The sequence below is a fragment of the Bos taurus genome, chromosome 11, assembly GCF_002263795.3.
Source record: "Bos taurus isolate L1 Dominette 01449 registration number 42190680 breed Hereford chromosome 11, ARS-UCD2.0, whole genome shotgun sequence".
In the NCBI taxonomy this organism is placed as follows: Eukaryota; Metazoa; Chordata; class Mammalia; order Artiodactyla; family Bovidae; genus Bos; species Bos taurus.
The window spans coordinates 41,849,755-41,921,843 of record NC_037338.1 but is presented as its reverse complement, the minus strand read 5'-3'; positions in this window follow the sequence as shown (position 1 = coordinate 41,921,843).

Here is a 72,089-nt window from a genome sequence, read left to right as displayed (position 1 = left end):
ATGCAGCATGCAAGATCTTAGTTCTCTGACCAGGGACTGAACCTGTGCCCCCTGCAGTGGAAGCTCTGAGTTTTAAACACTGGAAAGCCAGGGAAGTCCCAACATTCCATCAAATTACATACTGTTTTATCATTCATTTTATAGATTTGAAAATTGAGATTTAGTGATTAAGCAATTTGTCCACTGTCAACAAGCTAATAAATGACTAAGTTGAATTTGTGTTTTCTTTTTTTTTATCCAAACCCATGATATTGTCTATTATGCTCTTCAATTCCATTCAGTTCAGTTGTTCAGTCGTGTCCAACCTTTTGCAACCCTATGGACTGCAGGACACCAGGCTTCCCTGTCTATCACCAACTCCCGGCGCTTGCTCAAACTCATGTCATTGAGTTGGTGATGCCATCCAACCATCGCATCCTCTGTCGTCTCCTTCTCCTCCTGCCTTCAATCTTTCCTAGCATCAGGGTCTTTTCCAATGAGTCAGTTCTTAACATCAGGTGGCCAAAGTATTGGAGCTTCAGCTTTTCCATTATGCTATATGAGAGTGTTATTATTGCAATCCAACACTGGGCTATAAAGATAGTTTTGTTTTTAATGGAACTTAGAACTATGCATATATAACTTCTGAAAATTGATTTGAAATACCATTTTTGTGTCAACCAAAAGATATAAAACTTTTTGTTATGTCAAATTAAAAAAAAATCAAAGGCAAACAACTGGAGGGAAAAGGCTGCAAATACAACAAACTTGAGAGGAAATTCTAAGCTATCAAAACAAAATAAGCAAAGTCAAGAGGAAGGCAATTCCCCAAAGGGAAAATTCAAATGACTAACAAACATGGAGAAATATTTTATTTGACTATTAAAGAAGAAAGGTAAATGTAAGCAAGTTGCTAGGCTTTTATTTGGTTCTGGTTTTTGTTTGTATTTCTATTCCATTTTACCAATAAAATGAAGGAATAAAAAGTTCAGTGTTGATAGCATGTAGATACACAGGTTTTCTCATACTTTGTTGATTGGAGTTAATTTTGCTCAATATTTCAGAAAGGACTTTTCTAATAGAAGTTAAAATACCATAAAGATGTTTATTCTCATCTAAATTACATCACTACTGAGAATCTAGTCTATGGAAATTGTCAGATATGTTAATAAAGATGTATGCAAAAAGACACTCATTTCATATGTTTTTAATAATGAAAAATAAACAAGAAACAACCAAATCATCCATCACATTAATAGAGAAATGATAGGTAAATTCTTTTATACATAAGCTGAACTCTATGAATTGCCAATTAAAGAGGTCTAAAAATAAAAAGGTTAAATAACAAGCAGTTTTGTAAAATTCACTCTAATATATGCAATGGGTTCTTTCACATTTGTTAAATATGTTTCTGAAAAAATTGGAATAATAAGAGAAATGCTGTCATGTTATATGAGAAAATCAGAACACTAAATTGCTATGTAACATAATATCAACAATGTACAAAATTCATGGAAGAGAAACTGGAAGGAAATGAGATATCTTAGGCCTCTGAATGTTAGGATTATGGATGTTTTTCTTTCCCTAGATTTACTCTATTTTCATTAATTTATATGGTAAACTGATATTTGTAATTTAAAAAATAAAGTAAAATCACCTATTTTTAGCAAGCTATTTTTACTCAAAATTTTTAAAATACTATCCTTTTCAGTTCAGTTCAGTCACTCAGTTGTGTCTCACTCTTTGTGACCCCATGAATTGCAGCACGCCAGTCCTCCCTGTCCATTACCAACTCCCAGAGTTCACTCAGACTCACGTCCATCGAGTCAGTGATGCCATCCAGCCATCTCATCCTCCATTGTCTCCTTCTCCTCCTGCCCCCAGTCCCTCCCAGCATCAGAGTCTTTTCCAATGAGTCAACTCTTCGCATGAGGTGGCCGAAGTACTGGAGTTTCAGCTTTAGCATCATTCCTTCCAAAGAAATCCCAGGGCTGATCTCCTTCAGAATAGACTGGTTGGATCTCCTTGCAGTCCAAGGGACTCTCAAGAGTCTTCTCCAACACCACAGTTCAAAAGCATCAATTCTTCAGTGCTCAGCCTTCTTCACAGTCCAACTCTCACATCCATACATGACCACTATCCTTTTAGGTGAGTAAAATATATTTTGTGGCCTAAATGTCCATGCTTGTGCTAGCACTTATATCATTAAAGAATGAAGGCAAGTGATTTTTCAAAGTGAGTCTTATATAAATTTCTATTAACAGAAAGGCACATATGCTGAGGATAAGGACTATTGCTATAACTGTCTCCATAAACTAAAGGCCTGCCAATATTTGTTTTGATGCTGTGTTAGAGAACTTGTTTGCAGAAAAGCTGGCTGGAGTGAATTGATGAGAGTTTTCTATGTGATGATTGACATTTGCATCCCTGTATTTGTATATTTATATTCAGATTGGAGATGTTCACTGAGTAGACATGTTTGAACTCTTCCTTCATCCCATCCTTGACATATAAGTATTGAGAATCTGTCATTAAAAAAAAAAAGAACTTAAGTGGTTATATACTCAAATTGTTAAGGACTTACCTGAGAGACTTACCTGGCTGTCATTTCTGATTTCTGTTAGTTTTGTGTGGGATCTCTGATTATTCTGCAGGCAGAGGTTCATCTATTATGATGCTCATACCCTTTTTCAACCAAGTCTAAGGACTTTCTTCTCACCATACTGCAGCAAACAGAAGCACCGTGCTGCAATGGACTGATGTCAAGAGAGTAACTTATTATAAAACAATTCTGCTTATAAGGTTGTTCTAAAGAAGGAAGAAAAGTATCATTTTGCCTCTATTAGTTCTCTAGATATCATGAACTAATTCAAGTAGGAGTCAGCCTTGTATCTGGGAGAAGTTATGGAATAACTTTAGATTGAACTCTAGGTATCTTCAGAGCTATAGTATGAACTTCTTTGCAATATTGTCAAAGATCTGTATTTTCAAGAGAGTTCTTGTGAGATTTCTAATTTATAACAGAAGCGGCAAGTGTCTTCAGAAACCACCTCTCAGTTCTTTAGGAAGCGTCTTCATTCTGGATATTCTCCTCTACCATCTCATTCAGAATCTTAATTCATCTATTAGTCCCTTTCCACAGTATGGTCAATTTGAAACTCTCTAATGGCTCTTTGTCTAGACTAGAGGCTCAAATATACTCAAGTATGTCCTATCTTAAAAACAAATACAAGCCTCTTTTGACTATAAGTTTTCCTCTAGCTATGTGCATGCTAAAGTCGCTTCAGTCATGTCCGACTCTTTGCGACCCTATGGACTGTAGCTCTCCGGCTCCTCTGTCCATGGGATTCTCCAGCCAAGAATACTGGAGTGGGTTGCCATGCCTTCCTCCACGGGATCTTCCTGATCCAGGGATTGAACCCTGGATCCCGGATCCTGTCTCATGTCTCCTGTATTGGCAAGTGGGTTCTTTACCACTAGCATGACATGGGAAGCCTTCTCTCCTTTCCTTCAGACTCAGTTTTCCAGGAAAAATGATCTATCCTCTCATTCCTTCCTCAAGCCACAGTCATTATTCCAGGTCCCCACCATTTTGTTGACGATGATATATTACCAAATCAAACTGGCACCTTTTATCTTCCTTCCTAAATTTTACTTTCATAAAGTTCAGCCTAAATGATTCATGTTTTTACGTGCCAAATACAGTATGAAAGGTAATAGAAGTACCATGAATAAAAGAGAAAACATCTGTTAATGTCTTTGTTTTTCTCCCCTTTCCTCTCATTCTTCAGTTCTGCCAGAAGACAAATCATACACACAAAAACTACTCATTTCATCCCTATCCTTGTTTATCATTTCTGAATCTGAACAAGCCTGCATGGGGATATTCACTCCCTTTCCTGCTGATGCTATAGTCTCATAAAGGGAAGGAAGACAAAGTCAGGACACCTAGTCCAAGGTGTGTTAACAACGGTGCGGAAATAGATGTGACTGACACCAATGGTGACACTGTGTGTGGGGGTGGGGATGGAGTATCCCCCTGAGGAATAGCTAGACATCTCTCTCCTCCAGAGGAATATGCATCCATACAAAATATATGCCTATGTTCTTAGGCACTGGGAATAATGCAGTGAATAAAACAAACAATAATCCCTGCCCACATGGAGTTTACATTCTGGGGGAAAATTTCTGCTCATACCACCTGTCTCAGATCTGCAGGATCAGAAGCCTAATGAACAAGCACCCATATTGAGTTCGATTTTTCCTTAAGTTGGTATGGAAAACTCAAGCGACCTTTTTGGTCAACCAACTAGATATAAATTAACCCCAGAGAAACTGGTGAGTAAAACCAGAATGTTAATGTGGTGGAAAATACTAGTTGCTTGGAAGAGAAGTCATTGCACCAGCATGATTAGTACATTCCCTCTCTGTAGTCTGCAGTCAAGCTACTTGAAAAAGCAAGACCACAAGCAGAATTTTTTTTTTTTAATTTTAAAGATTGCCAATGTATTTATTTACAATAAAAATGATGAGACAACCTAGATGTTGCCCATGTAACCATCCTATTTCCTCCTTAGAGAACCAAATCTAACCATGGTAAGCATGGACTCAGAGCAAGGAAGTTAATGAGGTGAACTAGAGGTTAGAAGCATGAGGCTTAGCTAGACTCATCCGTCGCTAATAGAGATAATCTTGCTCATAGGACTTGAACATTCAAAGCCTAACAGCCTATACTTCCTCAGTCCTAGATGGAACTTGGAAGATTACTGTCAACTTTTCTTCTACAAAGCTTTCGATTATGCTTATTAGCATTTCTGAAAAAAGAAGATGTCAATCATATCACAGTACAGTCTTATAAGCCTAGGAGCCATTAAGTCTCTTGAAGGTAACTTTGCTGAACAGGGCTCCAATCCTTATGTGTAAATTGGAAGAATTAGTTCTCAGGGCACAGTTTTATTTGCCTCGTGTTCTCTATGAAAACAGTACAAACTTTGATAAGTCTTAAACAAACTCTCTGTGTTTAGCTGTCTTCAAATGAGCAAGTTGAATCCTAGCATCACCGTTTCTTCTAGCTCTAGGGTGGAGACAAACTGATGTTGGTACCACAGTTGGGTTCATTTGAGAAAGAAGTTTATGTAAGGTTGACTAGGGCACTGTAGCCAGGTTGCGGCCAGGAAAAGGGTGTTGAGCACCTAGTCTAAAGAATAAAAAACAGAGTTAAGTCAGAAATTAGAAGTAATCAAGTATGGGTAACTATTCAGAACTAAGGTAGTATACGGATAAGCTGAACTCTTTTAATATATGTATGTATGTATTTTCAGTAGTTCCCAATGCTATCAGACTCAATAATTCTTTCCTAAAACATATTTTGTTATATGTTATCATAGGACAATCAAATGTTTGAAATTATATAGAGTCACTAGTGCATGTCAAATAGCTATAAATGCAGGCAGAGAAGTACAGGTGGATTAAGTGGTGAATCCAACACCATAGGCTGGTCAGTGATGTGACTGTCCAAAACAGCAAACAATTCGCTGGCATCACCCCCAGTGAAACAAAGTATGCTCTCCTTTGACTTACAGGGTGGTAACACTCTGGAAAAAGTCAATGTATGTTGAAATTGTGCCAAATATGTAAGTGTTAAACTAGAATTTGTTCTAGGTGGGATTAGTTGCAGACTTACAGGCAGTTGTTGTAGGGAATTTTAAGGTTTTGTAGGAGAGAGGGGAGTTCATTTTGCGTTACCTAGAAGCCTTGGCCAAGATCATTGTGATAACCAATAATGCTTCCTAAGATTTCAAAATATACTGTAAGAGGCAAGATTACTCTTCATCTCTTGCCCCCATTCCCTTGATGGGTATTGTTAAGAATATACACAGTGAATGAATTTTAAATTTTACCGAATGTTTTACTGTCATCTATTATGATGATTCTGATTTTTCTATTAATGTCTATAGTACACTGAAAAAACCTGAAATATCCCTACATTTTTAGAATAAATCTCACCTGGTAATGGTGTACTCTGTTTTACCAATGTTTTATTTAATCAACTAAATTCATAAATGAGTTTGGTATAAACTTTCTCTTTTAAAATTTATCTTTGGCTCTCAGAACAGTGTTCTTTTCTTCATTTAAATAACTTTCCTAAAATCAAATGCAGATATTTGCAAAAAAAAGTTACTTCTATTTAATATCATGATACTGCTATTAAACATTTATTTATAAAACAAGAATCTGTGCAATGGAGGAACATGGATTTTTTAAAGGAAGCTTGCAGGCCTGAATATCCCTGAGCTTCAAATTTTATGTTTTTGGATCCTGGTGACAGCCTCCTGTCACTGATTCTCAGGCTCCAGTTATTCCACTGCTGTCCAAACTTTTGGGAGAAAGGCACACCATTTATTCACTGAGATCACAGTTAGACTTCATTTGAACAAGACATACCAAAAATTTGTATTTGTTCCATCACCCTTCCCCTCACTTCCTAAGCTCAGAAATTCAACAGAGATGGAGATCTCCCCAGCTGGCCATTCAGTGCTTCCAGTTCACCTTAGCATTGAAGCCATAAGATTTGGCTTCTACTTGACTTCCCTGGTGGCTCAGACAGTAAAGTGTCTGTCTACAACGCGGGAGACCTGGGTTCAATCCCTGGGTCAGGAAGATTCTCTGGAGAAGGAAATGGCAACCCACTCCAGTACTCTTGCCTAGAAAATCCCATGGACGGAGGAGCCTGGTGTCCATGGGGTCGCAAAGAGTCGGACACGACTGAGCGACTTCACTTTCACTTTCCTCAACTTGACAGTCCAAATTCCCCCAAAGTAGGAATTTTAGTAAATGCTTTTTAAAAAGAGAATTGTGGGTAGCAGAAAAGGATATAAAAACTTACTGTATCTTCGAGTCTGATTTCTTTAAGAGCCTGGCCCATGAGCCTGTTTATTTTCAAGGCTGTTCAGCTTTCAAGCGGCATAATGTGTGAGGGGGTGTGTATCTATGTGTGTGTGTGTCTGTGGTGTCTGTACATGTGTTTGCTAGGCAATATATTTATGAACTGTAAGTATAATTTACTCTTTTGTCAAAGAGTCGATCAATATGGGACTTGTTTTTTTGCACATTTAAAAATTTTGTCAGGTAACTCAATATGGGATTTAAAATGAAATGGAAGAAAGAAAAGATGATTAAGGGGGTTATCAAATCACCAGTCCTTCTATTCCTTCTGGAATGGTCCCTGTTCTGGACTTCTTATATAACCTGTAGAGGCACTAAGATATTTTAATATATATAAGGCAGCCCACTGGAGTCCCAATACTATACATTTCTAGACAACAGCATTAGATAAAAGAAAAATGTTTAAAATATCAACTAATGATCTGAAGAGCAGGTGTTATTTTGGAATTTCTTGGGGTTTTAAACACAAACCAGGTGTTACAAGGACGTGATAATTTGAATATTTGATACATCTTGGCATCTGCCTGCAAGAATCAGACCCAAGAGATGAATTTTCCCCAGTAGCAAGAGTGCTAAGGCTCCCTTACACAGCATTCATCAACGGAAGTCATCATTTTAATATCATTAAACAGTGTATAGACTCCTATAAGGATGGCAGTTTGCAGCATCTTGAGAAGTACTAGATCTTTCTAACCTTGGGAGCTGTCATAGAACATTTACCCAGTGGCTGAGGGAGGACCCCACCCTTTAAGATTTTAAAAATAAGTTAACAGGAGTCTTGCCACATCCGCCAAGAGCTTAGTGCCTTGGAATAAAATACCGGTCACTGGTCATCATTACTGGGGTCATGGCTCTAAATCATCACTCTCTTGTATTCCTCTATGGCCAGTGTCCTCGGGAATGTTCTGTGTGCAGGAGACATATAATAAATATTTCTCACTGATGTTTTGGCTGTCCCCATGTGAAGGGAAGAAAATAACCTCAATAAAACCACCTTGTAGTGGCTGAAAAACTCCCTAGCCTTCGAGAGTAATGTCCATTTTTAGTGCACTTGCTAAAAATGAAACAAATTAAGCTGGTCAGATTCAGAAAAGCCATCATCTCTTGGGGCTTTTTGGAAACATTTTCAGAAGCTTTTGTATCGTACAACAGAATCTGTTTCTAAAAATACTTATTCATTCAAAAATATGAAAACTCTACCCACAAGTCCAATGATTATTCTACTCTGGCCAATAAAATTGCCTTCTTTTGAGTGATTTTTCCCCCCTCCTCTCTTCTCAAACACAAAACTCCAGAACCCAGAACACTGTGATTTTTAAAATAAGAAGATCTGTTCCCATAGAGAGAGATGGATAGCTTATTTCAACCCTAGACAATAATCCTCATTTCTCAAAGACTCACTGAACAACATTGTTGTCATTGTTTATATCACAAAATGTTCTTTCCAAAGGACTTTCAAATAAATAAATAAACTGTAGGATTTCTGCACACTCAGAGTCAACCTGTCAAGTCCTCAAATAGTTAAGTTGAGCAGTTTACTTAGAAAGGCTGACAAATTTGCTTCACTTCAAAATATCATTAACACCAATAACACATTTGCCCAAGCCTATTTCTAAGTTGTAAAAAAAGATTGCTACAGATTAAGACCCTTGATATAATGCTATAAGCTCCTAACAATGGTATCTTTTATAGTGAAGAGCTACTGCAGACACAAATTGCCCTCTTTCCTGCACCTTTTTCACAAAAATCAATATTAAAGTAGTATCTGCCTTAACTCCCCCATACACTATATGAGAAAAAACCACAGCCATGCTTAGGACAGTTTAGGTCAATAAAGAATCAATACTGTGGTTGAATCTGTAGAAAGATAAAAGACTTAGAACTCTCTATACAGAGACCCATTGTTTTCTCTCTATTCTGCAAAACAGCAGAAGGGCATCACTAGTCTGCGCTTGTTGTGGGCTGGGGCGGGGGGGAGTAGATATTTTTCTTCTCTCTTTTAAGGTCAGTGTTCATTAAGTGTTGGTGAAAAGTAAAGGGGGTATAGCCTACAAAGGAGGAAAAGGATTGTGGAAACTATTCCTTCTATGAGATTTTTTGGTCTCTTCTCTAAACAGTTCCTTCATGGGTGGGGGAGGGGGCGGGAAGTGGGGATGTGTATAAAGGAGCTTGTTACACAGATCCCGTGGTAAAAATGAGATCTGGTGATACCAAGAAACAGAGAGGTGGAGAGTCTGGATTAAAAGCTTGGCTATGTTGTGTGTGTGCAATACTTTGGCCACCTGACGTGAAGAGCTGACTCATTGGAAAAAAACCTGATGCTGGGAAAGATTGAGTGCAGGAGAAAGGGGTGACAGAGAATGAGATGGTTGATCTCTGACTCATCACTGACTCAATGGACATGAGTTTGAGCAAACTCTGTGAGATGGTGAAGGACAGGGAAGCCTGGTGTGCTGCAGTCTGTGGGTTCACAAAGTAACATATGACTTAGTGACTGAACAACAACAATGTTGTGTGGTCTTGGGCAAGTTACTTTACTTATTTTTTAAGCCTCAGTTTCCTCATCTGCAATAAAATCAAAGATAACAATACAAGCTGACTTTTAGAATGTGTAATAGCTATTAAATAGGCTTACTAATATCTTAGCACATGGATAACTAGTTCTCAGCACTCTGGCTATTAGACAGGACCACATGACAAATTTTGACCAATGAACTGTGGAGGAAGTGATGCATGTCACTTCCACGCTGAGTCAGTGGGCAGCCTTGCCTTTCTCTCACTCCTTAAAATGGTAAACTTGGAGGTCTTTTGTTGAGCAGTGGGACCACTAGATCAAAGCCTCCTATGTCTCTGGGACAGCACACACAGGATGATTGTCCTAGAGGGTCACTCATATCTGCAGGATTACCATGACACTGGTATCATTAGAATTAGACTTATGGAATTTCTGGTCAATATTTTTTTCCTTTCTTTCCTGGAGCTTCATTTCTTCAGCAATATGTATATCCCATACTTTTCTTATTTCATGCCCAAAGGTTGAGACAGATCTTCTTTAGTGGTCTATACATTTTTCTCCCTTAGATTGAGTTGCAAAAATGTTCCTTGCAACTTCTCTCATTCTGCTTACTATAAACATTGAGTAATATCCTTCCCCAGCTTGTTATTGTTTCAGGATGAATAATCAGAGAAAATTGCAGTGTACTATTTAGTCATTTAATTAGACAGAATTATTGATTAAGTTTCAACTAAAGGTTCCCTGCTCCCTTTTTTTACCTTCTCTGATTTCTAGAGAAGTTGAGCTAATAAACACATGGAGAAGAGAAAGATGTTACACACCTCCTGTTGTCTTGAGGGCACTCAGCACTCAGCCTGGGACAGGTATCCCACCTTTCTGACTGCCACTGTCACTGACCTGGGCACCTGGGGTGACAGCTGAAGCTCTATTCTACTGGAACCACAGTGGAATAAGCCTGGTCAGCATACCAGTGAGGGTCTTCCCTAATGGCTCAGCGGGTAAAGAATCCATCTGCAATGCAGGAGACACAGGAGATGTGGGTTCGATCCCTGGGTTGGGAAGATCCCTGGAAAAGGAAATGGCAACCCATTCGGGTATTCTTGCCTGAAAAATTTCATGGACAGAGGAGCCTTCTGGGCTACAGTCCAAAGAGTCAGAAAGAGTTGGACATAACTGAGTGACTAAGCAACATACACCAGTGAGCTGTGGTCTGTGCAGTGCAGCATGACCACATCAGCCAACCAGGAAACTCTTGCCCAGGGCAGATGTCAAGTGAGTGGGAAACTGGGACACAAGTATAAAGTAGTTCTGTCCTGGGCAGAGCAGCAATTGAGATTATGCTAGCTATGGACCCCATTTGCTTAGAAGCAGCTTGCAAGTGGGCTCATGTACACACTCTGGCTTCCGACAGACTTGTGACCATATCAGGTTGAGCTGCTTTCTAACTGGCCAGTCTTTGACTACTTCCTTTTCCTCTCCAAGTTTTGATTTTCTCATCTCTAAAATCCTGGTGTTATTAACCTCACTGGGCTATTGTGAAGATTAAATTAGATGTTATAAGTAAAGGACTTTACACAGTGACAGGATAACAGTAGCTGTTAGTCCTTTTTTTTTTTTTTTCCTTTGAAGACCCTTAAAGTGATGCATTGAATCTGGACTCCAGGTGGGAAAGAAAGAAACTGAAAGAAGAAAAGTATAGTCACATTTATGTATTCCAGGCTTATGTCTTAGGTAACTCTTCTGAGAGAAAGGGAGAGAAAACAAACAATGTGTGTACAATAGCGGATTCAATGTATTTCTGCTGGAGGAGGAGGAGGTTGTAATATTTGGGGTGACAGGACAGCCACCGGCATCCTGCTGTGCTGAACCCCCGTTCCGATTCTTGGGGGTTCACTGGAGTCAAAGAAGCTGAGATGCACTTCATCTCCTTGGGGGTTAAGCCACCTGTCAGTCATGTTCCTTCTCTGGCTCACTGCTCTGCAGAATCATTGCTCTTGCAGCCCCCACGTAGTACTTATGTCAACTCTGCCAACTGGTTTGGGACAGGCTTAACATCAAAGTCTTTTATTTGGATTTTCCCTTCATCTCCAACTGACTCCATCCCAAACTCAATTTCCTCTTTCCTCTTTTTCAATTAACTACAGTTGCCCAGAGCTGGGGAGATAGGAGGAGATACTAGGGGCATACATCTGTCATCATTTATGTGGTAGTGTATGGGGTATGCTGGCATTCAGATCCCTAATAGAGTCTGTCGGACTCAAATAATTCTAGACATATTTGATTTTTGCAAAAGATAGAAGCAATACACAATGAGCCTTTACATCAACCACCCAAGGGGGCATTTAGAGAGAATTTCCAATCTATTCATGATCTGTTATTCCCAGCCCCAAAAGTTTCCATGTTAGAGCAGAATACCTTGGGACTCCATATGTTATGGGAACCCAGCAGAACCAAAATGAACTGAAAGAAGAATGCATTAGATTCAAATATGGGATGAAACAGTATGCTAGGAGCCCTTGTTTCATTGTCTCTACCTGGGACCCTGGGACAACACAGCCGTCTCAGCCCCATTCAAGTGTGACATTTCTTTTGAATATGACAGTGGCGGCGACCTTGTCATTAACTGATGCTATGAGCAACATTTCAGCTTTCATAATTCAGTTAATTTTCAAGCCACTGGTTACTGAACCCCCAGTATAATTTTCATATAATTAAACCACACACACACACACACATTCTTACCCACAAAACATCCACAAAAGTGACAAACAGCAGAGGAAAACAAAATTGAAAACCCAGAAAATCTAGAGACAAGATTCAAATCTGTTTTTGGTTTTCTTTTATTACAGGCATGTATATGTGGAAGGGAGATGCAAAAAAGTCAGCTGGAGCTGACGAGGGAGGGGAGCAGGGCTAGTTTCTCCATTTCTATTAGTATTAACACACAAAAATGAAGTACAGCTTGGCATTCTCTCTTTGATGACTGATTACATATTCCATACAACATGAGGGGATAATATATTGGGTAAAGGAACATAGCATTTTCAATTTAGATACTGTTTCCAACATTTTATGGAGGTCTAACAAAGAACTTTTAGGTTATGTCTTCATGATACCAAGGTTTTCTTTGAAAGTTTAACATTTCAACAATGTACTTAAATATCCAGTAACTGAAATTTACATAATGACTTTTAAGGAGAACAACTAGTTTCATTTGTAATAGCAGAGGTTTGAATTCATGCTGAAAAAAATCAGTATATCAGAAAATGTGTTTGTTTCATATATAGGTCAGGTGAAATCTGCCAAGTATTAGTCCTCACCATGGTGTTCTCTGAGCTTTTTATTTGCATGGGCAGCAATACAAAATTCAGAAAATTTAGTTTCTTTCCTAACTGGATATGATCTTTTCTCACCTACATAATCTTATTTTTCTCAAAGTGACTTGTCATATCACTATGAGCCCTTCTTTCTCTTGACCTTGTTTAAATAACATCACAATTTTAGGATATTTTATCTGCTGCTAAAAGACATTCAAATTAATATTAGCCTTATGCTGATACTGTGTTTCAGAGGGAAAATACATATGAAACTTAGGGATTTGAGAGGATTATTAACCAGATTGTAAATCCCTTGAAATCAGTTTTATTTCCTCTCTCTGTTCTTTTTTTTTCCCTTCACTATCATTCTCTTTTAATCTCTCACTTTCATAGCCCCATCTGCCCTTTATAATTCCCTATTTGTACTCAGTGGGCAGAAAAAAAGAAGAAAATAATAAATATCAAAGAAATGTTATTTTAAAATCTTGCGGCCTCACCTCTCTCATATGCAAATAAGGTAAACAGACTCTGGCCCAGATTTACACAGTGGGTCAGTTACAATCCCACCATTTACCAAGAGCTCTGCTTAGTTGGGGGAACGAAACCACCTGAGCCTTAGCATCATACTCTGCTTGTGCTTGGAGTGATCAAACCTGCTGCTGCTGCTGCTGCTAAGTTGCCTCAGTCATGTCCGACTCTGAGCGACCCCATAGACGGAAGCCCACCAGGCTCCCCCGTCCCTGGGATTCTCCAGGCAAGAACACTGGAGTGGGTTGCCATTTCCTTCTCCAATGCATGAAAGTGAAAAGTGAAAGTGAAGTCGCTCAGTCGTGTCCGACTCTTGGCAACCCCATGGACTGCAGCCCACCAGGCTCCTCTGTCCATGGGGTTTTCCAGGCAAGAGTGCTGGAGTGGGGTGCCATTACCTTCTCTGGATCAAACATGCAGTGTGGTAGAAAGCATTGGGTTGGCCAAAAAGTTTGTTCCTATTTTTCTGCAACATCTTATGGGAAAACCCAAATGAACTTTTTGCCCAACCCAATATAAGTGCCCCAAACTTGAAGTAATTTAAAACAAGAGTAGTAAAAATTATTGAATGCATTGCTGTTGTTCAGTCGCTAAGTCATGTCTGAGTCTTTGCAACCCCATGGACTGCATCATGCCAGTTTTCCCTGTCCCTCACTATCTCCCAGAGTTTGCCCAAGTTCATGTCCGTTGAATTGGTGATGCTATCCAACCATTTCATCCTGTGCTGCTCTCTTCTCCTTTTACCTTCAATCTTTCCCAGCATCAGGGTCTTTTCCAATTAAATGCATAAATGATAGTACAAAATGATATACAGTGACTTGTTAACATTGTTTATTTTTTTTCAGTGGGATTCCTTTCACTAATAATGTTCAGAGTACTTTATGTCTCCCAAATCAGTATGAAAAGTGGGTATTTTCTTCCTTTGCCTTTATCTTTATTATTTAATTTTGTCACTTAACTCACTGTGTATCTACTAGGCTTTGGGATACTTGGAAAGGGGATAATCTCTTAATAAGAGGACTGGGAAAATCAATAGGTATGGGCCCCAGGCTCACCAGCAACTCAACTTCCTCATTTGTTTTCTTTGCTATTGTTATACATTATTTTGTGAAGATTCAAGGCATCGGAATGACCACCCTCTGAAACAAGAACTGAACAAAAGAGAGCTGCTCTCCAGCCAACTGTTCATGTTTCAGAGGAAGGGAGAGACCTTCCCCAATTCTCCAGAGAGCTGAGCCCACCATCTAATGGATCTTGATGTTGGAAAGACTTCCATGATACCCATCTCACATCCTCCTCTTCTGAATTTCTTCTCATCACTCTCAGTTAGAGCCCAGTTTCAGGTGAGCTAATTTTCCCCTCTCCTCCAGTTCCATGCCTTCCTGATTTTAGCAGATGCCTATCAGCTTCCCCCTGGTCTCTGCTTAGCCAAGCTCTACACATTAATTCTTTTAATCTTTCCTCATAAATCAGTTTATCAGGGCCCTTAATCATTCTTGACAGATGATTTATCCAATAGTTTACCATCAGAATGTGAGATCATTGTCTTTGAAAGTGTATCAATATAAATTATTTAAAAAGCATTATTAGTACTGAGTCCTTGGAGAGAGAGGCAGAGAGAAGCACAATGTCTTTAATGAGAGCTAGGACAAGAATTCCAGAGTCTTAAGTGAAAATACGCAAATAATTGTCATGTTATCCAGAACTATGAGCCAAAACAAGGAAAATCAGCTCTCCCACTTCATGGAAAGTAAACATAAGTGCTGACCATTTAATACTTCGTGTAGTAGTTAAGTCAAGGAACTTTTTAAAAAAGTTTTACTGCAACTCTTAAAGAACGAACAAGTTCTCGTAATAAAAGCCAGCTATATTCCCGGGCAGTGCTTGCCTCACCTTCATGCTCTTGGCAGGGGTACTTGTGAAGGAGGTGGAGGGAAGAAGAAAAAGAACACTGTATTTTCTGTTCAGGATTGCATATAAACTTCCCAACATGGCCTAGGAATTTTTCAAAAGCTCTCTGATCTTTTTATAGCCTGACATCATATTCCTCTACAGTGACATCATGGCTTTTAAGGATTGGAGCTCAGTGGCACTAGTATCTTAAAATGCTCCCAACCCATCAAAAATTGGCATTTGATACTTTTCCTTAACAACCGTAAGTTTCCAAAGTTTTCTTTGGATTTTGAAGACTTCAACCTTAGATCCCAGATAAGTTTCTATGTGTTTACAAACTGTGAGGCCAACCCTGTGAATAGCACCCTATAAAAGAGGCCTGGCTGGCAAGGTGGCTTTACTGGAGGGAAGTTGGATGGAGAGCAAGAAGAGAGACAAAACGGAACACAGGGTGGTTTCAAGCAGCAAGACGCTCTTTTTCTCCAGGTTCATCCACTCCCACATCCTTCACCATTCCCTGTGTGTCTGTGCTAACCAGTAATTTTCCCCACAAGACCAAAATAGAAAAAAAATCTAATCTTCCCCATGATATATGAGAACTGATGCTACTGGGCTCCTTTCCCAGAGACAGAAGCACAGCATCCTTGTTTCTAAAAGACCTCCAAGGCAGATGGAGATTCTGTGTGGCATGGTCTCCAGCAGGCAGAGTAGAGACTCCCTACTCTTCTCCCTTCTCTTCCCTTCCCAAGAGAAGCTAGTGGAGCAAGATGGTGGGATTGGAACCCTGAATCCCTCTTGGTGCCTGTGAAAACAGCCTCTCTTTCTGCAGGAAGCAACACATCCATCACTTTTATTGACTTATCTTTTTATATCCATCATTGTCTTTTATGTGTCCTACTGGGCATGATTGGCACATGGCTTCACCAACTGTAGAAACTCCAACATAAGGTCAACAGCCCTGCTCCTTCAGGGAAAGAAAGGCACTGCTCATGCACTCAACTGCTGTGGCAGCATCAAGTTGCTTTAAAAGTAGCTAAGCATTCCCTTCAGTTTCTGCACTTACTGTGTCAGGGAACACTTCTGAACAGTTTTGAACTGGCACCCAGCCACCACACTCTGAGCAGAGCAGGGCCAGAAGACTAACTAGGCCAATGGGCCAAATGCACCATTTTTGTAAATAAGTCTTTGTTAGACACTTACGAATTATCCAGGGCAGATTCTTCCCACTACCATGGCAGAAGTGTGTAGTTGTGACAGAGTATGTGGCCTGAAGCCTAGCCTATTTACTATCTGGCCCTTTAAGAAACACTCTATGGACCCCTCTTGAACTAGGATATACTAAGTAGCAGGAAGGTGGAGTAAATTTCAGATAAGTGTACACCACCCAACTGGATGGCACACCCTCTCCTTCCAAGAAGAGAGGAGGTTTGGTATTTCTTGAAGACTGTTTGCCCTGACCTGGACTGTTCTTTCTAGAAAGGAAGATGCCAAGGTGTTTGCTTTGTACTTCAGTACACAGGCCTAGGGAAGATTTACACACCAATTATCAAGAAGAAAGCCTTTCCGGACCGTGTGTGTGCGCGCGTGCGCGTGTGCGCATGCCTTGCACGCTCCCCGCATGTGGGTATATAAAACCATTCCAAGGCCAAACCAAGTCACTACAAACTTTCTGTGAGAATAACCAGCTAGAGCCCAGTGGCCATGTTCATAAATGAGTCCTTTTGTTAAAGAAAGCCACTCTGGACGAAGGAGGGAAGGGGCAGGGAGGAGGTACAGCCTGCCTGTAAGAGGGCTCTAGAGCTTCAATCAGAAACAGCTGTGACCAGTTTAATGCTATCACAGGGCTCGTATAGAAGTGACATCACACAGAACTAAAGCTTGACCAAGGAGTTTTACTGGCAAATACCTTAAACTCTAAGGATTTGGTTACAAATTTGTATGTGGCATATGTTTTCTGAATGAATTCACAACTGGGAGCCAACACCATATCACATCCCCTCTTGTAACTCAGGGGGCTGTAAACAGGGTGGTGAGGTTTTTTTTATGCTTTGAATTAAAATCTTTATTAATTTTCAGCTAAAGGGAAGTAAATGAATTTGCCATCATCCCAGTTTATTACATGTCTAACTAGAAAGATTTTCACAATCAGACCAGTATCCTGGCCAAATAGGAGGAATGGGGAGGCACTTTATATTCTAATTTCAAACTGCAGGGTGTCCCAGGTGTACTGTATAGGATTTCCTGTAATTTACCAGCAAAATAAGCAGTCTACAGGAATGTGTTTGCCATACTGTACATTTGTATTAATTACCCAGCAGGATAAAGTGATTTCTTTGTGATAGAAAGAGATGTGGATCTACAGGAAAATCATTAAACCAAACTGGGAAAAACAGACACTTTTCTGTTGTTAAGCAGTTTGGCTGGATTCAGGATTGGAGGCTGGGAGTAGGTAATTGGTAGCATTTTTCTCATACTCACTCAATTTTCTCCAGGAAAAGAAAAATAGCCACTCCAACCAAAACTAGCAGGCATACTTGGAAGTGCCTGCCTCTGAAGTGTCTTGGGAAGTCTGGTTCACGGTCCTTTCCTCCAAACAATATGATCTCCTCAGATGATAACTCAGGATATGCAAAGTTACAACAAGGAGGCAAAGGAATCAAAGTTTAGTGGACAAGACAATGAGTACCAGAAAGTTCAGCTGTGGAGACAGAACTGCAATATTAAGTGGTAAAGAAAGCTTTATTGATAGGGCCGGATGTAGGTGGATCGCCCAGGAGAAGTGCAATCTAGGTTGTTGTCACTATTCAATGGCTCAGTCCTGTCTGAGTCTTTGCAACCCTTGGGACTGTAATCCACCAGGCTCCTCTGTCTAGAGAGTTCTCCAGACAAGAATACTGGAGTGCCATTTCCTTCTCCAGGGTATCTTCCCGACCCAGGGATCGAACTGGTGTCTCCTGCATTGCAGGCGAATTCTTTACCACTGAGCCACCAGGGAAACCCATAATCCAGGTAGACCTGGAGAATGGGAATTCCAGGCAGTGAGGGGCAGCAAGGAAGGAAGGATGTAAGATGAGGAGCCAGGTATGAGCCACAGGGGTTCAGGTGGTGGAGCATGGCTAGAGAGGACTCAGGATGAGCTCAGTGTGGGAACATTGAAAAGAAAGGAGGGAGTGGGGCCAGGAAATAACCATTGTTGAGCACATACTTTGTACCAGGTGCTTGATGAGCTAATTAAAGCATCACAATTTTTTGACATTGGTATTACCATCATCCCCATTTTAGCAATGAGGAAACTGATGTTCACAAAATGTAAATCACTTATCCAAGGTCCTGAGACAATTAAGGGAAATAGCCATATATTCAGAACAACATCTCTTCACTCCAATGTGCATTTTTAGGCAAAATGACTTACAGCCCTACTTGCCCACCAGAATACTACTTGGAGCTGTAAAATACAGTCAGCATTTAATAGCCACTCCGGGAGATTCTGGGCAGGGGTTGGGGCCTTCCTCTGAAGGTGTTTCTGAAGCTCAGGCAGTAATGTGGACTTTCCCCCCACACAATGACCCTGTTTGAGTAACTTCTGTACTTTGCCACAACCCTACTGACCCTCCATGCCCAAGGAGCTCTTTGCATCCACCCTAAGTAATCTGATTGCCATCACCTAAGCTTCCAGGCCATTTTTTTAAAAGTCCTCCACAAGCTAGAATTTCCACTGACAATGGTGTGAGATGAGTCAACCAAGTAGTTTCTGATCTCTGTCCTTGTATAATATGCACCTTCACCTGAGTTTCAGAGGAAGCAGACACCAGGCAATGGTGAATGTGCTTTGGTTTGCTTAGAAACTGAAAACCCAGGAAAGCAAAGTGAGGGAAAAGAGGGCATGAGAGGGGAAAAAGGGGGCACTGCTGAGCTGGCTGCCGCTGGCCTCATGTCCCTGTCATCCGCTTGATCCTGAAAGGACCCTGTGTGACACTGTGTCTCACAGCATTTGATTAGTGTGTGTGTAGATTTACCTGCTGGCTTCTGCCTATACCATGGGTCAAAGGCTCGTTCCACGGGGCATTAGATTCCCCACACTCTATGGCCGTGCACACGAGTCCTCAGTGGCCCTGTAGCATCACTCACACTGGAATTAACACAGGCAAAAGCCAGGGCGAGGGGAGGATGCAAACAGACCTGTTGATTCCCAAAGTGGTAACTGTGTGGCCAAAAGCTTCACCAATGATCTGAGGTCACCTCAGGTGGCACATGTGATATGTGCCTGAGTGTCCAACTTGTATGATTAAGGCTATTCTCCTAATTCCATGAAACGATCATTTTTAAAATCCTCAGAGAGTTATCTAAAAGACAGCACCATGGTACTAGAAGAATGAATAATAAGACACTGAACAAGAACTCCAAAAGATCCAAAACACCTTCCCCTGCCCTCCCAGGTCTTTTCCTGAGATGCATCGGGGCCACATTTCATCTTAGATGAACGTGGGGCAGGCATACAGAGCAGACTACTTACCAAATAAGACCCTTTGATATAGGCATGTCAACTGATATAAAAAAAAATAACCATGCTAGGGAATATCTGTAGCCTTCACCAGGAGAAGGCATGCAATCATGTCAGAATGTGTTTCTCCCCACTTCAATATTTTCCTATCTCCTCTACTGATGTACTCTATATAAACAAAGACTGAACATATTAAATAGATTTACAGGATGTTCAGAGAATAAACCAACAAACAAACCCTGATTAATTATCCATAGCATAAACCAGTGGCTCCCAAGCTTTAGCACACATCAGAATCACCAGAAGGGGTTGGTATAACAGAATCACCTGGAAGGGCTGGCAGAACACAGGACACAGGTGTGTCTAAAGGCTGCTGATGCTGCTCTACCCTGGGACCACACGTTGAGAATCAGTGACGTACACTAACCTGAATCTGTCACTTTTCATCAAATGCCTACTAAGCCGATGATTATGGGAAAATGTAGAGGTTATTTGATTTTTCTGAGTCATTTAGGTTTGACCCAAAAAACCTTCTGGTTGAGAATTTTGACATTCGTGTATTAACCCTTTGCATTCAGGGTGTGATGTCAGGACCAGCGGCATAATCATTAGCTAAGAAATTGTTATGAGTGCAGGTTCTCAGCACCGGCCCAGAACCACTGAATCAAAGTCTGCATTTTAACAAGAAACTCTGGGTAGTTTGTGTGCACATTAATGTTTGAAAAGCACTGTCCTGACCCAATTTTTGCCTTCATCAGAATAGGGACATATGTATAATTGTGAAGATTGTGTAGTTCTTCTCTGTCATCCCTGGATTCCAGGACAGACTTAGGAATTGAAAAGATCGTGTTAATTCTAAAATTGACCTCAGAACATTCCAGTGTAGTTTTTCTTTTTTATAAATAAAATAGTTATTTGCAACTATGATTCGTCAATGAAGAATCCTGACATCACTGTATTTTCTTGCCTCTTGTCTCAAAATTCACTGGGGTCTGGAACCAGAAAGGTAAAGGTTAAAGGTCAAATCCTCTATATCACATATTATTTGGTGACAACAGTGATTCTATTGAAACAAGAGGTGGATAAAACTTGTTCAGCAAAACTCCAGATCATCACTAAGGCTTTCTAGGCCAGTCTGTCTCTGGAGCAACTACCCAACTATGCTATGGTAACATGAAGGAGGTACCCAAACTTACAAGTAGCATCGAGTTCTTTATTTATTTATTTATTTTTTAAATTTAAATTGATTTATTTTGATTGGAGGTTAATTACTTTACAATACTGTATTGGTTCTGCCACACATCAGCATGAATCCGCCATGGGCATACATGTGTTCCCCATCCTGAACTCCCCTCTCACCTCCCTCCCTGTACCATCCCTCCAGGTCATCCCAGTGCACCAGCCCCAAGCATCCTGTATGGAACCTGGACTGGCGATTCGTTTCTTATATGATATTATACATGTTCTTTTTTTTAAATTTATTTTTAATCGGAAGATAATTGCTTTCCAGTGTTGTGTTTGTTTCTGCCATACAACAACATGAATCAGCCATAAGAATACACGTGTCCCCTCCATCTTGAACTCTGCCCCACCCCCGATCCCACCCCTCTAAGGCTGTCACAGAGCACCAGGTTGAACTCTTTGTGTTGTACAGCAACTTCCCTCCAGTTATCTGTTCTACATTCAGTAATGCGTATGTTTCAGTGTTACTCTCTCAGTTGGTTCCACCCTCTCTTCCCCTTGCCGTGTCCACAAGTCTGCTCTCTGTGTTTGTGTCTCTATTCCGTCCCTGAAAAATACCATTTTTCTAGATTCCATGTACATGCACTAATATACAATATTTGCTTTTCTCTGACTTTCTTCACTCTATATAACAGGCTCTAGTTTCATCCATCTCAGTTCAACTGATTCAGATTAATTCCTCTTTATGGGTGAGTAATAAAGTTATGACCAACCTACATAGCATATTCAAAAGCAGAGACATTACTTTGCCAACAAAGGTCCGTCTAGTCAAGGCTATGGTGCTTCCAGTGGTCATGTATGGATGTGAGAGTTGGACTGTGAAGAAAGCTGAGCGCCGAAGAATTGATGCTTTTGAACTGTGGTGTTGGAGAAGACTCTTGAGAGTCCCATGGACTGCAAGGAGGTCCAACCAGTCCATTCTAAAGGAGATAAGCCCTGGTTGTTCTTTGGAAGGACTGATGCTAAAGCTGAAACTCCAGTACTTTGGCCATCTCATGCAAAGAGTTGACTCATTGGAAAAGACTCTGATGCTGGGAGGGATTGGGGGCAGGAGGAGAAGGGGACGACAAAGGATGAGATGGCTGGATGGCATCACCGACTCGATGGCCGTGAATTTGAGTGAACTCCGGGAATTGGTGATGGACAGGGAGGCCTGGCATGCTGCAGTTCATGGAGTCACAAAGAGTCGGACACGACTGAGCGACTGAACTGAAGTGAATATTCTACTGTATAACTTCTTTATCCATTCATCTGTAGATGGACATCTAAGTTGCTTCCATGTCCTGGCTACTGTAAATAGTATAGCATTGAGTTCTAATATATCTTTCTTACAAAAGCAAGTATGGAGCAGGTTTGGCTGTGAGCCATTATTTGCTGGCTTCTGTTTTAAACTCTTTGAGCTTCAGTTTCCTTCTTGGTAGAGTGGGCTTAGAAAAACCTACCTGGCAGGGTAAATGTGAGATTAACCCAAATATTGCATGCAGAAGTCTGGCAGAGGAGTTTAATATTGTGAATTCCCCACTTCCTTTTCATTTTTCCTAAAATTCAGGTGCAGAAAAATTCTAATTAATTGACCATTTTAATTAGACAAGTTCCAGTTAATTCAATTCCTACACAGGCACACACAGACTCTCTCTCCCTCCCTCTGTCTCTTTCTCACATTCTCTCAAAGCTAGCATATCCCTCTAAGCAGTGGTTTTGAGGGGCATCTGATCAAAGAGAGGAACAGAGATATGGAAAATTTGTTGAATTTTTGACTTGCATTGTTTCTGATTTCTGTATCTTTTCAGTCTCCTTCAGAACTAGGAGGACTTTCAACACTATCACATGACAATCAAGCTAATAAAAATGTCGTAGGGGCTCCATGAAGGTAAATGTTTACAGATATTCAAGCAACTGTCAGAGGATTGAAGCAGGATGAGGAAGCTGGTGAAAATACAGAGACTGAAGGTGGAAGGGGAAAGGACAGGTTAGGAGGAGGGCAGAGAGAAGCTCTTATGAATGAAGCCTCCTCTGAGGTTGGGGGCACGGAGGCCGATTGAACATTTTACCCTGAGACTGGGTACGTGGACAGCTTGTTGATTATGCCAAAGTTAGTAAACTCCACCAGCATGGGACTTTCCTGGCTGTCTAGTGTTTAAGACTTTGCCTTCCAAGGGATGTGGGTTTGATTACAAGGGATGTGGGTTTGATCCCTGGTCAGGGAGCTGACATCCCACATGCCTCAGGGTCAAAAAATTAAAACATGAAACAATAGTGTAACAAATTCAATAACGATTTTTTTAAATTTTAACAAATTAAAAATAAGTCAGTAATGAAAATGCACCAGCAGAGTGGGATCCCCTTTCACGTTATGACCAGGCAAGCTCCTGTGGAAGGGGGCCCTGTTTATTGAGCTTTCCCAGATATTATATACTCTAAACTTTGTCCTGTGGTTTCCTTGTACCCCTCACCCCGCTAGGGTGGCTCAGCTCCTTCCAATCTACCATGTGTGAATCCCGTCATGTTTGCGAAACACTCTACACGCTTGCATCCACGCTGGACCAACCAGAAACCACCTTGGATGGAATACTCTAGTTTTGCGGCAAACTTTTACTACACATATGAGCCACCACCTTTATTCTTTTCTTTTTGGAGGGGAGATTTAACTTTGCTTCTTTTCAAGGTCATAAAGAAATTAAACCAAAGCCCTACCTCCCTTTCCTTTTCATATACCCTGAACAGTTCTAGAGAGATTTTCTGGAGAAAATAGAGCTTAATTTCTTGGAGGTGTTTTGTTGACAAGAAAATGGAAAGCATGTGTCCTAGCCTCGCTTATTGTACTTCCAAGTAATGAAAGTATTTAAGAAGGTACAATTATGATCTTGGCAAGCACCTGGGGCTCTTGGAACTGTTTTTTCACACTGAATAAACACTGCAGATAATCTGTTTATGTTACACTGCTCTGAAAAGCTATCTACAACAAAAGGCCACAACCATCCTTTAGTTTCCTTTTCTTGAAAGGAAAAAAAATACATATATCACACCAATAATTTGCTGAAAATGATTTAATTGTCTCCATTTTCACTCTAGCCAGACAAACAGGTTTTAGTAAAGGAGTTTATGGGTTTATTTTTTTCCTGCCACTTCTGTGTAATTCATTTTTTCCTAGTTACCTGAAATTCTTCTGTGGCCCAGGGTCACTTTCCTGGCCTGAAAAATTAACTCTAACCCTCTTTTGAATAATGTACCCCAAATCCATTTCATCCTCTCAATCTGACTGGCATTGATGAAATGATACCTTTAGTTTCATGAAAACCTGGTATAGCACCAGAAAAGAGCACACCATCTATTTCTCTTTAGGCCAGATGATAAGAAGAAATGGTAAGGAGTTGGAAACACTAGCCAGAAAAATGCATGTCTGCTGCTTGACCTTTAAATTGTACAGATGCTATGGAGAATTATTCCTCTACTGTAGTGGAATGCATCAGAAAGCCTAAAAAGTTGACACAGGGAGAAAAAAATAAAAAGCATGTTCACATGTTTCACAGCATCGTGAGATTCAGTGAGCAAGCTGTACAAATTGAGGGGATTTCATTCTCACACAGAGATTAGATGGTCAGTTCAGTTCAGTCGCTCAGTCGTGTCTGACTCTTGTGACCCCATGGACTGCAGCATGCCAGGCTTCCCTGTCCATGCCTCCCAGAGCTCGCTTGCTCAAACTGATGTCCATCAAATTCGTGATGCCATCCAACCATCTCATCCTCTGTTGACCCCTTCTCCTCCTGCCTTCAATCTTTCCCAGCATCAGGTCTTTTCCAAAGAGTCAGTTATTTGCATCAGGTGGCCAAAGTACTAATACTTTGGCTGAAGCTTCAGCTTCAGCATCAGTCTTTCCAGTGAATAATCAGGACTGATTTCCTTTAGGATTGACTGGTTTGATCTACATGCAGTCTAAGGGACTCCCAAGAGCCTTCTCCAACACAACAGTTCAAAAGCAGCAATTCTTCAGCACTCAGCTTTCTTTATAGTCCACCTCTCACATCCATACATGACTACTGGGAAAATCATAGCTTTAACTAGACCAACTTTTGTTGGCAAAGTAATGTCTCTGCTTTTTAATATACTGTCTAGGTTGGTCACAACGTCTCTTCCAAGGAGCAAGCGTCTTCTAATTTCATGGCTGCAGTCACCATCTGCAGTGATTTTGGAGCCCAAGAAAATAAAGTCTGTCACAGTTTCCATTGTTTCCCCATCTATTTGTCATGAAGTGATGGAACTGGATGCCATGGTCAACAGTCCATCAATTTAAAGCAATTATTTTATATCTAACTCCATAAACATAAAAGTCAACCTCCTCCTCCCCTGTGTTGTGGCAGCTGGGGGTGGTCTTACCCCTTTCTGGGTTAGAGTGGGTCCTTTTCTGTAATTCCTGATCCATATGCTACTGGGAGGTGAGAAAGGACAAGCTCAATGGGGCACATCTTCCAGTTCATGTGAATTTGGTATCATCTCTAAGTTAATTTCACTGGGGGCTTAGAAATAGATTGTCTGCCCAGTTGTTTCTCCTCCTTGCTCGCTTTTAGGGTATTCAGAGGCACCAAGAACGTCCATGAAAGAAAGAAATTTTGTTTCCAAAGTCACCACAGGTTCATTCTCTTGAGCTGCCTTTATCCCAAATGCCCTGAGGAATAAGCTCTCTGCCTTTCTCTCACTTAATATTGCACGCGTGCATGCTAAGTCACTTTAGTCCTGTCTCTTTGTGCCACTATCGACTATAGCCCGCTAGGCTCCCCTGTCCATGGGATTTGCCAGGCAAGAATACTGGAGTGGGTTTCCATGCCCTCCTTCAGAGAATGTTTCTGAGCCCAGATCGAATCTGTGTCTCTTATGTCTCCTGCTTTGGCAGGCAGATTCTTTACTGTTAGTGTTACCTGGGAAGCCTACCACATAGATATTACTGGCCCCTAGATAAGAGACCATTAGTACCTAACATTCTACCTCTATTGCCCTCAGGAAACATATGATGGGAATCATGGTGCCACAGGTTATGTTACTGGAGTCATCTATTAATAAAAGTGAAAGAAAGGGAGGAGAAAAAGATGACAGAAGAGTAGGTGGATGAGGAGTATCTCCACAGATATATTAGGAATACACCTTCAGACACAGAAATGCATGCAGAACACCAGCTGAAAGAGGACAGGAGTACCTGGCTAGCACAAAAGAATATATAGACCCATGAAAAACTCGGTAGGATGAAGGAACTAGGGGGAAAGACAGGAGTATTAGTAGAACTGCACCTGCCCTTGGCAGGTGGGGGAACTGACGCAGGGGTCCAATCCCCATATCGGGGCAATTGTCTGAGTCAGAGGAGAAATATTTAAGGCTGAGAGTGGAACAACTAATCTGTGGCAGCCTAAATGGAATGAGAATCAGATTAGTCCTTGCCACAGCCATACAAACCCCAGATGGCGCAGTGGCTGAGAGCTGGAGTTCAGGGATTGTGGAACAATCCCAGGGCAAGAGTTGCTGTTGACTGCAGAGAGATGAATCGAGGGGATGTGAGGGAGGAGATTGTGGTGGGAAATGCCTGTGGAGGAAAGCCAAGCAGCCATGGAAGCAAGGCAATACTGCTGAGTCATGCGTAAGGGGTGCAGCCATCACCATAGCCTCTCTTCCCCCCACATACCAGCATTGGCAGCTGAACAATAGAGAGGCTGGCCCATCAAAAGCCTGACACACTGAACTACAGAGTAGGTCCCCACCCAGGGTGGTCCTTTAAGTGACTGATGTGCTGAACTACAGAGTAGGACCCCAACTGGGGGGCCACTCTATGTGCCTGATGTGCCGAACAACAGACAAGGACCCCAGGCAAGGAAGCCCTCGATGTGCCTGAATGGGTGGAGCTACAGGGAAAGACTGGCCAAAGAGGCCTTCTGATTGCCAGCTACAAGAGGCTGAAAAAAAGAATCTGATGGGGCCATAACTTGTGCAACGGAAGCAGTCCATGTCCCTGCACACTTGGCACTGCCAGGGTCCCTGCAAACCAAGCAGCTGCACCACCTTCATGCTCAACTCTCACTGGGGCAGAGCTGACACAGGCAAAGAGAGTCTTGCACCTATGTGCATAGGGGCACTTTGGTAGTGCCCAACTCTTTGCAACCCTGTAGTCTGTAGCCTGCCAGGCTTCTCTGTCAGGGAGGGGGCTTCTCCAGGCAAGAATACTGGAGTGTATTGGCCAATACTGGTTGCCAAACCCTTCTAGAGCACTATATTTCTGACTGCTCTAGCCGCCAACTCTCCTGAGTAACTATTGCTGCCAGAACCCCTGCGACCCAAGCAGCTGCACCACCTCCACACCTGGCTCTCACAGGGGCAAACCCAAGTCCTTCAGGGCAGCCTCAGGAGCAAACCCCAGTGGACAACCGTCATGTAGAGGTGGAAATAAAAACACAATTGAAACCCAGGGGCAGTGTGACTAAGGAAGAAGACCCAAAACTCTCCCACCAGCTATACAAGCTGCAGATTAAATCCACACAATCAACTAGGCAGACTCTGTGTCTATGGAATATATAAAAGGTCATTGAGAGCTCCCACAAAAGAAAACACACAGGTTCTGATAGCTGTGGATATTGGAGGCAAGAACAGAAAGGAGTAGGACCAGATTAGAATCTGAGCTGCCCCGACAGCAGGTCCAGAGATCAGCAAAGTGTTAGAGGGCATCCTAGGGAGGTGAAGTGGACTGTGACTCCCAGCAAGGGAAAGGACTCTGACAGCAGTGACTCATGAAAAACATTTATTATTCTTATGTTTTGACTTGTTCTGCAGATTCTTTTGAATCTTTCCCCACTCTGTTGTAGCTGTCGATATCATTGGCACTGTGAAATCTAATTAAGCTTTTGAGCTTTTTCTTTTTTTCTCAGTCACAGTTTTTATTGTTATAAACCTCTGTCTCTATGTTGGGCTTTTGCAGTTCTGGGGAACATTTTTTTCTTTTCTTTTCTCTTTAAAAATTTTTTTAAAACTATTATTATTTTTTCTACATTTATTCCTTTGTTTGCTTTTCCTACTGTTCTTTTCCCCTTACAGTTAATATTTAATATAAATAAATCTTCTTTATCTACCTCTGTTAAACTTTGCATATATATTCTTTCTTTTCTTTCATTCCTTTAGTCTCAAAATGTTTGTTAGTTTTATTTCCATTGCTTTATTCCCCAATTGGCACCTTGCTTTAGTTTTGTTTTCCAGTTTGTACTTGAGTCAGTTTTGTTCTGGTAGACATAAGTTTTGGTTCCCTTTGTTTGCTGGGTCTATCTATTGTACAGTATTTCATTAGACCGTTTTTATTTTGCTTATGGGTGTATATGTATGTATGTGTGTATATTCAGTCACAATTTTTACTGTTGCTATAAACCTCTGCCTCTACATTGGGCCTTTGCAGTTTTGTGGCATTTTCCTTTTTTTCCTTTTCTCTTTCTTCTTCTCTTTTTTCCCCTCTTTTTTTATAATTTTAATTAAACATTTTTTAAACCTATTCTATTTTTCTACAATTATTGCTTTGTTTGCCTTTCCTACTGCTCTTTTTCCCTTGCAGTTAATCTTTAATGTGTATGAATCTGCCTCATCTACCTCTATTTAACTTTGCATATCTATTCTTTCTTTCTTTTCTTTCTTTCCTTTCCTCTCAACATATTTGTTAGTTTTGTTTTCACTGCTTTATTCCCCATTTGGGACCTTGCTTTAGTTTGTTTTCCAGTTTGTGCTTTATTTACTTTTGTTCTTAACTGGTAAATATAATTTTTGATTTCCTTTGTTCACCAGGTCAGTCTATGGTCCTTTATTTTTGTTGGACTGTTTTGACTTTGCTCATGAGTGTGTATGTATATGTGTATATTTCATAATTTTAATTATTGTTTGTATGATTTTGTAATGCCATTTGTCTGGGGTTCATCTTTGGTTTCTTGATTTTGCATATTTGTTTTAATCTCACTCAATGCCATAACAAACCACTTGTGGAATCTTTGTTCCTGACCAGAGATCAAGCCCTGAGCCTTTGGAGTGGGAGCACTGACTCCAAGACCCTAGACTACCAAAAAACTGACCCTAGGGGATATCAGCAGTGAGAACTCACACAAAGGAAACCACTGGAATACAAGACCACTGGATACAATACATCATCCAACCACCAATAGCACCCTGAACAGGATACCTCATCTAAACAACAAACAAAACAAAAATACAAACCCAATCATCAGCAGACAGGATTACCACCTCACTCAGTGCTGCCCATCAGAGGAAAAACAAACAGACAAAAACTCAGCACAAATCTCACCCTATAGGAAGCTTACACAAACGACTGGACCAAACTTAGGAGGACAGAAACCAAAAGGAAGAAAGAATTCAACCTTGAAGCCTGGGAAAAAGAGACCTCAAATACAATAAGTTTAAAAAAATGATGAAAAGGGAGAGAAATACTGCACAAATGAAGGAAAAAACTAGAAACAGAGTCCAAATGAATGAAGAGCAAATAACCAAATTACCAGAACAAGAATTTAGAATAATGATAGCAAAGATGATCAAAAACCTTGAAAGCAAAATGGAGAAAATGCAAAAATCAATTAACAAAGACCTAGAAAAATTAAAGAATAAACATACAAACAACACAATTACTGAAATTAAAAATACTCTATGAGGAATCAATAGCAGAATATCTGAAGCAGTAGAACGAAGCAGTGAGCTGGAAGATAAAATGGTAGAAATAACTTCTGAAGAGCAGAATAAAGTAAAAAGCATGCAAAGAACTGAGGATCGTCTCAGAGACATCTGGGGCAATATAAAACAACCAACATTCGAATTATAAGGGTCCCAGAAGAAGAAGAGAAAAAGAAAGGGTATGAGAAAGTTTTTGAAGAGACTATAGTTGAAAATTTCCCCAACATGGGAAAGAAAATAGTCAATCAAGTCCAAGCAGCCCAAAGAGTCCCATACAGGATAAACCAAGGAGAAACACTCCAAGACACATACTAATCAAACTAACAAAGACTAAACACAAAGAAAAAATATTAAAAGCAGCAATGGAGAAGCAACAAGTAACATACAAGGGAAACCCCATATGCCTAACAGCTGCTTTTTCAGCAGAAACTCTGCAGGCCAGAAGGGAATGTCAGTATATATTTAAAGTACTGAAAGGGAAAAGTTTACGACAAAAATTACTGTATCCAGCAAGGATCTCATTCAAAATTGATGGAGAAATGAAAAGATTTTCAGACAGGCAAAAGTTCAGAGAATTCAGGACCACCAGACCAGCTTTATAAGAAATGTTAAATGGACTTATATAGTCAAGAAATACAAGAGAAGAAAAAAAGATCTACAAAATCAACCCCAAATAATTAAGAAAATGGCAATAGGAATATGCTGCTGCTGCTGCTGCTAAGTCGCTTCAGTCGTGTCCGACTCTGTGTGACACCATAGACGGCAGCCCACCAGGCTCCCCTGTCCCTGGGATTCTCCAGGCAAGAACACCGGAGTGGGTTGCCATTTCCTTCTCCAATGCATGAAAGTGAAAAGTGAAAGTGAAGTCATTCACTCGTGTCTGACTCTTTGCAACCCCATGGACTGCAGCCTACCAGGCTCCTCCAACCCTGGGATTCTCCAGGCAAGAGTACTGGAGTGGGGTGCCATTTCCTTCTCCAATTCAATAATAACTTTAAATGTAAATGGATTAAATGCTCCACCCGAAAGACACAGGCTGGCTGAATGGATACAAAAACAAGACCGGTATATGTGCTGTCTACAAGAAACCCACTTCAGACTTAAAGATACATATAGACTGCAAGTGAGAAGATGGAAAAATATATTCGATGGAAAAATATATTCCATGCAAATGGGAAGCAAAACAGTGCTGGAGTAGCAATTCTCATATCAGACAAAATAGACCTTAAAATAAAGGAGATTATAAGAGATAAGGAAGGACACTACATAATGATCAAGGGATCAATCCAAGAGGAAGATATAACAATTGTAAATATCTATGCACCCAACATAGGAGCACCTCAATACATAATACAAACACTAACAGACATAAAATGAGAAATTGGCAGTAACACAATAATAGTAGGAGACTTTAACACCCCACTCACACCAATGGACAGAGCATCAAAACAGAATATTAATAAGGAAACACAAGTCTTAAATGATACATTAGAAGAGATGGATCTCATTGCTATCTTCAGGACATTCCATCCAAATGCAGAAGAATACATCTTCTCAAGTGCACATGAAACATTCTCCAGGATAGACCACATCTTGGGTCTCAAATCAAACCTCAGTAAACTTAAGAAAATTAAAATCATATCAAGCATCTTCTGTGACCACAATGCCATGAGACTAGATATCAATTACAAGAAAAAAACTGTAATAAACACAAACACATGGAGAGTAAACAATATGTTTCTAAATAACCAATAGGTTACTGAATAAATCAAAAGGGAAATTTAAAAAATTTCTAGAAACAAATGACAATGAAAAAACAACAACTCAAAACCTATGGAATGCAGCAAAAGCAGTCCAAGAGGGACGTTTATAGCAATACAATCCTACCTCAAGAAACAATAAAAACATTAAATTGACAACCAAACTTTACACCTAAAACAACTGGAAAAAGAAGAACAAAAAAAAATTAGTAGAAGGAAATAAATCATAAAGATATGAGCAGAAATAATTGAAAAAGAAATGAAAGAAACAATAGTAAAGATTAATAAAACTAAAAGGTGGTTCTTTGAGAAGATAAACAAAATTGACAAACCTTTAGCCAGACTCATCAAGAAAAAAAGAGAGAAGAATCAAATCAACAAAATTAGAAATGAAAAAGGAGAGGTTACAACAGACAAAGCAGAAATACAAAGGATTATAACAGAATATTATGAACAACTATATGGCAATAAAATGGATAACCTAGAAGAAATGGATAGGTTCTTAGAAAAGTTCAATTTTCCAAGACTGAAATAGGAAGAAATAGAAATTATGAACAGCCCAATTACAAGCACTGAAATTGAAGCTGTGATCAAAAATCTCCCAAAAAACAAGCCCAGAACCAGATGGCTTCACAGGAGAATTCTATCAAACATTTAGAGAAGAGCTTATGCCTATTATTCTAAAACTCTTTCAAAAAATCTGAGGAAGGAACACTTTCAAACTCATCTGTGATCACCCTGATACCAAAACTAGACAAAGACAACACAAAAAAAGAAAACTACAGGCCAATATCACTGATGAACACAGATGCAAAAATCCTCAACAAAATTTTCATCAAACAGAATTCAGCAGCACATCAAAAAGCTCATGCACCATTATCAAGTTGGGTTTATTCCAGGAATGCAAGGATTCTTCAATATACACAAATCAACCAATGTGATACACTATATTAACAAACTGAAAGATTAAAAAAAAATCATCATTTCAATAGATGCAGAAAAAGCCTTTGACAAAATTAAGCACCCATTTATGATTAAAACTCTTCAAAAAATGGGCGTAGAGGAACCTACCTCAACATAGTAAAGGCCATGTATGATAAGCCTACAGCAAACATTATTCTCAATGGTGAAAAACTGAAAGCATTCCCCCTAAGATCAGGAATAAGACAAGGGTGTCCACTTTCACCATTATTCAACATAGCTCTGGAAGTCCTACCTATAGCAATCAGAGAAGAAAAAGAAATAAAAGAATCCAGATCAGAAAAGAAGTAAAGCTTTCACAGTTTGCAGATAACATGATACTGTACATAGAAAACCCTAAAGATAGTATCAGAAAATTATTAGAGCTAATCAGTGAATTTAGCAAAGTTGCAGGGTACAAATGCAATACACGGAAGTCACTTGCATTCCTATATACTAACAATGAAAAAAACATAAAGAGAAATTAAGGACTCAATCCCATTCACCACTGCAGCTAAAAGAATTAAATATCTAGGAATAAACTTACCTAAGGAGACAAAAGAACTGTACACAGAAAATTATAAGACACTGATGAAAGAAATCAAAGATGACGTAAACAGATGGAGAGATATTCCATGTTCCTGGGTAGGAAGAATCAATATTGTGAAAATGACTATACTACCAAATGCAATCTACAGAGTCAATGCAATCCCTATCAAATTACTAATGGCATTTTTCACAGAACTAGAACAAAAAAATTTCACAATTCATATGAAAACACAAAATACCCTGAATAGCCAAAGCCATCTGGAGAAAGAAGAATGGAGCTGGAGGAATCAACCTTCCTGACTTCAGATTATACTACAAAACTACAGTCATCAAGACAGTATGGTACTGGCACAAAAAAAAAAAAAAACAGAAATACAGACCAATGGAACAAGGTAGAAAGCCCAGAAATAAACCCATGCACCTATGGGTACCTTATTTTTGACAAAGGAGACAAGAATATATAATGGGAAAAAGACAGCCTCTTCAATAAATGGTGCTGGGAAACTGGACAGCTACATGTAAAAGAATGAAACTAGAACACTTCCTAATACCATATACAAAGATAAACTCAAAATGGATTAAAGACCTAAATGTAAGACCAGAAACTATAAAACTCTTAGAGGAAAACATAGGCAGAACACTGGATGACATAAATCAAAGCCAGATCCTCTGTGACCCACCTCCTAGAGTAATGGAAATAAAAACAAAAGTAAACAAGTGGGACCTGATTAAACTTAAAAGCTTTTGCACAGCTAAGGAAACTATAAGCAAAGTGAACAGACAACCCTCAGAATGGGAGAAAATAATAGCAAGTGAAACAACTGACAACGGATTAATTTCCAAAATATACAAGCAGCTCATACAACTCAATGCTAGAAAAACAAACAGCTCAATCAAAAAGTGGGGAAAAGACCTAAACAGATATTTCTCCAAAGAAGACATACAGATGGCTAACAAACACATGAAAAGTTGCTCAACATTTCTCATTATTAGAGAAATGCAAATCAAAACCACAATGAGATATCACCTCACATCGGTCAGAATGGCCATCATCAAAAAGCCTACAAACAATAAATGTTGGAGAGAGTGTGGAGAAAAGGGAATGCTCTTGTACTGTTGGTGGGAATGTAAATTGATACCACCGCTATGGAAGATCATATGGAGATTCCTTAAAAACTAGGAATAAAGCCACCATATGACCCAACAATCTCACTCCTAGGCTATACCCTGAGGAAACCAGGGTTGAAAAAGACACTTGTTTCCCATTGTTCATTGCAGCACTGTTTACAATAGCTAGAACATGGAAGCAACCTAGATGTCCATTGACAGATGAATGGATAAAGGAGTTGTGGTACATATATAGAATGGAATATTACTCAGCCATAAAAAGGAATGCACCTGACTCAGTTCTGATGAGGTGGATGAACCTAGAATCTATTATACACAGTGAAGTGAGTCAGAAAGAGAAATATCATGTTCTAGTTCACATATATGGAATCTAGAAAAATGGTACTGAAGAATTTTACATGGCAGCAATGGAGAAGCAGACATAGAGAATAGACTTATGGACATGGGGAGAGGGGAGGAGAGGGTGAGATGTATGGAAAGAGTAACATGGAAACTTACGTTACCATATGTAAAATAGATAGCCAATGGGAATTTGCTGTATGGCTCAGGAAACTCAAACAGGGGCTTGTATCAACCTAGAGGGGTGGGATGGGGAGGGAGATGGGAGGGAGGTTCAAAAGGGAGGGGATATATCTATACCTATGGCTGATTCATGTTGAGGTTTGACCGAAAACAACACAAAATTCTGTAAAGCAATTATCCTTCAATTTAAAAAAAAAAAAATCCATTTTAAAAAAATGTGAAAGAAAGAATTCTTTGTGATCTAGTCCATCCTTTTCAGTTTGCAAGTGTGGGGACTGGGGTCATGAGAGCTAAGGTCAGACCATGTGCTGATTGCATGTGATGTCCGTCTGCTCCACCCAAACCTCCTTCTCTCAGAGGTGAGTATCCTCCTGATGCTGAAAACCATTTAGCTCATGGGGGTCCCTAAGCCCGTAACCACTAGGGGGCAAAACCAACCCGGCACTTCCAGTAATTCATCCCAGCTGAGCAGCCCGGTTTCCTCCAGCCTCATCCCAGGAAGTCTCTTTCTAGTGATGTTTTGAATTAAGAAGTTACAATAACATTCTCACAGTCCCTATCGCCTCTGTGGGTTGGCCTCACAGAAGGCCAAAGGAATTCACAGCAGCCCCCTGAACAGCCTGGGGCCTGTTTCTCCAGTAGTTAGTTACAAAGACAGAAACACATTGTCAGAAATGACCGACTGGTTCAACGCATCAGCCCAGTATCTACTGCATCCAAGGCCATTATACACACAGAAAGAGGTGGGAGGCAGTCTGTGTCTGTTTCCTGTACCCTTAGGAGTTGGAGGCTGGGACAATCTGGTGTTCCCACCTTTCACAGCTGAAAGAACAAATGCAATCAAGGGTGCTGTTAGAGAAGTCACTGTGAGGAAGGGAAGTCTTAGCAATGTCAAGACTGGTGATGCTTTCCCATACATAACTAGCCCCTTAGAGAGTGCCTGGTACACTTCCATGTATTGAATAATGAATGTGTGATGAATTAGTGATTCTACTGTGAGTTTCTTCTCGGGACATTGGTGGGTATGGAGAGAAGAATTTATTAGCCCATCTTACAGACGAGAAGTGAGGGAGAGGAAGTGGATCTCCCAAGACCACCACATTAATCAACTCAACATTTTATATGAAATAAAAATGAGGTCACTTAACTATTCTCTTACAAACCACAGTGCTTGAGTTAGCAACACTCTAAGATTTCCCCACACTTGATAATGTGACACATGGAGTTGGGTGAAAAAAAAAGCATTTCCTTTTTTTTTAGAATCAGTGCCAATCTCTTATTATTTCCCACTTGACTATATGCTTAGGGATAAATATTACAGTTTTGTAAAGAAGGTCATAACATAACAGTTGCATATTTATTTTAGTTTCATATGATGATATAACGTCATATAGAAGGAGTCTCTGATTCCTCATCTGGGCATGAAAAAACCTGATAATATAAGAACTATTTTTGGAAAACATTTGCTTAAACTGTATTTGCCAGTTTTCACTTGGCATAGGGACTTTTGGAGCAAAGATTCTAGATTACATTGCAAATTGTATTTATTTTCTTCCATTAAGACTAATTGAGGGAAGGAGACACTCAGTGATGGGGAAGTATTTTAGACCACAGGGAATTGTGTTCTGAATATTCCTCTGCTCCTCACTTTTCCAACTCCTTGCACTGCTTGGAGGAAAGTCTAAAACTCAGATTGTTTTTTGCTTTAAAGACAATTTTCAAACATATAGACACACACATTGGGGCTTCCCTGGTGACTCAGATGGTAAAGAATCCACCTGCAATGCAGGAGACCCGGGTTCAATCCCTGGGTTGAGAAGATCCCCTGGAAAAGGGAAAGGCTATCCACTCCAGCATTCTTGCCTGGAGAATCCCATGGACAGAGGAGGCTGGTGGGCTATGGTCCATGGTGTTGCAAAGAGTTGGATGTGACTGAGTGACTAAGCGCACGTGCGCGCACACACACACACACACACACAAACATTAAGAAAAAAAAGCACAACTTTGCTTCCTTTATGTTGGCATAACTGAAAAATAGAAAGATGCTTAAAAATTCCCCCAAATTCTTTACTCTGCCTGCACCCACAAGCTGGAAAGAGAATTGAGGCAAACAGCACACACAAAAGCAGGTGTATCCACAGTGACACACTAGGGAAGGAGTTACTTGTTTTCTAAGGAATAGGCTTTGTTTTCAAGACAGTAGTTTTTCTGACTCACAAACATAGATGTCATGTTATTAAGTCCAAGGGAAGAAAAAAATACCAAAGCTGGACAAGATCCCAGTCACTATACACAAAATGGAGGGAAGGAAAGTCAGAGGAGGGGGAACCCCACTCTTTAATAGGGAAGAAAAACAGCATGAAAAGACAGACTTAGAAAGGCATGTCAGAGGACCCACTATTATCCTGCCTCCTCTGCCACACCTGTCATCAACTTACCATCTCTCTCCACAGGCTCAGCCACTTGCACTTTAGACCCTCCCAGAAGTCCCATGGCCCTTCTCATGTACAAGTAGCACAGAGAGTGTGGCAACTTCAAAACATTAAAAAGAAAAATGAAGCTCCTTCCCCACCACCATCATTTCCCAAAATGGCAATTGATGTTGCCTGATGTGGAGGCTTGGAAACTCAATTATACCACATTTCATTCGAGTGTTAGAAATTGGAATAATAGCGCTGGACAGTGAGGCTCTTACAAGTAATGACGCTGCCATTTTATTTTGTGCTGGCCCAATGTTTTCATAGATTCAGGCTTGGAGTGGAGCTCACTGTTACTTCTTTTAAGGTCTTTGCTTCCATGTCCTTTTTCTTGTTTCTTGCTTCTCAGTCCATCTCTTTGCCACATGGCCATCTCATGATGTAGGCCTCAGCCATGCCTGGCCTGTGACTCCAGTGGCTGCTCTGTTTACTGAACAGCAAATGCATCACTGGAACACTTTCTACACCCCTTGAGCCAAATGTTTTATATATTTGGCCCTGAACAACATTTTGGGTGGTGTGATGAGAAGCCATTGAAAACCATATGGTGACCCCTAGCTCATATACTCTAAAGGATTTTGTATGTTATTGCCATTGTTATTAATAGTTGCCATTCCATGAGGGTGACATGCACCACAATGAGTTTTAATTAGAATGGCTCTGCTTTGCAGAATGTTTTCCTACCAAAGGCCTCCCTATCATACTTTATTAACAGTTAAGAAGATAGCTTGCTTACTGACCCAGACCTAGTCATGCAAGGGTACACTATTATATGGGATATCCTTCTCAACTTGCTGTGAAAAGGGCACTCAATTCTCATTTACTTACTCAGCTCTTCAGCCGGTGGCAACTGCATCTCTGATGACTCAGGTGAGAAAAGATGAAGCAAGTCTGCATGAAAACATGGGTAGGAAGGATGGACTTAGTTTTATTGACAATAACCAACCATTCCTCAGTTATGGGCAGGATGACTCCTGGGCTTCCCCGGTGGCACCAGTGGTAAAGAACCTGCCTGCCAAGGCAGGAGATATAAGAGATGAAGATTTGATCCCTGGATTGGGAAGATCCCCTGGAGGAGGGTATGGCAACCCACTTCAGTATACTTGCCTGGAGAATCCCATGGACAGAGGAACCTAGCAGGCTACAGTCCATGGGATCACAAAGAGTCAGATATTACAGAAGTGACTTAGCACACAAGCATGCATGCACCTCCTGTTAGATTAGGTATCTCATTCGCTCCTACCATCTGAATGAAGGATGGGGAAGCCTAGCATGCTGCAACCCATGGGGTTTCAAAGAGTCAGACAAAACTGAGCGACTGAACAACAACACCAACCCTCCATCTGAAGGACTTTCAAGGATGTCTTCTCTCTCTCTCTCACTTTCACTCTCTTTCTCTTTCTTTGCTCAGTGCTTATCTACCAAACCTTGTCTTCATGTTCCTGGCAGGGTGTTAGATACCAGTGCAGAATTCAGCCAACTTTTATCTCTGATCTATGATCATTTATCCTATAAGCCCTGAAACATTGACCTATACTGTATATCTGGATTGAGAAGTAGGATGATGATCCCAATCTCTTTCTTGTAGCCCACTTCCCACCTTTTTACTTCTGGCTTGGCGGGTCCTTTCAGACACAGATGTTTGGATACTAACTTCAAATTCACTGTTAGCATCAGTCAGCCTACAATAAACTACCAAGAGCAGAGCCTTTCAGCCAACTGGAGTTGGTCATAAAGTGCGAGCGATAAATAAATGTTGATACTCTGGTTGTTGCTCATTCTGCCAGTGAAGTCAATGGACAAAAACATAGAAAATAAATTGATCAAGTTTCAGAAAATTGATCAAGATTGATTAGGGGAGATTTCTCAGGATAACAGCTGATCTGCGGTAGGAGGTAGGAGGTATAAAGTTGGCACGGGACTTCAGGACCAGAGTCATGATGTGTAGAGAATCATGTTGTGTTTGGGGAAATTTTAATTATTTTTATAGATACAGAATGAAATACAATTGGAAAAGTAAAGGGAGATGAGCTCTGAAAGGTGGTCTGGACTCGATTCATTCATCCCCATTTGCCTGGGACAGTTAGTTGTACTCCTGTGGTCCCAGTATACTTTTTACTCTCAAGGATATCGTACTTTAGGTGATAAATTATATGGTCATTCTACTTACACATCATGATTCTAAGACTGGCTTTTATATTATAGGTGATGCGGAGAAAACAGAAAGAAGACAAGATTAGATTTAGATTGTAGAAATAATCCTTTCACAGCTAAGTTTTGTTGTGGCTGCTGCTGCTGCTGCTGCTAAGTCACTTCAGTTGTGTCCGACTCTGTGCGACTCCATAGACAGCAGCCCACCAGGCTTCCCCGTCCCTGGGATTCTCCAGGCAAGAACACTGGAGTGGGTTGCCATTTCCTTCTCCAATGCATGAAAGTGAAAAGTGAAAGTGAAGTTGCTCAGTCATGTCCAACTCTTAGCGACCCCATGGACTGCAGCCTACCAGGCTCCTCCATCCATGGGATTTTCCAGGCAAGAGTACTGGAGTGGGGTGCCATTTCCTTCTCCATGTTGTGACTGCTAGGTACCTCTAATGTTCTTCCTACCGTTCTTTAGAAATCAGAATCCTCATGTTTATTGGGTCCAGTATTACAAAATTAGTGACCTAGCTTCCTTCACAGGTCAGTATAGCCACTGTATAAATTTTGGCCACAGAGATGGAAGTGAGAGTGTTACATGGAATATTTGAAAACTCTCTTTAAGGAGTGAGGGGTACACTTTGTTGTGTCACAGGTAGATATAGGCGCATCATATTGGTAAAGCAGAGTCACAGCCTAGGGGCAATCTAGATCCCTGATGACGTGGTGGAGTTACCCCAGCTGCCCTAGATTGCCTCCTTTTAGAGTTCTTCAGTGGGAGATAAATACATTTCTGTTTTATTTAGGCAATGGGTTTTGATCTTTTTATAATAGGCTGCTGAACAGATTAGCAACCTATAGGTCAATCCTTCAACCTGAGTCAGTTAAGCATTATTTCGTAGGGGAGATATAAGAGGCAACCATGTTGGTCCAGATTGTGACATCCTCCTCTAAGCCAGCTTTATCAAGATGTCCCATATTTTGAAAGTTATTGGACCCTCATAAATAAAAATGATCATTTCTCATTTGTCTCTTTGGGTCGCATCCCTTTGATGAGAAGCTTTTAGTCAGAAAGCTTTGCTTAGAAACTTAGCTCTTGGATTTGGTTTTGTGAATTTTAGTAATTCAACTCAAAAAAATCTATTGTATTTTAAAGTACTTTCTGGTGACTGTGGAGTGAGAATGATTTTTAGTTGGATGGGGATGGAATACAGAGAAATGAAAGAGAGGTAAGGAAAGGAGCCAGCATTTACTTTTGAAGGAACAACAGTGTTCTCAAATAAATGACTATCACCAATGAAGTGCTCTCCTATGGCTAGATTCACGTTTCTACCTCTGCCACTGGACTTACTATGTAAAAGAGCAAAAGCAGAGTGTTCTTTCATGTAAGACTTCCGATCAAAGAAAATAGAAAATATATGTATATTATATATATATATATATATATACATACATAATTTAATATATACATATTAAATCAGCCAAAGGAAGAATAAAATGGAGGAAAGCAGTAAATGTAAAGAAACAAAAGTAGATCTAGCCAGATTATATATTAAATAAAAGGCAATAAATAAGCACTGAGTGAAATTTTATATGTGCACATTACACCAAACCAGTCAAAGATTCTGACCCCTGGCACTGCAGAAATGATGCAGCCATCTTCTTCATTCTGATGCTTTCAATAAAATCATTCCCAAGAGAGCCAGGGAAAAATTCTCTCTCTCAATAAAATGTGAAACCGTCAGTATTATGAAAAAGCATACTAATAATTGGATAGTGTTCTGAAGTCGCTTTCATAAAGCCTCCCTTTCGATTCCCCTCCTCAGGTTTTAATATTGCCCAGTGAGTCCATCAGATCACAGGGGTTTTGTTGGAGAAAGAAAGTTGTAGGCTTGATTGGTGGCCTTGTGAGGTGAGGGTCAACAATGCGCATATCAACAGAGATAACTTGTGAATGATGTGCCCTGAGTTCCTGAACACAGCCCACCCGAAATGAATGTGCTGCTCAACAGCTTCCACCATGAATAAAGGAGTCACGGTGATGCCTGGGCTCTCCTGGCAGAGGGGGGAAACGGGTTGCATGTAGCCTGAGCTAAAGTTACACTGAGCTCTACAAATCGAGAGCTATATGCTGAAAGATGGATAGAAAGGCTGTTGTGATGGTGAAGGAGAAGGCTCTGGAAGCTGACGTCTCCTTAATGGCGATGAAACAACATGGGAATGTGGGATTGGCCCAGAATGTGAAAGCAAAGGAAGTCTGCAGCAGCACCCAGGATGAATGAAAGTTTGCAGTCACAACAATTAGTGCCAGTTGACAAGGTCTTTTTGAAACATGTCAGCAGAGGGAGTTCACATATGGTACCTCTTTTACACCTTTCCAAAGTTGGGAGAAGAGTGGGAGGAGGAGGAGGGCTGTTGACAGTAAACATTGAAGACAAGGGAGGGGAAGAATTTTTTAAAAGCAAATGAGCAAAAACGGCAACTCTTCAGTTTCAGGATAAGCCACAGGGAGTGAGCACCCTTGGTCTTGCCAGGTACTGAGCCTCTGCTGACCTTGTGTCCTGTTCACCACCACCCCAAAAGCTGCCAGAGGTGGTATTGCTCAATCTCCTGCTTGACTGAATCACCTTGGCATGTTCTCTGGCCACTTCACTGAGGTCTTTCTTACCTTCCACTTTTTCTTTATACCTTATGGGGTCAGTTCTGCCATCCTCTGTGTTGACCAAAAAATTCACTCAAGGCACTGTGATGTTCCACTCAATCTCCAACAGATAAAATCAATTTGAAACCTGTATCTACAATAAGATGTAAAGGGGAGAGGGGCCAAAGGGATGTGTTTATTGGAAACACAGAAATCCTACAGTGGTGGAGACGGAGGAAACTAGACTGCAAGACCAGAGGATATGCAAGCCTCTCAGGCTGATTTCAGCACTCCCCGGGAAGAATGGGCTTTCTTCTTATGTTACATTCCAAACAGTGGGGCTCATCTCAATGTTCTCCAATTTTTCATAATCAAGATGTTTTCACTACCAGTAACACCATCTAGATGGGTTAAAGAATAGGACAATTGTCCTAGAGAAGTTTGGAAGTAGAGCAGAGGAGGAGGAGGAGGTGTTTATGGGTAGAGCTGAAACAGCTCTCCTCTTGACACTCTCCCCATCCGGGGAACTGTGAACAGGTATCTCCGCACGTACTGAAGTGCTGGCAAATAGTGTAACTGCTAGGTGGATATTCTTTAATTTTTAAAACCAATAGTAGAGCATAGTATGTTCAGATTTAGGATACTATGTCATTTTATTGCCTCTACTCCTGGGGCTACATGGCCCATTTTTTCCTCTTCCTTTCAGGTATCCAGGATGTTTGTCTAAGTGGATAGGCTCTGACCTCTGAAATAATAGTGTTTGGAGGTAACATGTTTTTCAGGGAACACTTTAATCTTTTTTTTTTCCGTAGGTATCAGAGAGCTGAGTCAATAAACCACTGGGTAGAAAGAAGGAATGCTCCAGCTTCACATGGTCTTTGCTTGTTTACAGGGGAACTTACTTTTGTTGAGGAAGACCTAAAGATGCTTTGGCTCTTAAACTTCTTTCCTTGGTCTGTATGCTTCCTTGTCAGATCTCATACATCCCAACCAAGAAAACCAAAGAAAGGAACCTTTTTTCCTTCTTAACCTGAGGAGGAGACTGACTTATCCACTTGGGTGAAGGAAACCAAAGTGAATGCTGGGAGGAGCAGCAGGCACACAATGATATTTGCCTGTTACCTGAAAAGAGAAGTGGATGCTCCCCATGAGGAGAGGTTGGGCAGGAGCATTTTTTTCTGAACCCAGCATCTTTGCCTCTGGTCATCTCTACCAGAGACCTCTGAAGTAGCGAGCGCTTTGTCAAATACAGCCTTAGAAACGAATAGAGCAGCTATGAAGCAAAGTTTTATACAGCTGCTTCTCGAAAAAACAGCTGTCCACCATAGGTCACCAGGGAGCTGCTGGAGCCTGGAGAAAAGAGCTTTCCTCTGTCTTTCCAGGCAACAGTAGCTACTCCTCATTCAGACTCAGCAGAGGGCCATGTGGACTTCATGCTCCTCCTTTGTGTGTGTGTGTGTGTGTGTGTGTGTGTGTGTGTGTGTGCACGCACACGTGTGCGTGTGCTCAGTTTCTCAGTCCAACTGTTTTCTCCAGGCTCCTCTATCCATGGGATTTCCCAGACAAGAATATTGGAGTGGTTGCCATTTCCTCTACCAGGGGATCTTCCCATCCCAGGGATTAAATTTTGCCTCTCCTGCATTGGCAGGTGGGCTTTTTACCACTAGCGCCACCTAGGAATCCCCCTCTTCTGTAAAGCAAGGCATTTAGAAAAGGGCAGTTTTCTGAAGTTACACTTTACAGAGGAGCAGTCGTACCTGATGCTTAGTGAAAGGGGGGCATGGAAACCGGCAGGGAATCAGAGACCTTCCTTGGCTGCTTGACAAAGCCAAACAATTCAAGAAAGTCACTGAAACTTTGATTTCTTTTTCTGAAAGTGAAGTGGGGAGAATAAAGCTGACATTAATTTCTCTTAGGCTCCTTCATTCTTAGACTTTCCTGACTCTAAAATGTCATCATTTGCTCCACATAAACATGTTTTGTCTATGTCCTTGGGTGAGAATAAAATGCTTTCTTTCTCAGAGAGATTGGGATAGATTTGCCTTTAAAATTCTTTTCACTAAGAAAACCTGAGTGCAGGCACTCAGGGAATATGTAGGCAGGAACCGGGTCATTTCAGGGGACAGTGAAGCATCCATGTTGTTTCCTATTCTCAAATGGAAAATAGGGAGTCTACTCACTTCAAGAAGTGTTTATTTGGTTCCCACAGTGTTCAAGGCTCTGAGTCGGTTCTGATAATGCATTCTTGAATTTTCAGGGCACTTCAAACGATCTTAAGCAACACCAACATGACATGTATTATAGGATCCTCAGAGAAGTCCTTTGAGTAAAAGAACCCAGTACTGTGTTGCCTCTGACTTCACCTGTGAGGAGATGGAAGCCAGGGTGCACAGCGTGACCCTCGCTCACCAGGTCTCAGCCCCAGAGACTGGCTGCACCCAGACTCAGCTCCAGGTCACTTGGTTCAAACCAAGTGTGCTTCTCTTCTCCTGCCCTCAATTCAGAAAACCATTGGTTACCTTTCTGGAATAGAAGAGTTTTCAAGAAAATGATGATCTTCAAACAAAACCAATGTTTCCTATTCCTTTTTGTTGCTTTTTATTTTTTTTAATGTTTTGTTTTTTCTAAAGGGATTCACTTGAACAGAGAGTTTGAATTATTCAAAAGGGTTTAACTCAACCTCTAGTCTCCTTAATATCCAAGGATCAAAGAAACTTGGAATGAGGAGGCTTGGCAAACAGAAGGCAGATAATCCATAGGTAGAGGAAAAACCAAGGGCAGAGGGCGGCTACACTCGCCACTATAGCGCTGACCTGAGAACTGAACTCATTAGCCTGATAAACATCACAGCCACCCAGAGAAGCAGAGGGAGGGTCTGCGTGGCCTGGGGTGACAGATAGAAACCCGAAGACAGAGGCACTCTAAAGACGCGGGGAGTTGATAACAAAGCCAATGATCACAGTTAGGCTGTCCGCCCGGCACCCTGGCTGCTTGACACAGATCCCCAACTTCATTTCTGGAAATGTTCTACTTTCTCTTTAAAAACACTCTGGGCCTTTAAAAATGAAAACAAACATCTTCCCTCTAGGCAGGTGTGCATGTGGCAGCACGCACACAGACACACGCGCACTCACAGTCATTTAACAAGGATGAGAGGCCGTGATCCCAGAGGCTTTCCAACCTCCTGTCCAAGGAGACTTCCCGGCTGGCCTAATCACTCTGGCAACAGCACACCTGAGCATTTCCCTCTCGGCACAAAGGAGAGAGGGGCCGGGAAGCCAGTTCTGTTGGACAAATAGTATCTGAGACTGGAAACAGCCAGTAGATGCTAAACCATTTCAGGGCCTTAATAAGCAAGGGAGGGAATAACCTTATTCGAAGGTTCAAATGTGTCTCGGCCACTGCTTCAGAGTAGCTAAGTCGATAGAGTCTGCTGTCCATCAGACTTTTCAAATAATAATAATACAATTTGAAAATTATGATAATTATGTGTTCTTGTACCCTGGGTGGGGGCGGACGAGAGTGAGGCATATTTTCTAATGTAATTAAGGCTTTCAGCTGATCCCTCCCAATTGCAATTGTTATTTCAAAAGTGAATTAATAAATTATATTCAGCCTGCTCAGAATAAAAATTTGCCTTGAGGATTTTTGTTGCAACCTGCAAACTGTGACTCAAAATTCGGAAGAGAGAGGCTGAGTAGAACTTCTATTAGATTGGCCTGGGCTGGCTCCCAGACTGGGATAAACTTTTGGGGAGAAGGTTTTAGCTGGGACATCTGGAACCATTTCCAAGCTTTATTGCAAGCAATATGCAAATAGTCTTTACCCTACATTCACTTACGGTTCCCTATGCTAAACTCGAAGCAATTAATGCTGACTCCTGGATGCCCAGGGGACTCAGATCTCCTGTGGTTTACACAGACCACTTTAGCTATCATGATGAATTAGTGTAAGGCCCAGTAATGCACCTTTGAGTATGTGAGGCCTTTTAAGGCTCTCGGAGGTCAAGCTTGTGGCTGTATAAAGTACATTTCCCCTTGGCAGGCCAGAGCCTCTGACAGCATACAAGGTTGTATTTCTATTCATCACAGGTTCCAGATTCCAAATGTCCAAAATCACCATCCTGTTTTCTCTGGATAGCTGATGTTTCAGGCCTGTGATGATTCAAGGTAAATATTTACCAAGAGGGGCTGGCAAGAGCACTTTGCATGCTTGGGAAAGAATGATGTGTCAATTCAGAGAAGAGGTATCATTTTTCTTTCTGTCCAAACACAGAGTGGGTGTAAAATCCACAGTAGGGCACCACCGATTGCATATCTCCTATCTGGACCTGGTGGTGTGGGGGGGGATAGTTCTAGCCAGCGGTAACTCTGCTGATCTCCCTTAAAAGGAAAGCCAGAGGAGACTGGGCACATGGCCCAGAGGCCTCCTTGGTCACCACTGTTTATACAGGTAAGTGATGGTGTGAAGAGATACCAGGCTGAGAGTTACAGGCATGGTCCCTAGTGATAACTTCACACTATTGATTTGCCCTGGTACAAATTTGTAATTTCTTTTGGATGTTAGTTCTCATTGCTAAGATGAGAGAATTTCAGCACCATTTTATTGGTCTTTTCTACATATAAAACATGCTTGCTGTATTTTCCTCAGCAGGTATTTTTGCTAGTCTGTGATTTGTGTCTGGTACAGAGAAATGTATCAATGACAAAGATTGAAAGATACATAACACCCTGTCCCACTTCAGCTCCTCATCTCTTTAAACATCTCTCTTAGTAAGCTCTCTACTTTTCTGGCCATGTGGCCTTTGACAGTCCTTAACCAGTCTGAAATTTTGTCTCCTATCCATAAAACGGGATGATAGTAGAGCTTACCTTATAGAGTGGGTGTGAAGATCAAATGAAAAACGCACATGAAGCACAGGATAAGCATTCTGAAAATGTTAGATGTTAGTAGTATCTATGTTGTTATTGTTCAGTCTCTGTCGTGTCCAACTCTTTATGACCCCATGGACTGCAGCATGCCAGGCTACTCTGTCCTCCACTATCCCCCAGAGTTTGCTCAAATTCTTGTCCATTGCGTCACTGATGCTATCTAACCAACTCATCCTCTGTCGCCCCTTTTCCTTTTGCCTTCAGTCTTTCCCAGCATCAGGGTCTTTTCCGATGAGTCGGCTGTTCACATCACGTTGCCAAAGTATTGGAGCTTCAGCTTAAGCATCAGTCCTTCCAATGAATATTCAGCATTAATTATTTTTAGGATTGACTGGTTTGATCTCCTTGCAGCCCAAGAGACTCTCAAACATCTTCTCCAGCATCATAATTTAAAAGCGTCAATTCTTTTGCACTCAGCCTTCTTTATGGTCCAACTCTCACATCCATGCATGGCTACTGGTAAAACCATAGCTTTCACTATATGGACCTTTGTTGGCAAAGTAATGTCTCTGCTTTTTAATACACTGTCTAGGTTTGTAATAGCTTTCCTTCCAAGGAGCAAGCATCTTTCAATTTCATGGCTGCAGTCATCATCTGCATTGATTTTGGAGCCCAAGAAAATGAAATGTCACTGCTTCCACATTTTCCCCTTCTATGTGCCATGAAGTGATGGAACCATAGGCCATGATCTTAGCTTTTTGAATATTCAGTTTTAAGCCTATTTTTTTCACTCTGCTCTTTCATCCTCATCAAGAAGCTCTTTAGTTCCTTTTCACTGTCTGCCATTTGAGTGGTATTATCTGCATATCTGAGGTTATTGATATTTCTCCTGGCAATCTTGATTCCAGCTTTTGATTCACCCCGCCTGGCATGTTACATGATGTACTCTGGGAAGTTAAATAAGCAGGGTGACAATATACATCCTTGACATACTCTCAGGAGACAAGGAAGGGGGCCTGGTACTCCCATCTCTTTAAAAGTAGTGTCTGTTGACTTAGCATTTCCCAGAATCCACCCTGTACCTTCTTTCCTCTGGGTTTCTGATCATTGTATCAGTTTCCTATGGCTGCTGTACCACAAACTGAGTGGCTTAAGCAACATAAGTTTATTGTCTCACAATTCTGGAGCCTAAACATCTGAGATGAAGATGTTGGCAGGGCCAGGCTCCCTTTGAAAGCACTAGGAAAGGATCTGTTCCAGGACTCTCTCCTTGCATCCTTGTCTTGTAACAGCCTGACTCCAATTTTTACATGGTATTTTTTCTATAGGTGTATGTCTGTAGTCAAATTTCCCATTTTATAATATGACATCAGCCATAATGGAGTAGGTGTCCATTCTACTCCAATATGACTTCATCTAAACCAATTGCATCTCTCACAACTTTATTTCCAAATAAAGTCACATTCTGAAGAACTGGGAGTTAGGACTTAAACGAGTGAATTTTATTGGGGGCAGGGAACAATTCAACCTGTAACAGTAACAGTTACATCCTTGCCTTTAAGGGAAATCTCTCCTAATCTTCAACTTCGAAGTTCCTGCTGCTCCTTTCAGACACAAGTTACTTCTTAAGCCGTCTCTGCCCATATTCACCTGGGCTCAAAAAGGTTCTTTCTTTGAAATTCTAATAGGACTCATCTGGATATCTTATTTGAAACTTATTTTAAATCTCACAATGTGGTTAATAGGCTTCCCCGGTGGCTCAGGGGTCATGAATCCACCTGTAATGCAGGAGATGCAGGTTCAATCCCTGGGTCAGGAAGATTCCCCTGAAGGAGGGCACAGCAACCCACTCCTGTATTCTTTCCTGGAGAATCCCATGGTCAGAGGAGCCTGGCAAGCTACAGTCCATAGGGTCACAAAGAGTTGGACATGCACGTGATGTGGTTAATTGTCTTTATTTCATATGTATTTTGTACCTTTAACTAGAGGAGAACACTGTGTATAGGTGTATCACCCTCAGCTCTTAAAACACTCATTGCATGGAGTAGTAGAAACTTAGTAACTACTTCCCTTTACAATAAATATTTGAAGAAAAGATCAGAAGCAAAGTCATCACAAGTTTCACATAAGGCTAATGAGAACAAATTTTCATCCTTCCTATCTACTGTGCATACACAATGGTCTTCAGAAATGTTCTGCCCAAGATTTTTGTGAAGATGTCCATCAAACCTTGTTTGTAGACATCTTGTTCCTCCAGGCAGCACCTTGGATTCAGATGGTAGACTCACTATTACCAAGTTCTTGGTCGAGTCCACACTATAGGAAAGAAGTTGTCAAGAAGCATCCATTCCGCTTTCTGGGACTCGACATCGAGTCTCTCTTGTATTATCTCTGACTTTGTTCTGAGAGGTCATCATCATATTTCTAAGCACTGGTCATCTGAAACCGCCAACTGCGGTGACTCCTCAGTGGTGAAAGTAGTCTTAGGAACAAAGTTGTGTGTGGCCTCTGTAAACCTTTCTTCTTACATGATCCAAATGGCCACTCCTAGCTACTGCTAACGTACTTTCCTGATACCACCTTATTTGCTCTGCTCTTAGATTTTAGAACAGCAATTTTTTCTGATAAATTCTTCTGTACTGGGTTCTGCCCTACACTTGGAACAACGCAGGTACCTTGTACATTGACTTCTTGTTTTACCAGAGCCTCCTATCAGAAGACTTGCGTATTCTGTATTTCTCTTTAGCAATTTAGTCTCTGCTTTTAATTTTCAGTCATGCATCTTCAGGAACCAGGTTACAAGCTTGTTCTACGAAATGGCCTAAAAAATTTCCAGAACAAAAATCTCATGAGATTAGTCACCTATTGATGAAGACCCATTCTTTTTATTTAATTTTTATTGGCATATATTTGATTTACAATGTTGTATTACTTTCAGGTGTACAGCAAAATGAATCAGTTATGCATATATGTGTATCCACTCATTTTTAGATTGTTTTCCCATATAGGCCATTACAGAGTATTGAGTAGAATTCCCTGTGCTATATAGGGAAGGATAAAGGATATAAGGATAAAGACCTATTCTTTACTTGTCCAAAATACATTAACTCTATATTCATTTTTTAAAAAGTGATTGATCCTTTAAACATAGTACTACTTGTTGACTAAAACAATAAGCATGGGTTGAAAAGTAGAGTGCATTAAAACAAATGTGATGACTTTTGAGGTCAGCCAGAGCTCTGAGTTTGAGGAGGCCACAGAAACTGGGTCATAGTGATATTATAGAGGTAACGCAGGAGAGAAGATGCTACAGCTTGCAAAGTGCCCAAATATACCTGCTTGGTCACAATACAAGTACGGGAATGAAGGAAGCTGGGTGGCTTCCATCTTCTTGTTTGTGTTTAATTTAAATTGGAATCAAGTGCTAAATAGACTCAGAGAGAAAAGGCCTGCTTCCTCACACACATGTTCACAGGAGGTATTGGTTGGGCAGCACTGTTTAGTGGGAAAACCTGGATACCAAATTGGCCTGGTGTTTAGCTCTAAAGTATTGATCATTAGAGCATTGAAAGCTGCTGGTAAAGAAGCCATGTGAGAGCCATGTGAGAGCTGGCAGGCCATCCTTAATAGAGGCAACTAACAAGAATGATAAACCTGGAGAAACATTCACCAATAGATAGTCAGCCAACTAAAGCAGCTTAATGAAGTGTTTTACTTTAAGGTTCTGCTTTAAATGAATAGTTTGTTTTCTAAACACTTTGTCTAACATAGAAATAGAGCTATATAGACATCTATATATTAGATGCTGTGTAGACAAACTATAGATTCAGATACATAAAGGTGTCTTTGTTAATGTTTAGAAAAATATTGGGTCATTTCTATTCTTAAAAAAACACATACTGAAAACGTACATAAGGGGTACCTGATACCCACCCAGGGAAATATCATTAAAAGGGAACTATCTCATCCCCAGAGAGAGTGGGGAGCAGAGTTGAAAACTTTGTGAGGATGGGGCCAGTGCACTGAGACATGCAGAAGAACGTGTGATAATTTACGGTCCCACGAGGGAATGACACCTTCTGCACCAACACAGAACGGAGAACCAAGCCTCATCCTGCACATGCTGATGTAATGGAGACTTCTTGTCTAGTCAAAGGAGATAGAGGCCCAAGGAAATTGCAGGGCAAGCCCAGACCTTGGAGAAAAGTTAGATGAGAACAGGTGAGAAATGGTGAATGAGCACTGGCTTTAATAACGATACCAGGATGGGAGGAAAATGGAAAATATTGGTAGACCTCTTGAACAATGTTTATGAATTTCTTTCTTTGTCTCTTTGAAGCAGATTGATTGAAAACTTCTCTGAGCTATTGAACAAAGCATTACTCACATTAAGCTTGTGAAAAATACCAAAGCAAAGAGCACTTTGATTCCACTAATAAACTCTTAGGTTATTAAAAGTTTAATTTTTTAAAAAATCTAATTACTCCTTTCTCAGACTTCTGAGTTTATGTTTTGCTTTCTGCCCTGTGTGTAGTATGCCCTGACACTGATCCAAGATGTTTTAAGGTAGATCCAAACTGTATTGATGTTGATACAGGCTTAGTTGCATGATCAGAAGATCAAAAGCAACAGATTAAAGTTTCATTTTTTTCAAGCTAAAAAGATATAAATCCATTTCTGTCCCATACAGGATTCGGAGGCTGGAATTCCATAAGGTCATCTTACGTACCATCACAAGTCCCATTCTGGAAGCCAGAATAGTACTCTGTGTTTAAGAAACTCGGTGTTCCTTTCCAGCCGTCACCTTGCGGTGTGTGTGTGCATGCTCACAGCTGTGCCCAACTCTGTAGGCCCAGGGACTGTAGCCTGCCAGTCTCCTCTGTCCATGGGATTTCCTAGGCAAGAATTCTGGACTGGGTTGCTATTTCCTCCTCCAGGGGATCTTTCTGACCCAAGGATCAAACCCACGTCTCTTCTGTCTCCTTCATTGCAGGCAGATCTTTATCACTGGTGCCACTTTGTCTTATCGAGGATGCTAACCTTGTTCACAGTCCAGGATGACTTATCTCTGGTTTTCCATAGCTTGATTTTGATGTACCTATGCACAGCTTTTTTTCATACTTATTCTGTTTGGGATTCACTAAGGTTTTGAGTCTGAAAGTTTGTGTCTTTTGCCCAACTTTGAAACTTTTCACCCATTATTTCTACAAATAGTTTTTCTAGCCCATTCTTTCCTCCTAGGACTCAATTGCATATATATTTGACCTTTTGTTATTACATTACCTGCCCCTGAGTCTGGTTACTTCTTAAATTTTTTATTCTCTTTGTTTCTCAGGCTGAATAATTTCTGTTGACCTGTCTGCACATTCAGTTCTCCTTGGTTGTCTGCATTCTTCTATTAAGCCCATGGGTTACATTTTTATTTTATATACCATAGTTTTTTAGCTCTACAACTTCTATATGGTTCTTTTTAAAGTTTTTATATCTCTGCTGAGCTACTCTATCTTTTCATTAATCATAAGCATATTATTCTCTACCTTATTGTGCATAATTGTCATTGTCATTGTTCCAGCACCCTGGCCATCAAAAGGTTGGTTTTCATGGATTGTCTTTTATCTTAAGAGGGGTCTCATTTTCCTGGATCTTTGGATGTCAAAAAATTTTGAAGTATTTGTAAATATTTCTGAACATTGTAAGGATTTTGTTATGAAGACATTGGACTCCCTTATATTCCTCCAGAGAGATGATTTTTTTTATTTGTTTTGGAGACAATTAAGTTGGTGGGATTCAAACCAAAAATTTTGTCTCTTGGGTTATAGGTCAAATCCAACTTCAGTTCTTTAATATTTTGCTGGATTCTATTCTGCCCATGCATGGTTCTGAGTAGAGCCAGAGGTCTGTGCAGAGTTTAGGCACAGAAATTGAGGTTTATTCTCTTTGCCTCCCTCTTTTCTCAGATGGACTCCTACTTTTCAGTCCCTGCATTTGCCTCAAACTCTTCCCTCTGTCCCTTTATGGCAGAAAGCCTGTGGGTTTCCTATTAGAGTTTTAAGTGCTTTACTCAGTGCAGCTGTGGCTTGCCCTCACTCTAAGAGCCATAAAAATTGGCAAGTCAACCTGCCATTCTCTTTTCGTAATGTATCTCCCTTCAGCATCCACCTGCTTTGTTCAATCTCCAGTGCCTTTGAGTCATTGTCTGTTTTGTCGATAGTTTATATCTGTGAGAAGGTCAGCTAGTAGAAGTTTATTTGGCTAGACCAGAAATGGAAATGAATTTGAACCTTTAAGTATAAGTAAAGGGGAACCTACTTATTTAGGGATAACTAGTAGCCTCTGTCCACAGTGGCCTTCCCTACATTTGTGTTTCTCCTAAAGAACACACTTTTAATTTTGTATCATACTCAATTTTCCAAAGAAATTTACCACTGAGTTCTTCATAATGAGGCACAAGGGGTTGCTTTCTGATGCATGTATTGCCCAAATTTTGTATATAAAGCTAATCATTTTTAAATAAAAATTTGAGTGTTACCTTTCATGTTTCAGTAGGATATATACCTGTTTCTTTCTATATACACAATGGTTTAACTATTCAGATAGAATATATGAGCTGATAATGTCTCAAAGCCAACCTTAAGCATAACCAGAGACTGAAGACCAAGATTCTTGATGCTGCTAATGCTGCAGTGATATCCATAGGCTAAGAGTAAATATTAGCTCATGCATGTAATGGCTTATTGCCAATGGTAGTATACCAAGCAAACCAGCCAGAGAATATTGACTTCTTACTATGTATTGGGCACTGTGTTATATAGGATCTAGATGCTTGTGTTACTGAATTGTCAGAAAGAATCTACATTCTTCTTTGAGAAATTGAAAATATGTTTCTATATTTAAACTGCAACCACAGAGAGAATATGCTATTATAAATTTCAGTTTTCAGGACCAAAAGCACGATCTAGAGCTTGATGTGATACTTCCATATCTCCCAAAGACTTTCTTCCTTTTTCTGCCCACCTTTCCTTTCTTCCTTCCTTCCATCTTTCTTCCTTCCTTCCTCCCTCACTCCCTCCCTTTCACCCTCCCTTCTTTTTTTCCTTTCTCTCCTTCCCTTTCTTTGTTACAGGAGTTACAGGGGATAGGCAGGTGGAAGTGTGAAGTTCACTTTCATGAGAGATATGACTATGGGAGATAAAAAAGGAAATAAAATATTTCCCTGGTGAAATGTTTCTATTTTATTGTAGATTTATGAGCCCATCCCTTTCCTGGTGGAATCATTACAAAGTATGGAAAACCAAGGTGAAAATTATTAATTTTATTTCAGTGAAACATAATATGGGTAAATAAATACTAAGACACAGATATTTTTAAAATATAGAACAAATAATACATATCTGTTTTTAAAATGCTTTTAATCCAGAGGTAATCTAATGTTAGGATCTGGAGGATTTTGTAATATTATACTGCTAAGTCACTTCAGTCGTGTCCAACTCTGTGTGACTCCATAGACAGCAGCCCACCAGGCTTCCCCGTCTCTGGGATTCCCCAGGCAAGAACACTGGAGTGGGTTGCCATTTCCTTCTCCAATGCATGAAAGTGAAAATTGAAAGGGAAGTCGCTCAGTCGTGTCCGACTCTTTGCGACCCCATGGACTGTAGCCTGCCAGGCTCCTCCGCCCATGGGATTTTCCAGGCAAGAGTACTGTAGTGGGGTGCCATTGCCTTCTCCTTGTAGTATTATAAGGTACTTAGAAATCTATAAGTTCAACAAGAAATGTGTGCATAACTAAATATAGAAATGGAATGTAAGAACATTAAATGTTTAAAAAGGTATCCATTTCCAAAGAGAAATGGGAACTACTACACTCAAATATAACCTTTTGGGGGAGATATAATCAAGAAACAAGGTCTTCTAATTAGTAGGAACTTAAAACAGTTCTCAAAGAATTCTTGAAAACAGGGAGCATGTAGCAAAGAAGAGTTTTATTTTGCATTCATGATCTTAAAATACTTTCTGACTTTGTAACATCAGTGATCACCTTCATGCATCTAGACAGCAGAGTCATTAATTGCCAGGATATTAGATACTCTTCTGCCAATGATGAGATCTTTTATTTGGGACAAATTACTTATACACTTAGTGCTTTAGGGTTTTTTCCTCCATAAAATGGGTTTAATAAGCCTATTACATCAGGTTGCTATGAGAAGCAAGTTATTTAATAAATATAAGGAAGTAAGAACATATCTGGAACGTAAGTAGGGCTATTTCAATGTTAAAAACTATTGCTATTCCAGTAAATGATACTGAAGGTGAACATTTAGATAACTTTTATTTTAACGTCTTAAAACTCCATTTAAAAACTTTCTCATACCAATGTCAGTTAATATAAGTATTATTTGGTTTGACAGAGGAGCCTGTGGGCTGCTGTCTATGGGGTCACGCAGAGTCGGATACAACTGAAGCAATTTAGCAGCAGCAGCAGCATAAAGCAGTTATGAAACTTCCCTGGTGGCTCAGCATTAAAGAATCTGTCTACACTACAGGAGACACAGGTTCGTATCCTGGATCAGGAAGATCCCCTGGAGGAGGGCATGGCTACCGGCTCCAGTCTTCTTGCCTGGAGAATCCCATGGACAGAGGAGCCTGGCGGGCTACAGTCCATGGGGTTGCAAAGAATCAGACATGACTGAAGCAACTGAGCACACATGCACAAAGAGGTCATAGGCTGTTTATTTGCAAGAAGCATCAGTTCTAACATTTTCTCCATCATAGATCGGCTGTCTGTATTTGGGCAAGATTCTTTTCAACACATGAGGCATATCAGATTTCTCACCTGTAAAATGTTGAACCTTAAATTGCTAGGAAGTAGGGTTTGTGTTCTGTGCTCCAGAGCCTAGCACAATGCCTGAAACACAGTGTTATTAGTGATAGTTGAAATAGAGAATGATAACATTTTACCTGCATGACTAGGAGACACAGTGAAATATTCTCTTGAGAGTTCTCTCAATTTAAGATTTATCACTACTTATTAGACATTTCTAATGGATAGAAATTAAATTTTACTGCTTTATCTTCATGATGATTTTCAAAACATGTGTTAGCCTTTACCTACCAACCATTAGTGGATGACAAGCATCGAATTATTTTCTGGTATGAGAGATGAGTCTCAAGTGATATACAATCTCTTTCCTGGTCTTCTTAGTTACAAAGAGCATGGCTAGATATAAGGGTGTATTTTCTAGTCAAGAAAGAAGGTCTTTTCTATTGAAGATCTAATAAACCCAAGCAAGATTTTAACTCATCTCATGTTGCACCTTCAGAGCATGGTATATCAGTCCCTCATCAGGATACTGACCCTGGTAGCCATTACTGACTGCCAGCAAGGGATAGATTTCCTGTGCCTCAGCCATGCATGAACTTCATGCAGAGATTCTTGAAGTTAGTCTGAATAACATGCTTGACGTGTGCACGTGTGTGTGCAAACACACCCATACCCCACCCACACCTTTCTAATATATGTAAACAAAGATGTGAGAGGACTCACTCTTCTAACCAGAAAAAAATATAAAATTACTTATTCTTAAAATCTGACGATCCTTTAAATGATTTCAGGACCTGAGAGAAATCTGAGAGGCAGCAATAGAGCTACTCTTTATAAAATAGGATGCTTCAAATACTTTAGTTTTATCCTTTGGCACTATACTAGGACATGTTGGTGATTGGAAGCCTTAAGGATCTTAAGAGCAGCCTTGCTTCCAAACACATAATGGGAAGATGGGTGGGTAAAGGGTAGGGAGCAACTTGTAACAATCTTCTTGCTCATATGACCAACCATTTAGGGAGCAACTTGTAACAATCTTCTTGCTCATATGACCAACCATTCATTTCCCCATATATTTGTACATTCAGTCCTTCATTATTTACTCAATATTCCAACCGTCCACTTCCTAAAAATATGAGATGAATATAGCATCATTCTTTCCTCACGCTCTAAAGAATTTCCCAGAATATAATAAGAGTGAAGCTGGAAAACATTTGTGTTATTTCCCTGAAGTTTCAGTGAGTACCTGTAGCTAAAGCCTAGATGTTGGTTCTATGAACTCATTCAAAAGTGTGATGTAGATGGCTATCTCTTAAAAATTGGAAAACTTTATTAACATTTGTAAGAAAAAAATTTAAGAAAAAACTGCTCATTTATATTTTTAACAATTAGCATTTTAAAAGAATACCTTATTTTTAAAAAGATGTTTGCATTCAAGATGGAGCCATGATTTCATGCTTAAACCTATATCCTCTATTTTAAATGCATGAATAAGTAAATAAGCAAATCTTAAACTTCCCAGAAAGAAAGACATGTTACCCAGAGGAGATGGCAGATTTTTGGCAGTAGGTTTTTATTAGCAACCATTGAGACCAGAATATAGTGAATTCTTATTTTTCAATGAATTCACAGAAATTAACTGTTAAACCTGAGAATTTTATGCTTAGCTATACAATCATTCAAAAATAAACAAAATAGACAAATACATTTTTAGATGTACAAAAATTAGGCATGTTTTTCCCCACATAGACCTTTATTAAAAGAGCATTTAAACATATGCTTGTGGCAAAATAAAATCAAATCTAAAATAAAATATAATATAAGAAAGGTTTTAGGGGAAAATAAACTGTGAAAATTACAAAGATTAATTGAAGTAACAGGATAATTTAAGTCTATATTGATTGCTGTGGGTGTCCCTGGTGGCTCAGACAGTAAAGAATCTGCCTGCAATGCAGGAGACCTGGGTTCTATCCCTGGGTTGGGAAGATCCTCCAGAGAAGGGAATGGCAACCCACTGCAGTATTTTTTCCTGGAGAATTCCATGGACAGAGAAGCCTGGTGGGCTACAGTTCATGGGGTTGCAAAGAGTTGGACACAACTGAGTGACTAAGCGCGCGCACACACACACACACACACACACACACACACATACACATATATTGATCACTTTCTTAAACTCTCATTTTTAGGTTAATGTAAGTAAAATTATGACTTTCGATAATAAAACCAAGACAAGTGGGATGTTTAATGGGTAGCTAAATTGTGCTAAAATTATTTCAGTATTTAGGACAAAAATTTTAAAAACTGACTTGCTGTAGATGCATTTTTAAAATTATAGTCATGAAAATATGTTTAAAAATTAATGGCACTCATTAAATGAAATGCAATGCATATATTCCAAATCATCATAGGATAAAAGAGTACATGATGAAGATTGGAGAGGAATGGAAAGGACTTCTTTACTTTGGAAGAAGATTGAAGTGAATAAGAAAAGGATGATAAACAGCAAGGACAATATTTGATGGTATAAATAACCCAAAACATACAGTAATCACACTAAAAGCAAACAGCATGTGCAAACACACAGAAAGTACATAAATTCTACATTGAGAGATAGATTCTTAAAGTGGCGTAAATGGATGAAGCTATATGTTACTTGACAGAGATCTTCCAGATCAGTCACAATGCAAAGTTAAAGACAGAGGGGAGAAAGAAAAGGCAAAAGGGTAAATAGTAACCAAAATGAAGGCTGTAGCAATATAATCTGACAAAATAAAATTTAAGGTAAAAAAGCTCTAATAGGTTTCAGAAGACCATACATTAAAAATGATCAGTCCACCCAAAAGACACAGCAACCATGAAGCCTATTCACCTAGCAGCAAAGTTAAGAAGTCTCCAGAAGGGAAAAAAATAATAATAAATGCCAAAGTTGCAGACACACAGGCCAATGCTGGAAGGTCCCAGATCAAGGAACCAACTTGGAGCTACCTTCATCTTGTGGCTAGAGTGGACATTTGGAGTTGGAAGGAGAGAAAATATTTTCAGCCTGATCCTTATGGATGAAATCTATCTATCAGTGTAAGATAGGGATGGGTTGAGACAGTGAGGAAGAGAGAGAGAAAGGAAAAGAGGAGAGGGAGGGCTGAGGAAAGGGGAGGTGGATCACATAAACAGATAAAAACAAACTTTTCATGAAGCTTCTTAAACTTGCCACTATAACCCCATGCTAATATGTCCTGCCATAAAGGTGAATTTATCCCTGCTGCAGAGAACAGCTGATAGTTAGGTTATGTCTGGCTGGGGAAAGCATGAAATATTTAATCAGGACATGCCTGGTATTGGATACAACTCATAACACTCTTGGCCTTGCCAGATGTTCATTTCCCTCTCCTTGCCCTTCTCTCCAGCTGAGCTGCACTCAGTTAAAAGGTGTCTCTGGAATGCAGGCTCTGAGGCATTAGCTACGGACTGTCATCTTTGGTGAAATACATGCAGAATGTATGATTGGCCTTCTTTCACTGAAGTTCAAGGCCCCTGCTGAAACAACATTGCCCAGACCAATTTCAGAGTCCCTTCAAGTTTGCTTTATAAACTGTCACATCAAAGAAAAATAGACAACTCAGCTGAAAATAAAGTCAAAGCTGGCCTGGAACATGGATATGGACTCGGAAGGTCAAGTTGATATTAAGCCAGCAGATGAGTTTGGTTTCTGGAGCGCAAAGGTGGGTATTGTTGTGTTTTGGGAACTGAGTATCTATGTTTGAAATACATAACTCTTTTCTTCCAACCACTGGGAGATGTCCAGGCGTGTAAATATGTGTGCGTGCACACTAAGTCGTTTCAGGTGTGTCTGACTCTTTGCGACTTTATGGACTGTAGTTCACCATGCTCCTCTGTCCATGGGATTCTCCAGGCAAGAAAACTGGAGTGGGTTGCCATACCTTTCTCCAGGGGATCTTCCCAACCCAGGGACTGAACCTCTGTCTTTACATCTCCTGCATTGGTAGGTGGGTTCCTTATCACTAGCGCCATCTAAGAAGCCTGCATGTGGGAAATAGATGCTCTGGTAAACCCCAAACCCTCATCCAAAAAGTACTGAAATAATATCAAAATGGAGAAACGGAGCCCACAAACATTTGAAGGGGTCTGGCTTGATCATTTTTGGTGAGGAAAATAATTTTGACATTTATTTCACTTTATAGATAAGGAAACAGAAGCTCTGAGAGGTGAAGTGACTTGTTCAAAAACAATGAAGCTGGTTGGTAAGTAATAGACCTAAGTAGTGGCTGATGGCTGGTGAAATTTCCTAACTCACAAGAGTGGCTAATGGAGGAAAAAAATCATTATAAGGCAGCTTGCTAATTTGCCTGATCCTTAGAAAAACATTCAGGACATTCAGGTAACGATTGACTAGATTCATCTGATGCACACACTTGTTCACATTCTTGCCTTATGCGCATGGTGACAAAGCAAGGAGTGAGTGCAGGCTGGGGTTAAGTGCTCCATCTGAATATGATTCATTATGTCAAGAAGGCAGTTGGCTAATGGTTTTACTTTCAAAATGAAGTCTTTTGAGTTTTATAGCCAGCTTCAGCAACTGATTAAAGAGACCCTTGATAGCATTTAAGAGTTAAACCATACTTTGAAAGTCCTAAGTGTTCAACTAGAAACACAACACAGGCATTGGGATATTCTGATTCTGGGTTGGGTTCCTTGGGAAAAGGGAGATGTTTAGCAAGAAAGCCCTAAAATGCTTATAGGCTTTGCATTCACTATTGAAATGCAAGCCAGACATAGAGCCAAGTCAGCAAAATAATGATTACTGCAAATGGGTGTGCTAAGCTGGGTTGTTAGCAATTTATCCAAATTAAGAGTTGGGACTTTATCATAATCACTTGAGAAGTATGCCATTCACAGAATCATTTATTTTCACATATGATGTTCATCCTAATTTCTAAGTTTACCACCATCCCCTTCCAAAATATAAACATACAGCCTACTTAGAGCTCACTTAAAAGAGTTCTTTCAAGTTAGAAGGTAAATCAAAAATAGACTACAACTTTTTTTTTCATTCAGGAAGCTGTCCAAATTTTAAGGGTTTTTTTTTAGATTTTAAGAGTCTTTAGGCATGTGTTCCTTCTCATTATTTTGATATTATACATAGTATTACATAAAGTGAAAGCTCACTAAAATGGGGGTAATTAAGGAGAGTTTAATAAAGGGAAAATTAAAAAAGCAAGGATAGGGATAATCTAAAGGTTTGTGTAGTACTTTGGGGCTGGCAATGGTTGGGATTAATCACCACTCCTAAGCCTGAATGGACAAGGAGAGGAAATGGTGATGGAACCCAGAGAGGCTGGCCACAGCCGGGGAGAAGGCTGTCTAACAGGAGCTGTGTCTCCAGTACTGGGACCCCACAGAATGGGAGCTGAAGGAAAAAATACCCACTCCACTCTCATTTTGCCTTTAGATCTGCTGGTGCTCTCCACTAGCCAGAAGCAACTGTAAGCCAGAGGGTAAGGAGTATGGGGAAACAGCTCATATATCTCATTTTCCTGCCCAGAGCAGAATGGAGAGAGGTGGACAATGGATCAAGGTAGGCTTGGAGCGTGGGGATGGGGGTTTGGAATGAGGAATATCTAGCCCAGAGATGCTGCTTTTTTTGGTGTGAAACACTGATGATGAGGGTGTGCTAAATCACTCCAGTCATGTCTGACTCTTTGCGACCCTATGGACGGTTGCCTGCCAGGCTCCCCTGTCCATGGGATTCTCCAGGCAAGAATACTGGAGTGGATTGCCATGCCCTCCTTCAGGAGATCTTTCTGACCCAGGGATCAAACCCACATCTCCTGCATCTCCTGCACTGTCAGGCAGGTTCTCTACCACTAGCTCCGCCCTGGAAGTCCCAATAATAGGGGAGGCTGTGTATATCTGCGGGTGGGGTATACATGGGAACTCTCTGTACCCTCCTCTCAGTTTTGGTATGAACATAAAACTGCTCTAAGAATAAGGTTTATTAATTTTTAAAAGAGATATTTCAATAGAACCCAGACAACTCTTTACCAGAATCTCTTTCCCAAAAGATACACACACATACATTTGGCAATTCTGAACGAGAATAGTAGAGCCAAAACAACTGCCACCTTTTTGAGAGGTCCCTCTAGGAATTTCAGGAATCTGTTATCCTGTGGATCCTTCTGCTTCCCAAAAGAAGAGTGAGTCACGGTGCAAGAGTGATGATAGTACAAGAAGAGTTCCTTCTGAAGAGTTTTCTAAGGATTTGACCTGGATATTCAGTTCTATAAAATGAAAGAAAGACTGGAAAATAGAAACAGAAAAATATTCTTTTGAGTTTTAGGAAGAGTCGTTCAGGTGAAGACATATGCTCTTGGCTGGAGGGAAGAGAGCCTAAGTCGACTGGGGCAATAACATTGTGTGTAATGAGAGTAAAGATAGAATTTCTGTCTTTCAAAGAAAGTTCTTTTGGTCAGTTTCAAAGCTGGAGATCGGGAGGCAATTTACAGATCAAAAACATTTTTAAAAGAAAACATTTTCAAGAATGGTTCATATGATGTTGTTCATGTAAATAAGAATCAGGTAAATATGCTCTCAAATCGCAAGTCTGCCATTTCCCAGTTCTGCAAACTTGGTCAAATTGCTTAAGCTTTTAGAAACTCAGGTTTCTGAGCTCTAAAGTGAAGGCAAAAATGGTGAGCCTAGATCACTTTTTGAAGAATGAATACAAAATGTATGTAGGTAGGTGGATTGGTAAATAATTTATCAATTATTATGATTATATATGGAGAAAGAAATGGCACCCCACTCCAGTACTTTTGCTTGGAAAATCCCGTGAATGGAGGAGCCTGGTGGGCTGCAGTCCATGGGGTTGCTAAGAGTCAGACACGACTGAGCAACTTCACTTTCACTTTTCACTTTCATGCATTGGAGAAGGAAATGGCAACCTACTCCAGTTTTCTTGCCTGGAGAATCCCAGGGATGGGGGAGCCTGGTGGGCTGCCATCTTATGGGGTCACACAGAGTCGGACACGACTGAAAAGACTTAGCAGCTTAGCAGCTATGATTATGTATATCAGAGATCAGATCAGTTGCACAGTTGTGTCTGACTCTTTGCGACCCTATGAATCGCAGCACGCCAGGCCTCCCTGTCCATCACCAACTCCCAGAGTTCACTCAGACTCACATCCACTGAGTCAGTGATGCCATCCAGCCATCTCATCCTCTGTCGTCCCCTTCTCCTCTTGCCCCCAATCCCTCCCAGCATCAGAGTCTTCTCCAATGAGTCAACTCTTCACATGAGGTGGCCAAAGTACTGGAGTTTCAGCTTCAGCATCATTCCTTCCAAAGAAATCCCAGGGCTGATCTCCTTCAGAATGGACTGGTTGGATCTCCTTGCAGTCCAAGAGACTCTCAAGAGTCTTCTCCGACACCACAGTTCAAAGGCATCAATTCTTTGGCGCTCAGCCTTCTTCACAGTCCAACTCTCACATCCATACATGACCACAGGAAAAACCATAGCCTTGACTAGACGAACCTTTGTTGGCAAAGTAATGTCTTTGCTTTTGAATATGCTATCTAGGTTGGTCATAACTTTCCTTCCAAGGAGTAAGTGCCTTTTAATTTCATGGCTGCAGTCACATGCATATGTATTGTGGGCTTCCTTGGTTGCACTAAAGGTAAAGAACCCACCTACCAATGTAGGAGACATAAGAGATGTGGGTTTTATCCCTGGGTTAGGAAGATCCCCTGGAAGAGGGCATTGAAACTCACTCCAGTATTCTTGCCTGGAGAGTCCCATAGACAGTGGAGGTTGGCGGGCTACAGTCTGTAGGGTTGCAAAAAGTCAGAAATGACTGAAGCAACTTAGCATTCATGCACGTGTACATATTTTAGTTATAAAAGATGTATTATTATGGTGTTTAATAATAATAACAATAATAATGTTTTCATATTATTACCATAAACAAATTGTCTAAGCACAATCTTTTAAATCAACAAGTAATAGTGAAATCCTACCCTGCACTTAATGCTTTCATACAAACTTGATAATCTAAGATTGCTACTGCTACTGCTAAGTCACTTCAGTCGTGTCTGACTCTGTGGGACCCCATAGACGGCAGCCCTCCAGGCTCCACCGTCCCTGGGATTCTTCAGGCAAGAACACTGGAGTGGGCTGCCATTTCCTTCTCCAATGCATGAAAGTGAAAAGTGAAAGTGAAGTTGTTCAGTCGTGTCCGACTCTTAGCGACCCCATGGACTGCAGCCTACCAGGCTCCTCCATCCATGGGATTTTCCAGGCAAGAGTACTAGAGTGGGGTGCCATTGCCAAGATTAGGTCCTTCCAAAAGAAAATTGTGATCTAATAGGGGAGACAAGATGCATATGCAGGAAACAGCAGAAAATATGAGACAATATAATTAGGCCAATTATGCAGTCTAGAGTGTAAGTGCTAAAGAGGTTCAGAGAAGAGTACAAGCAAAATGACTAAAGTTTCAGGACTCATTTCATGAAGGAAGGACCTTAAAGTTAGGTATGGTTTAGTAAGGGGCAGAGTGACATTTCTTAATATCACCTGGAAGACAGGTACCAAAGTAGGTAAGCACAACTTTTACTTCTATAAAAATTTGCTCAGGGGAGCTGTAGAAAGCATGCTGGAAAAGTAGGGGTGGGGCAGCAGTGGGCTACAAAAAGAAAGGGTTTGAGCTTCATGGAGTGATGATTGGATAGCTATTGAAAGTTATTTAGTAGTTGTGTGCCCTGATAGACACAATACTTAAGGAAGTTCAGTCTAACCAAGTGGATGATGGAAAGTACAAATGGCTTAAGTCAAGATTAACTGAGAAGATATATTACATCAAACCTTGTCTTTTTAGTTTGGAGCTTTCTGTAAATTTTGAATTTTAAAAGGTGAACCTGTATTGTTTCTTTCATTAGGAAAGATATTTTTTAAATGGAATGAACTATTAAAAGAAAAGTATAGTATTAAGCAATATTTTCCCTCTGTCTTGAAAACTGTTAAATTGAGTCAGATAAAGGAAACAGTATATTTTAATTTTTCTTTTTACCCTAGCTGCTAGGATTCTCAAAATTATTTTTAATGCAAATCTAGTGACTTTCCTGAAAATAGATTTTTGATGTTGTGCTCCCTCATAGCAGCTCCAGGCAAGACAAAGGGAAAACCATAAAATTTCTTAGCTAAGCACCCTGCTACTCACAGCTTCCATTAGAGTACCTGGAAATTGGTTTTACCTCCAGGAAATAAGATATTAACCAAAAAGGATGCAATAACTCCTATGTGTCCAGAATGTGCTATTTCGTGACTGAGGTCACAAACAAAGCTAAAGGAATCTGCTCCATGTGGGGGAGTGGGTGATCAGCCTTTGCTGAAAACAAAGAAGAGTTCCAATGGGAAATGTTGGCAGAGTCCACACAAGCGGAGTGGAAGAAGGAAAACAATAGAGCAAACCAACACAGTATAATAATGCTACAATGACATCATCATATAACCAATATTAGCGAATGTTTACTGTAAACCAAACTCTAGGCTAAGGGCTTTCATTGCATCATTCATTTAATTGTCAATCCAAGAAGATAGGCCTGGTGGTTATTCCCAGTTTAACGGTTAGAGAACTGAAGGCATAAAGATTTTAAGAGCCATGTTCAAAGTCCTGTTGCTGGTGAAGACTAGAGCGAAGGCAATATGGCTTAGTGGGTTTTACCACAGCTCCAGGGGTGGCTTGTGTGGATTCCGGGCTCTGCTCTCCTATGTGTGACCTGTATGACCTCAGGCAGACAACTTGAACGCTTTCTACGTTTCATTCTATTCATCTCTACAATGCAAATATTAATAATATCTATTTATTAGGCTGTCATGAAATAATGTGTGTAACGGGTGGGGCATTCACAGACACAGTAAGTTTGATCATAAATGCCGAAGAGCAGGCATAGCTGACGGTCCAGTTGCAGGTGTCACCGTGCTAGATGCTGTATTAGTGTTTATGAAAACACAGTGTAGTGTTGTATTAAATGTTTAAGAAAAGTGAATGTGAAAGTGGTAGCCACTTAGTCATGTCCAACTATTTGCAACCCTATGGACTGTAGCTTGCCAAGGCTCCTCTGTGCTTGGAATCCTCTAAGCAAGCTTACTGGAGTGGGTGCCGTTATATCATCTCCTAATTCCTTTTCATCTAATTCTGTGATTGCCAATCAATTGTCTAAAAATGCAGCTTCTTTTCTGATAGGAGAGGCTATGCTGGTGAGACCGCGTGTCTGCCCCATTTGCCTGATAGGTTGTTTGCTTGAAAGGTATATTAATAAATCAGCATTCTAGCTTGATTCAACACTCACTGACCTTTATTAGCATGAATTGACTCTGAGTCATATACTGTCAAGATCCGCTTTCTAAAAGTCTAAAGGTGAGACAATGGCAAGTGGATAATTTACCAAAGGAAACTTGCTTTGAGGGTTTCTGTGAGGACTGCAGCAAGGCCTTTTTTGGGAGGCTTCTTCTCTCTTATTGTGAGACCTTTTTAAACATCTACAAAAAGTTATTGCAGTATTATAGGTAGACAGAGCACTATTCATCAGAGTACCAAGGGAGTATTTAAAACTAAGTCCCACGTCACAAAACCAATTTCCCTCTGTACACTGGGATGCAGGTGACTCTTTTGGAACCCCCTTGGTTATCCAGAGCCAATGACATGCCGTGTGTCCCTTCCCCTCATCACTCATTGAGTCCATTCTGAGAAGAACTCGGGCAGCCCAGAGTTCAATAATTGGGACATGTAGGGATTCCAGCTCCCTGGCCTAATTTCACATATTAAATCAGCCATTTTTCCTTTTTAAAAAATTCCCCTGCTTTTTGCTTCCCTCCTCTATCCACTCCTTCATGCATTCAGTTTTTTAACTGCATAATGCTACCAAAGAGTCCTGAACCGTATGCAGTAAAGAAATCTGAATTTTCTTACTGATGCATATAAAATCTCAGATGCCTGGATTCTGTGCCATGCTGTGCTCAGTGGGGATCAGGAAACAAAGGGGTGAAGGACAGTGGCTGCCTGGTGTCTTAATAAGATGCAGATCAGCCGAAGAGCATCAGACCATCAAATCCAGGGTCTGCGGCAAGCACACACCTTTCGTCAGGCTTGGAATGGGCCGAGATGGATTCGGGGCTTTATTGAAAGATCATACAGGATGACTGCAAAATCCCATTACTTGTTGATTAAGTATTGATTGCCTCAGTATTAACAAGCCAGCTAATATGAAGTGACCTCTGAGGCCAGTGGTTTAGGGGGAGGGGGAAGACAATTTACTAAAACAGGCAGGCAGATGAATAAGAGGGCTAGATTTGCTCTTGGCTTTTAGCTTCGGTTAAAATGTCACACTCGATAGTGCAGATCAATGCCCACTTTATTTCCTCACAGCCGTCTTATTACCATCATGAGGCTGCCTCCTTTGATGCTTTCTAATGACCCTCTGAACCGTCTGCTCGGCTCACCCTCTGCTTTCAAGTGAAAGCACAGGCCTCTCTGCCCCCTCGCTGCTGACGGAGCGGCCATGGACGAGACCGGGCCACGAAGACCAGCAGAGCCTTGTCCGGGGTCAGCAGTGCTACACTTGCTGTGCTTTTCCTCTTGTCCTTTGCTTTCCTTTGAGCATCTTCAGCATCAAAGCTTGTCTCCTCTTTCCAAGATTCCAAATAAAGCCGAGGCGGTGAAACGAGAGGCTGTGCTCCAAACTCCCACCCAAGGCCACCATCCGGGTCAAGGGCTTTCTGACTTCATTCTCTAGGAAGGAAATTCTCGCCGATTTGAAACCTCTCCCTTCCATCCAGAAATGGGTGTCTTTGATAATGGCAAAAATAAGTAAGCAAATAAATAACTTAAAAAAAAAAAAAAGTGTCCTTCACTCCAATCAAGCAAGCTGACTTAAGAAGGCCTATGGCCTGTGCCAGCCAAAGGAATGGTAAGCAATCTTTTGCTATGGAAATGTTTGTTTGGTTTTTGGTCTATAAAGACGAACTTTTCTGAACATGCTTTGCTCTTTTAGCAAAGTGTTTGGCTTCTGTGCTGCAAAATTGACTACTTAGTCTAGCTCTCTCTGAGTATAAATATTTCATGTGCTGGCCAGGGTAGGGATTTGTCAATGCCCTCCTATTGGCCAGAGTTCTGGCTTCAACTTTCTGCGTCAGAAAGAAAATAGAGAAGTGAATCTAGTGAAAAACTTTCTCCTTGGCAGACATACCCAATTGGTCTCTGAAATGAAAAGGTTTCCAACATTGGATGGCTAGAGGCGGGAACAGGAGTACAGAGAGGAAACTTCAAACTCTAAGGCTGGTATTCAAAGCCAATGTCGACCTGAAGATGAAAACCACAATAATTTCTCTGGGGCTTTAAGAAACTGCCTCAGTCAGATTTGTTGCTGCAAAATTCATAATTTAAACCCTCTTCCCACTTATTTCAGCCTAAATTGGATGAATAAAGATCATTTCTTCCTTTACTTAACTATGTCAGTCTTTTTTCTCAAGGTTTTCTCAGGGTTCCATATAAAGTCCTATAATTCAGAACCACTCAAAGTCCAGCACAAACAAAACCATTTTCCTTTCTCCTTTTCCCATCTATTATTTTCTGTTCTTATAGGAAAATCCACTAGATTTCTCTGCCACTTTCCCTATTTCTCAACCACAATCACTAAATATTTATTTAATACAAACCATGTGTATATTTACAACATTAAGTTGGCATTCAAAGATTTGCTGAATGAATACACTCATTGTTTTGAATTATTTTTCATTGAATTTGTAAATTTACTGCGTGGTTCTGTAATGTATAGAGACTAATTCTCTCTACAAAAATTTAGACATCATAATGAGAAACCTGGCTTGCATTCTTTCCTCAGTCTCATGACCCCCAATGAATTTGCTTGAAAACCTCTAAAATAATGAGTTCTATAATGAAAGAAACTTTTGGAAGAAAACATAAAAGTCTCAGCAAAGAACATTCCATGTTTTTGATACCCAGGAACCCCTGAATGGAATGATATTCTGTTTAATTTTTGCAAAACTATTCTTGCCTCAGAGAAAATTTCTAGCTTATAAAAGATCTCAGTCTAAGATATAGTACAGGGATAAACAATTACTGTTCTCAGGAAAAGTTTACATAAAATTATGAAAAAAAAATAGATACATAGCAGGAGGTGAAGGGAAGTGAGGCTTAAATGGAAAGCACTCAAGTTTCTGATTTTAGTGTCATTCTGCTTTCATACCCAGCCATACCTTCTGAAAAAATGATTAAATATGTGTGATCTGTCTCCTTTCTTTTAGTTCAGATGCACTTTACTTGTATCTTCAGGAAATATTTATTAAATGATGACAACTTAACACCAAGTAAATATTTATTAACTGATGACTGGTGGACAATATGAAAACATACCTAAGGAAATGCATTGCACCTGAGCCAAGGAGCTTCCTCTAAGGGAAACCAAAAGAATCATAGGAACACAGCTATATAATAGGTCTAAAGCCAAAGATGATTGAGGCTCTAAAAATTATTGACTGAAGGATTCTATCCTGAGTGACTGCCTGGGTGCAACTGGTGTCTTGATTTCTGTCTGACCTCTTCTCCTTTAACGGAGTATATTAAACTAGTTCACTAGATTTACCCTGAAACCAAAGGCATCATGACTTTCCACAACTCTGAGTGATCAATGAGGTGAGAGTGAAACCAGCAAGGTTTTGTTTTTGTTTTTTTATCAATAGTAGTAGCATTTGCGCATGTGCGTTGCTCAGTCGCTTAGTCATGTCTACCTCTTTGCGACCCCATGGACTGTAACCACCAGGCTCCTCTGTCCATGGGATTCTCTGAACAAGAATGCTGGAGTGGGTTGCCATTTCCTCCCCCAGGAGATCTTCCCCACCCAGGGATCAAACCCACATCTCCTGCATTGAGAGGCAGATTCTTTACCACTGAGCCACCAGGGAAGTATAACCTATGTGTTTATTTTCACTGTTTCTTAAAAAATTTAGGGACCAGTACTTTGAATTATATTTTTCTCAGAATGTTGCTTTATGAAAATCTTTATTTTCTTCTTGATTTTCCTCAGCAATCTCATTTTCTACACTCCCACAGCTTCTTCTCATCCCCTACCACATGTTTCGGAAGTACTGAAGCATTGAGCTCTTGTCCCTAACCCTGCCCCAATCTTGTTTCCCATGTCTTTGTGCCTCTGAACACACTGTTCTTATGCCTTGGGTACATTTCTCTCTCTTTCCTTCCTGAAGATAATTTCATCTATAAATATGTCCTGGTGTTTCCTAAAAGAATTTATTCATTTCAAAAAACTTCATATTTAAATATGCTATTTTCTAGGCACTATACTAGATACCAGTGAGATAAAATTGAGTTAAAAAAAAAAAAGATCCCAGACTTAAGGACTCACATAGGAAAGAAAAATATGTAAACAAATGATTATGATATAAAATGATAATATTCATAATGTAGAAAACACAGAAAGGTTACTGTTAGTACAAAGGAGCTACTGTTTCATTCTGGAAGGGTGAGAAATGAATAAATACGTTCAATATGTAATACAGGTTGAGCAGTGTTTTCAAAATTTAAAGTGGAATACCATTTGTGCAGGAGGGGATAGCAGAGAAAGGTGGAAGTGTATGGTGTTCTGGACCTATGCTCCTAGATTTACCACACCCTATTTCTAGTCCTAATGTGATCATCTCTTACCACTTGGCCATGAACTTCACCAAGTCAGGTCTTCATTCTCGTCATCTCATTGTATCCACTGAATTGGTACTCAAAATTCTTTTGAATGAATAATTTCATAAAATTCTCTCCAACTTCACAATATATCATTGAAAAGATGAGTAAGCAGTTTTATATTTGTCATGCTCCTCAGGATCAACCAGGTCTGCACACAAGATACACCTAAAGTGAGTTTCAAATAGGTCAAATCTGTCTCATTAACAGGTGTATCATGTATGCTAATGGTCTGTAGTTGGGCAAATATGTAGCGATATTCATGGTGGATTGGATGCATTTGGGATGGTTGATGGTATGTTAAATTTGGAAACCAGTTTTCTGACTTTGAAATTTTAAAAGTCACACTTTGTCACTGACGTCAGCACTCAAGGCCTGGGTGAGGCAGGTGGGGGGAATGAGCAGGAAGGTGGAATAAGTTCAGTTCAGGTGGTGAAAGAACTAAGGAGATGGTTATACAAAAGAAAGTGTGAACCATGTTCTACATTTACATTCTCGTTTAAAGGGTCGGTACTGTATGGCTGTGAAATTCAGGGTCTCGTTATGCTAGACTGTGGCTGATGGGGAGTTAGGGAAAGGAAAGTTGCGGCAATTTGTGGTTGTAAGGCCAAAGACTGTTACCTTTTAAAATACTGAGTGACTTTAAAGAATAAAACTGAAACAGACAATATGAGAAGAACAAGTTTTTGCATGGCATTCCTAAGAAGAAATAATACACTTGTTATGCATTACAGTCTGTGCTCAAAATGCTATTTCAGCATTCTGGGTATTAAAAAAAGAACCTTATGTGGTCTTGTGGTGAACGACTGTGAAGGATTATTTAAAGTAAACTGTAGGGAAATATAAAACAAACCCAGCTAATTTATCACAACAGTGAAGATGCATAAATAAGATGTTTATGAATAACAAGGAGAGCTTACCTATTATTTCAAAAAAATTTCATTTTTAGTAGAAAATCTGCCACATTTTATTTAAAGGAGAATGACCTCTATTTTTTCCCCACATCTCTATAGCCTCTGGTACAGCCTTACTTATTACTATGAATATAACATGATGGTTATTTTGGAAATGTTTTAATTACACGACAAGCCTCTGGGAATCTTGGCTTCAGAGATATATAACTTCACACTCAAGACTAATATTGCCTTAAGCCTAGGAGCTCAGGAACTCTGCAAAGGTGGCTGCCAATCAGTGGCCAATCGAAGAGACAATGGATGATGAGAATGAAGATATGCCTCTGTACCTTGTGATTCTTTCATCGAAGAAAACCGCATGGCATCTCTCTGGCCAAGTGGCTTTGTGGATAAACATCCTAAACAAATTTTTCATAGAAAGACTTCCCTGGTGGTCTAGTGGTTGAGAATCCACCTGCCTATGCAGGTGACACAGGTCCAGGATGATTCCACGTGCCGCGGGGCAACTAAGCCCGTTCACCACGACTACTGAGCCTGTGTGCTCCACAATAGGAGAAGCTTCTGCCGTGAGAAGCCCATGCACCGCAACTCGAGAGTAGTCCCTGCTTGCCGCAACGAGAGAATGCCCACATGCAGCAACAAAGGCCCAGCACAGCTAAAAACAATTCTAAAGGCACCAATGATAGCTTTGGGTTTTTATCTGAGTCCTTAAGTTTCATGTTATATTTCTGACACCAACATGCCAGTTCATGTAACATTGACCGTCAGTTGTCCAGCAGTTTTGCTTCTGGTCACACAGTTAGACTGCATTTCTCAGCTTCTCTTGCAGTTAAGCTGGAACCATCATTACAACTTGTTGTTCAGTTGCTAAGTCTTGTCTGACTATTTGTGACCCCATGGACTGCAACAGGCCAGG